Source organism: Cryptomeria japonica, chromosome 9 (genome assembly GCF_030272615.1).
Source record: "Cryptomeria japonica chromosome 9, Sugi_1.0, whole genome shotgun sequence".
NCBI lineage: Eukaryota > Viridiplantae > Streptophyta > Pinopsida > Cupressales > Cupressaceae > Cryptomeria > Cryptomeria japonica.
The window spans coordinates 356,220,318-356,292,406 of NC_081413.1; the positions used below are offsets into that span (position 1 = coordinate 356,220,318).

Here is a 72,089-nt window from a genome sequence, read left to right on the forward strand (position 1 = left end):
ACCCTCCAAATTGATTTTTCCAAAGTACATAATGTGGACAAAATTAGTGTGTCAAAAAGGACTAACAAAGTGGTCTACACTTCATTGCTAAAGGTGGAGAGAGAAAAAAATAAACTGGAGAAACAAATAGAAAAGTTACAGGCTGGCCTAGAAAATGAAAAAATCAAGGAGGAAAGCAGTAGGTAGCAAGTGCAATGAATTATAGAAAAGGATAAAAAATTTGAGCTCTACAGTAGAAATTACAGAGCAGGAGAAGAAGGATGCAAAATTGAAGGACCTGACAGAAAAACTGGCTAAAAGCAATTAAAAAATTGTTGAGGAAAAAGCCAGTTTTCAAAAATTATACAAAAGTTATGAGTCTGCTGCCACCGAAATGAAAAAATTACAGGACCTATTGGATCATGGGAAGGAAAAAGAAAAACATTTGCAAGAGGAAGTAGAGGAAGAAAGAAAAAAATATGTACAAATGAAAGAAGACCTGCACAATGCAAATGATAAAATAAAAACTTTGGAGGATAGATTGAAAGATAATATGAAAAATACAACTAAGTATATACAAGAAAACATTTGGCAGAAAATAATGCAGAGGAGTGAGAAGTTGTGTGAATGGTTTCAATTGACTGAAAGTATGAGACTAATTTTATAAAAATTAAAGGGCACTATGAGAAGAGCACACATTTATATTCAAAAGAGGAAATGGCAAAAAAGATTATGAAAGTAGTCTACAGTTCCAGTGACAGCTACTTGGCATCCAAGGGAATTAAGAGCCACATTGATGCCACAGTTAAGACATCATCTATCATTCAAAAATGCCAGAAGCTAAGGGAAACAACAAAAGTTATGGAAAGTTGTGGAAAAAAGATATTGAAGCTGCAAGAAAAGAAAAATAATTTGATTAAACTTGGTTTGCCTAAGCCTGTTGACACATCAAATAAATTCATTGGAGAAGAAGCTTAGAAAAAAAGCATGGAGATAAAAATGAAGTCTGATTTAGACTTGCTTCCAAAGGACACAACTCCCAAAAGCTTTCTGGAATTCATCCAACCATTTACAACTCTAAATTTGGTATTGGATGAAACAGTGATGTCAAGTAAATCTTCTAAATATGGAATGTTGACGAATTTGGAGTTGACTTTCCATAGTTTACAGAATATTGACCTTCCATCAGATGAAGAGTGGAGAACCCTACAAAACCTGGCACAAAATTCTTAAGAATCATAGTATGTATTGCACAATTTTCTTCTTTTATTCTTAATTTTAAGGTTTTATGTTTTTTCTGTTTGCTATTTTGCTAATCCAGCCTATGAATCTATGATGCACTCGCTATTGCTATTTTGCTAATCCAGCCTATGAATCTATGTTGCACAGTGCAAAACTTCAGCTAGTAAATTTGTATTCTCAAATTCTCCCTTGCTTTAACATTTATGCATTTGTCTATTTCTGATTAGTAGGTTTTAGGCACTGCTATTATCTATGTTTAATTTGTCATGGCATGAATTAATATTTAATTTTGAACTCTATTTTTTGAACAGGAGACATCAAACATGTAGCAGATGTTAAATTGCTAATACGGCCTGTGACGGCCATATAAATCTATGCTGAGTTTGTGATTTTGATGTTCAGTCTTCACATGTTGCAAACTTGCAAGTCGACCTAAAGCTGTTGTTGCTCCCTTGTTTCTATAAAAGGGAATTCAGGGTCATTTGCAAAGGGTTCTGAAACTTTGTATTCACTTTTGCAATTGGCATGGAGAATCACACAGATTGGTGTAGTACTATTGAATGAATTGTATCATATGGCTATATTTTGAAAGAATTAATGAAAATCTAAGCTCTCAACATGTGTATTACTATTGAATGAATTGTATCATATGGTTCTGAAATGTATCACACATATTTGAGACTCAAACATGTATAAATAAACAATAAACATCTTCGTATCAATAAACACATTATAGTTTTTTTTTATTATGCTATTTTAAATCTGGAAATAGAAAGTTGAAAAATACAATTACAAATCAATATTAAATTCTAATTGAAAAAAGTAATATTATTTTGTAATATGAATGATGAGATACAGTAATAAGATTAATAAATACCAATCTCTTGCAGTTGCCATTCATCCTCATCAAATTCAGTGCTTTCTTGATTCTTGTATGTGGTTTCTTCACTCTGAGTCTGCATACCTTCGCTGAACTACATCTCAATGCTACCAGTAGGTCCAGTACATGATTCAATAGTCCCACTTTGGTTTGAAGTGTTTCCCAAACCTCTTCTTTCACATTTGGACCTCCATATTTGCAGTGCCCTATCGTAAGGAAAAGTATGGACATCATACCTAGATGTATAGAGCCTCAAGCAATTTTCTAAATTTTTGTCTAGTTTGTTTCTTAGCTTTGATTTTAGGAACCCCAAATCACTAAAAACTCTCTCATCTTCCATAGAACCCAATATCATGGTAAGACATAAATCAGCAAGCTTCACATATTCTAGCATTGAATCATGCAATGTTGAGTTCTCTGCTATAGATTTCCAAAGCCTTGTTACGGATCCCTCATCACGGGGGTTCTCCATTTTGGCATATTGTTCTTTCATAGTGTATGCAAACAAGATGATTGCTCTCGAAGATGATTTTCTTCTAATATTCCATTTATAGTTACTCCATTCAATTCTTTGGATATGCAAAATTGTTTTATCAAAGTTAGTAGCTTACTTCAAAAATTAGCTGCATTATTGAAGCTCCAATAATGAGGAAACACATTATACATGGCTTCAAGTAGGTTGTCAGGAGGGAATCTGCTTCTAATTTGTGAGGAAAGATCATATGCAATTTTCTTCACAGAAGTAGTTACAGTCTCAACAATCTTGTCGAAATCTTCCCTTGTAACTCTTGCTTTTTGCTTCCTGGGGCGCTTTCCTAGTTCCTCGAGGTTGACCGTGGCATAGAAGTGCATTGGTATCTCAACTCCTAAGACATTGGCACATACCTCCCCATCTACACTGATTTGTAAAAAGTTATCAGGATTGTTCAAATCTGTGAGTGTCCGCCACTTAACAAATTTTTCATCAGATAGTGTTGATTGATTTCGATAGAGATTGTCGAGGGTCATGCATGTCATCTTACGTAGTGTAGCATATTCTGCAATATACAGAGCTCTTTTTTGGGCAGCCTTCATAATATTCCTCATTTCCTCTAGCATGGGCAAAAGAGCCGCTAAAGTTAAGAGTGTCTCTAAATTACTTAACTTGCCAAGAAGTTCAGGTTATTTCAGTTGATCTAATTCGTCCCGAGTTGTGTGAAATAGTCCAATCAAGGATGGATATTCTCAAAACACTCGATGCGCTGGACCATCCAAAGAGATCCATCTAGTATCATTATCCTTGAGAAGCTTGTTCCCATCAGTTAATCTATCAGCAAAGTGTTGAAATTCCATAAATCGCTTGGGACTTCAACAGAAGTGTGAGTAGAGCCCTCTAATTAAAATTTCATTTTTTTTAACGGAAGCAAACTTGCTCACAATTCCAAAAGCTAGATTCATTATGTGAGCCATGCAGTGAATTGCAGTAATGTACGGTGCAAATGAAGTTTCAATCTTTGCACAAAGACCGTTCTTGTGACCTTGCATTACTGAAGCTCCATCTGCTCCAACACAAACCATTTTTTTGGCTACTGACATATCATCCATACCTCCATATTCAATTAAACTTCTCTTTACTAGTTGAAATAAATTTTCCGTTGTCGCACTCTGCTTCATTTTAGCAATAGATAGTAGATGAGGTTGGCGGGTATGATTCTCTACAATATAAACATACATGCATACCCATGAAGTATTGTCTACTGTCATAACTTCGTCTAAAGAAAATGCAATGAATTTTGACTCTCTTATTTTTCCCTGTACAACTTCTTTTTCAACCTCAACAAGACAACTTGTCCATTCCCATCCACTGTTTACTAACCAGTGTCTATTAGGATAGTTAGGAACTTTCAAAAACTATAATAAACCACTAATTGATGGGAAATCTGTCATAGCACGCCCTCTGCTCAAAATATGAAAAACAACACTTAACTAAACAACTTTTCCTAGTTGTTCTATTTACATTGCTTTTCCAAAAATAGCTTCAATAGAACCTTTAACTTCAGTAGGCTTCGTCTATAATTTCTCATGAAAATAATACTCTTCAGCATTCCTCACATGCTTACATTCCTCCTTTGTTTTCCATCTTATCACTGATTTTTCAACCCCATCTATCATTTGTTTTTCATAAACTTTACCCATATTCTTTTCTATGGTGTCAAATTTTAGCTGCAACCTAATTTCCTTGTTATGTTTCCAAGTGCAAATCTTACACCTGCATTCTATTGGAGGCTCATATTCAATTGGATTCTCCACTGGTTCAATGAATGGATACTTTGATGCCCAATTAATTTGAAAATTCCTCACTGACATATCCCACTCCCGATCCTTTTTTGATTGTGGTTCACCCTTTTTTTATATGGCTTTTCTTTTCCCCTTCTGTGCATTATCATCAATGGTATTATCACCCAAGTCAATTATATCATTCCGGCTAACTTGGGTATCTACCAGATAATCTTCTTCAAGATCATCCTTATATGAGATATCAGGTTCACCGCCGTCTTCAACAAGCGGTGCAGGTGGCGAATTTTGTACTTGTACTTGTGATGACATGCCTTCCTAATTTTCACCACAATCTTTTCCAATGCCAAAGTATGAAGACAACGTTCTATTTTTTGTTGGCCTCTCCTAGCCTTCCCCACATTTAGGTTTCCTACCCCTCTTCCTGTTTGACATCTCCAATGAAATAAAGGCTGCCAAAAAAATATCAATTTGTTGAAGAAGCAATAATAGACTATAATGTATAATATACCACTTCAAAAATATGACCGCTCACCTTTAGGCTTTAGGTCACTAGCAGTCGCCAATGCAGTCAACAATAATGATTTTCCTTGGTCTAAAACTTCGCTATTGATCAAAATTCACAGCCTAGAACCCACCAGATTGTATTGAGATAGATCTGATCTTTACATGTATTTATACCAATCCTTATATGGCGAATTCCGTGAGTCAAAATTTGGCAAATCCCGCGTAACTATAACACGTCCAAATACGATTATGTAATTTTTGAGGTGATTATAGGTCATCCAAATATGACTTATATAATTTTTGAGGCAATTATAGGTCGTCCAAATAATAGGGGAATACAATATAGTTGGTGAAAGTTGGGGTGAATGGAGACACGCGTCGGCAAGATATCGGGCGAATTGGGTCCCCCTGGCTAACAAATCTTCACATGCCTATAGGAAAATTAAGGTCATTTATTAGGGCAACCTCAGAGAGTGTAGGTGAAACAATTAAATTTACCATGTGTCCACCATATATTGTATTGGCGAAATCATCGCATAGAAACATTTAATTGCTTAAAACATATGGCGATCGGGCCGTGACTTTGACGAAAATTGATAATGTTCTGGCGACATGGCCACCCCCAGTTGGTACAAAATATTCACCATTTTCGACATGGCCGACGTGAAAAATTTGTCATTGGCGAATATTCGCCACTAAAGTAATCTATGTCCCCAAGTGGATCTTGACATGTAGGCCCAGTCACGCCTCTGCTCTCTGTTCTCGAACCAGTTTGCCTAGATTGACTGGATCTCATCACTGTGAAACTAGGAACTCTGCGCTCCCTAGGCACCGCATCCTCATAATGTCCTCAATAATACTTAGCCTCCTTGGCTGTGTATGCCAACTCCCTCAGGGTATCTTTCGTCGAGCCACCCACTGCCGCTCTCTCCAAGATATCTGCTCGAGCCTCGGCTTGACCCAACTGCTCCAAAACTATATCCCGCTCAGTAGATAGCCATCTAATCTGTCGTTGATGCGCCAATAGCTATGTCTGCAGATGCTGAACTGAAAACTATAAGGACCTAATCTGAGCATCATCCCGGTGAGTAGGAATCTGAATCTGGAGGGGTACCTATGTAGTGGTACCCCCTATCTCTCCCATAGCTAGTATCACCTCTCCTACTCACTCACCACCACCAGCTCCAATAGCCAAACCTCCCCTCCCTCTATCCTCCACATCCCGCCGAACAACCCTCTCAACCCGTATCCCTCTATCTCCACCAACTCCGCCTCTATCTCCTCTCCTCCCCTGATCTCCTCTCCCTCTATCCCCACATTGACCTTGGCCACCTCCTCCACCTCCTCCATCACCTCCACCACCCCCACCTCCCTCATCTAGCTCCTCTCCCTCCTCTCCCTGTCTCCCTAGCCTCTCGAACTACTCATCCTCATCATCATCAAAAGAGGGAATCATCTTCATTGGATCTAATATCCTGGCCATGGCATGAGCTGCAAAGAGTGCTACGAACTCATCAGTCATCCCCGCATCCACTATCCCATAGGCGTAGTCCCATATCTGGCTGGCTAGGTGCATGTACTCCTTAACCGCCGCAATGCTATCAATGGTGGGTCCCCACTCTGACACATCTTGCCTCCATCGAGCATACAAGCATGCTCCCTATGGTATCCCCTGTTGTCATCCATATTGTCACAACACTCAGCTATGCAAAAATCTCTCAATAAAAAAGTGCGTCCACCCTATCAAAAATCGAGACATGTAGACATAAAGCATCTCCATCCCATCCTCTACCCACACCTCGCAATGCATATATAGTCTCCAAATGACCGTGTCAATATCATACAACACTCGCCTCCAATGCTCTAGTTTGCCCAGCTTACGCTGGACAACTATCCCTCGATATCCATAAGCATAAGCACACCCAACTGGCCTATCTCTATCTGCCAGTGGCCTCGCTACGGGAATATTCTCCCATGCCCACACCTGTAGCAACGTAACCCCAGCTGATAGACTCCCATATCTCAAGTAAACCACTTGATGCAGGTCCCTGTATAAGTGGGCCAACATAGCAGACCCCCATGCAAATTGGTGACCTTGTGTCACCATGTCCTCCAAGACCAACCCCCATCCTACTGCCAGTCCCTTCGACCTATAGTCGGGACATAAGAAGCCACCTATAAATCCTACCAGCACTGATGGTAGAGGGGCATAATCCAAATCAATAAACTCCTGCCATGAGATCTCATACCCACAAATATGCTCATCATACAAAATCCGGCCAAGAGCCTATGTCCCGCCCTCCTTAGTCTACTCATATGGTAAAAGTGCACCTACCACGAGAATCCGCAGAATCCAGTAGCAATCCTCGAGTGTCACTGTGATCTCACTTGTCGCCAAATGAAAGGTGTTGGTGTCATTATGCCACCTCTCGGCCAAAGATGTCAATAAACCCTGGTTAATGATATACCGGGGCATCTCTAACAAAGAGGATAGTCCACATATCTCAATAATATCCCTGTCTGCCTATGTCAGTCATGGTATCAATGACCATGGTCTCAGAAATCACTCTTGCGACTGCATAACCCCAATCCGCTCCTTTCGCAAACAAAGCATGTCCAATATCAGTTTCCTCATCAAATCACAATTCATATCAAAATCAAATTCATATCAACTTGAAACATTGAAAATATAATCAAGTTGTCTATCAAATCCATATCAGCTTGAAAAACAACTCAAGTTTCACATCCATATCAACTTGAAAAAAAAACTCAAGTTTCACATCCATATCAGCTTGAAAAACAACTCAAGCTTCACAACCATATCAAATTGAAAAACAACTCAAGTTTCCCATTCATATCAACTTGAAACAATGCATATCAAATCAAGTTCATATCAAATCAAATCCATATCAAAATCTATATCAAACCCATATCAACATCAAACTTGAAACATTGAAAATCAAATCAAGTTATCTATCAAAAATCCAAAATCGGAACTCATATCGGACAATTTCTCAAACCAACACACAGCAGGCACGCAGATTAACTATCGCACCCATCCCAGGAAAAATGGCAAACACCTATTTACCCCCAACTATCTTCATTCATCTTAAAATCCTATTTTCCTCAACATTTTCCACCTACGCACTAAAAACTTTTATCCACACGCTAAGCTGCTAGCTATGCGCTACCTGAAATCCCCTACGTGCTACCAAATGCACCCTACACGCTAAAATGCACCTATGCGCAACCTTGATCTAGCTTTGTGCCACCTAGAACAACCTATGAGCTAAATCTATCTATGCACTATTCTAATCTACCTCAGCACTGCAACCCTAACCCTATGCGCTAGCCTAACCTACCCATGCGACCCCCTGTGCGCTAGCCTGTGAACCCGCTGCACTAAAAGACGTCTATGCGCTATCCTAACCCCCCCTTCATGCTACCCATCCCTACTCGGACACTACCCTAGTTCCTAAAACTCGACGCACTACACTTTGTTTTGTATGCGCTAGGGTACAGACCCTACGTGCTAAACCGTGAAAATCCGCGTGCAAAATTGTAAAACATGACAAAAAATGACAAAACAAAAATCAAAAAGGGGCAAAAATTGATGACTTACCGGTGGTCCATACATGGTGGGTCTTGGATACCTTCGAACGCACTCAAATCGATGAGAAGCATGGGGAACCAACATTTTGTCTTCTCTCTAAATGTCACTTTCTCCAAAGTCAACAAACTCAAATGATACAAATGGAATCCCTTTTTACATTTTTTATGGGGTAAACGGAAATTAGGGTTACATGGTGGAACACATAAATTGCTCGTGGTCTCACTTCTAACCCTAACAAACATCATTATCGGGAGATGAATCAAATTACCGCATTCAACATAGACAAAATTTTAAAATACAATCAAATTTATCAACTCAAATCAAATTTTTAAATTTTTGATTCATCTCCCAAGGGGGCATTATCAACATCATTTATCAAATCTGGGGCATGACATGAACATCTCGATACGACATCACACTGATCATGATCAAATTTTGATGATACATCATTTTTCTTTGAATCAACATGTGCACACACGTCACTTGAAAGAGGGGCAAAATGTAAACGTATAAAAATGACCATATTCCTAAATGAATATTTAATGTTCATTTTATTCTCATTCCTCTATTTAGTTAAATCTAATTTAATTAAATCACCCACACTCCTCTATTTTAATTAAATAAATTATTCAATTTATTTATTTAAATTCACTTAAGCCTTTTATATCATTTATTTGAATAAATCATTTTATTTAATTAAATCCCTTCTCTCTACTTTTAATTAAATTCACATTTAATTAAATAGTTCACCCCAATTAAATAAATCTAATTTACTTAAATCCCCCACTTGCAACCAAATTAAAATAAAGCAATTTATTATAATTAAATCCTATTATTCCTCACCCACTTGCATTTTCCTACATCTCCCACTTGCCTCCTAACCCTCTTCCTAAATTCTTCTAGAATCCCTCTAATCCTAATCAATCAACCCAAACCCTTCAATTATCCACTTTCCCTAAATTTGAGGAGGCCACTTCTCAAATTTGGAGTAAAGTCTTCCAAAGGCATTAAAGCCTTTATGCCTTCAACAAGCTGACTTGTTGAATACCCCCAAATTTGGAAGGACTCTTACAAATTTGTCCCCAAAGTCTTTCAAACCATTAATGGTTAACTAACCCTTTGTGGCATGGTTAGAGACTTTTTGCCTAACTAAACCCTCATCTAACCCAGGGGTCTCATCAAGCATTCATTGCTTTGACCATGGTTATCTCCTTAACCTTTGCACAAGAGTTTACCCTTTTGGTAAAAGCTTTGTCCAATAGGTAATCTAAACTTAACCTTAACCTTTACCTCCTAGGGTAACCATGAGGTCTTCTCAAGAATTTAATGCTTCTCACCTCTCCTCTCAAGCAATCTTATGTTGACAATTGTCACCATTTCATTGGTGAGAATTGCAAACATGGATTGATAACTTTCAATCATGACCCTTGATAAGATCCTTCAATCCTAACCATCCATTGCCCCGTTTCCTCTATAAATAGAGCCTTCATCCCCTCATTTCAGAATCCAAGTCTTTAGCATCATACTTATACTTAATTTTAAGAAGCATTTAGCCTCTCTTTGTAATAGAAATAAATCTAATAATCATTTTAGAATATTTCTATCATCTTAGATTAAATCATATAGCTAGTATATCATGTAAGGATAGTATTTTTACTAACCTTGTCATCTTATCATCTAGTTTAGTTCATTTACTAGAATCATGTATAGATAGGATGCATTCATACTAAATTCGATCAAAATCATCCCTTGTTCTTGCATTTGTCATCCCTAAGTCACTTTGCTCAGTAATCTGAGAGCAAAGGCATTGGCTTGAGGGACCTTGTGAGATAGAGAACCATGGAACACTCCTTGGGAAGTTGAGCTATTCCTCATGGCTGCATAACTTGCACCAAGAGTTCCATGGGTGTGTGGGCTAGTCTTTGAATATTTTTGCATTTTAGATTTCATCGAACTACTTTTCCCGCATGCAGCTGCAATACCCCCAAAGGGTTACTTCTTAGTTGGATGAAGATTCTCCTATTGGTGGAGGGTTAGTCTGTTCTACCAGTATAGAGATAATCTCATCAACATTCTGATCTCTCTTCCTAATCTATTGTTTTGAAAATTCTTGCTTTACCTCATCTACCTTTTCTTTGCCTTTCAAACTGGATCCTTTATTATTTATCGATGAAGTCTTGCTTCTACAAAATTTTGCAATATGTCCAATTTTGTTACAAGCATAACGAGTCACATTATTCCTCTGAATAGCCTTTCCATATCCTATGTCGGTGTGTGTTCTGCATTGATTAGATAAGTGCCCAAATCTTCCACAAACATACCATCTCACATTGATTCTGCAGTTTTCTGAATTATGACCAACTTTATTGCATTTGGAACATTGACCGGTGGGTGCATTAATGTTCTGATTATTTCTAAATCTACATTGATTTGCTCTATGACCATATTTGTTGCAATTGAAACATTTGCCATTAAACTTGTAAGCATTAGGTTGTCTTACCAGTTTGTTCTGATCTAGATTGTTTGTAGTACCAGAACTTTCTCCAACTTCAAATCCAAGTCCATTTGTATCTCCATTAGGTTTCTAATTTTTTAGCATATCATCAAGTTCCTCTAAACTTTTCTTGAATTTCTCTTTGTGTTGATTTGTAGTAGCCAATTCATTTTCCAGAATTCCCTTTTTTTCTCAGAAGCTCAGTTTTATCATGTTGCATGTGAATCAGATTTGTCTTCAACATAACATTTTCATTACTAAGTCTTAGATTTTCATTTCCAGCATCATTGAGTCTCCTAGTCAAGTCTTCTTCATTCTTCTTCATGTCTTCAATGTCTTTACAAAACCTCATAGTCATATCTTGCATTTCATTCTTCATGGTACTATTTTCTTGTCTCAACTTGTTTGCAAGTTCTCTAAGAGTTTCCTTTTCATCATCATCTTTCTGCATCTTCTCATGAAGTTCTTTTCTTTTATTTCGAGCTATAGTAAGATTCTCCTGAATTCCTTGAATGAATTCTTATGCAATCCTCAAATCATCTTCAAGTTTGATATTCTTCAATTTCTCTACATCATAATCTACAAGAGCTCCTTCCAATTATTTTCTTAAGTTCTCCATCTATACCAGTGTCAGAATCTTCCTCAAGCTATTAGGCTTTTGAAAATAGAGGACCAGGCTCTGATAGAAATTTCTAGGATTAATGACAGTCCCAAAGATACTGAGAGGACCAGGCTCTGATAGAAATTTCTAGGATTCATCTAACCGGTTAGTAGAATATTTAAACTTATTAAGAACTTTACATCTCAAAACAGTGTACCGGTAAATAAGAATTAATGTAGCAAATAAGAATAACATAGACAACATAGAGAACACACCATAACACAAGCTATTTAACGAGGAAACCCGGTGTGGGAGAAACCTCGGTGGGATTTGTGACCCACAATATTCACTCACTGGCCAATGATTAAATATTACTTACAATGAGGGGCCTGCACATGTAGGAAGGCCAACTGCCTAGAGCTCACTGCTCAATAAGAGTCACACTCACTACAAAAGTGGATTATGAAATCCAATACAATGTACTGCTTTAAATCAGCATCAACTATGCCAGGTTCAGTACCGGTTTAAGCTCATTCTATAACAAAAACCTTATACAAAATTTGCCTTATGTATTCGCATTTAACATCCTTCCTTTTCCTTATTTTCTTACTCTCTCGTTTATTCATTCCTTCATTCATTACAAAATGACTTACAAGATCTCATACATATACGAGTCTATTAAAATGTACCATGTCGGATTTACAAAAGATAATTACATTATAATACAATAAACAAAAGTTTATTCCCTATCAGCTGGAGTGTCGGTATGTATTGTTGTTGTTGCCGGTGAAGTGCCTGTCGATGTATGTAGATGTCTATTATCGGTGCCGGTAATTACCGGTGGCTTACCAGATGAATGCCAGAAGGTTTCCAAATGGTTGCCATCAATGGCAACATCAACTATTCTCATAAGAGTGTAGAATGCCAACAGGGTCATACTCATTACATCAACATTATCAGTGATTACATCATAAAAAAGTCAAGAATCTTTTTAAATCTTCATCAAAAGTTGAGCAGAAAATCTTTTCAAATCAAAGCTTAATCGAACTTCAATCAGTCTCTAGGGGCATATCAGTTTCATCGCACCAAATCAAGCTGATGTTGTCTTCATCTGAATCAGTCTCTTAATGGTAATCAGTTTCAAAACATCTCATCAAGCTGGTTATTTGTTTAAACCTAATCAAGGGTTTAAAGAGTCTTTTTGACAGTGATCACATGCTCAAACTTCAAATAGGTTTTTAGTTTCATCGCATAAAATCAAGCTGGACATTCTGTTTCACTAATCAATTCTTGTTCAATCAAGTTCAGAATCGGTTTCATCTTTTTGCTCAACCAATTATAGTTCAATCAAGTTCTAGATTGGTACTCGTTTCTTGATTCATCAATTTCAAGATCAATATCTCACTCTTCATCGGTCTTAATTTAATCAATTTCAGGATCGGTACCACTTTAATCACTATGTTCAGTTTCATCACTTCAAATCAAGCTGAATATCTCGCTCTTCATCGGTTTGTGATCAATCAAGTTCAAAACTAATATCTCTTTGACATCAACTATTCTTTGAATCAATGCGTTGCTCGCACATCAATTCAAAGAGGGGCAAATGTAATACCCTAAAAATGGTCACCTAAACCATGGGCTCCTAATCTTGACTACATCACCAAGGTCCTAACCAAAGGCAATTAAATCAACTTGGAGCACCTAATTAATTAATTCCTCAATCATCAATGTCACATGGCAAATAAATCATTCTAAATTAATTAAATATTTATTTAATTAATTAATCATTCCAAGTAAATCATTTTAATCAATTATCATATTTATTTAATTAAATATCGTAGCATATTTAATTAGTAAACCAATTTTCCATTTAAATCCTTAAAAAAAGAATTAATTTACAAAAAGGAATTAAAATTGAGAAAAGAAATCAACTTGAGATATTTCTTTTTCGCAAAATTGAGACAACTTGAGAAATCTCAGAAAAGCAAGAAAAGCAATTAAATTGAATAAATCATTTTCTCTAAAAATAAAAATCAAAGCAAATCTTGAAGAAAAGAAGTTTAGCTGCATTGAAGAGGCTTTTCTTAAATAAAGATCTTGAGCAAATGAGAGGAATGTGCATGGAATCAACTAATTTTATCTCCAATGCAAACTCAAACTTATAATCTCAATGCATTCAATCAAGATTTGATTGGAATTTATCTCAAGATTAACTCAATCTAATCTTCTCTGAAATTGAATCAAAGCTTCCAATTATTTCAATTCACCTGGATTGTGCTTTCTCTTGAGAAATCTCAACCACTCATCATTAATCAATCTTGACTATTGGTCTCTCTTTGGATTCTCTATAAATTCAACCTTTCATCTCTCATTCAAGACACCCTGAAGATTTATTGTTATTATGGAGTTTTTTCTCTAGAGTCATTCAAAATATTGTGCTTTGAGATTAATGCATCTTAGCTTTGTGCATATTTAGTTTAATCATTCATAGCTTAATCTTGCATCTATCTAGCTTAATCTTGCATCCATTTAGCTCAATCTTGTGCTCATATAGATTAAATCCTTCGTCTTGGTGTAGTCTAGTCACTGGTATTGCTTAGACAAATCTGAGAGCAAGTCTATACTTGTATCTTTTAGAAGGCAATAGATCGATTTGTTATGGTTTTTATATTCATTGATTATATCTGTCTAACCATGCATTTAATTATTTATTGAAGTGTTTGTGCTTTACAACTTGCCTTACCACTTTTTCACACACACGGATAGTGGACTGAATAGATTAGTCAGTTGACTGGATAGATGGATTAGATGAATGAATGGATTGGAGAGATAAGTGGATTGATTGATCAGTCAGAAAAGGTGGTTGAGAGTGAAAAGAGGTGATTAGAGAGTTAATTGATTAGTCATCTGGTTTGATCAATCAATTATGATTTCAACATGTGTTGTAGGATTTTGAAATTGAATTTGATTTTCGTTTTCAATTTGGATTTGAATTTGGACTTTCAAATGCTGAAATGCATATGAGATTAACTAAAATTCATTGAAATTTAGATTTAGTGAAATGTTAATTTGATGATTTGGAATTAGATGAAATTAATTGAAAACTACATTTGGGGAATTGGAGGAATAAGTTAATTAATTTAAATAATTTAAATAAAATTATTTAAACATTAGAAATAGAATTAAATTAGGGAATTAATCTTAATTAATTAAATAATTAATATTTAATTAATATTTAATTAATATTTGAGAAAGAGGTTTGATTGATAAATTGATTAAGGATAAAAAATGAATTAACTAATAAGATGAAGAATGATTGAGTTAGTTTAGAAGAATACTTAACTTAATTAAATAATAAAAGAATTACTTAATTAATTAGGACGAATAATTAGTGCATGATGAAAAAGACAATTTTTAGTGTCTACAGTACCAATGCCTATCGATCTAGATCCCTCTCTCCCCTCAATCGAGTGATGTTTGCATATGCCCAAGCTAGTCAAGTCTATAAAATATCTATCTCCTCACATAGCCCCTTCATCTTCCCTACCATGGCTCTCCCTCCTAGCTTCTGTAGGGACTCTTGCATAACATCTCTCTTTGTATGATAGACATATCTCTCCTAGATAGCTATGTCTAGTATGATTTTTAAACTATCTTACTCTACTTGTAGAGTGTCTTCCTAAGCTCTCTCCCTCTCCACCTTCACCTTATAGGCTCGCTGATTGAGACTTCTTCATGTTTAGCTCCATTTGTAAACTAGTGGCTTGTGTCCTAACCTGATCTTGTGCTCTCGATAATTGATGTCTCAATCCTTGTAGGCGATCATAGGCCTCCTATATCACCACTAGAGCTCTCCTAGGTCTATCCATCAGCCCCACTCTCTGTCCCCCCTCCTACTCCTGCTTGTACCTATACCCCTACCTATCTTTGTCCTTTAACTAGAGAACCTGCATGTACCTATGGTTGTATCAGTAGCTAAACCTATCTAGCCCCTCATGCCTTCCCTCTCCTCTACCTCCTCTAGGTCGGTACCCATCATGGCCTCTATGCTCATTCCTGCCTTACTATTGAGGCCTCAACCATCTCTACGTCTCCTCCACCATCCCCTCCACTATCTCCTTTGTCCCCACCATCATCCTCATCTCCTCTGACAACTCGATCTACCCCAACCCCTCCCTCATTTTCCTCCAACACACCAAGAACAATCAACTTGACAGGCCTATGCTAAGTACATTGAGCTCACTCCCACATCTATCACATCTAGTTGAGGTTCCCATGGCACTGGTGTCATGCCTAGAAATCCATATAGGTCCCACATGACATCGATCACATCTCACCAAACACCTATCTCCCATGTTACCCGAGGATGTGTCAACTCCTCCCCTACCTCATCCTGTCAGACACCAAATTGCGTCATAACCCTGTGTAGTAAATACTAGTCAATGACATGTACTATCCAGCCTATCAACCAGTAGTTGGTTTGCAAAAATGAAAAAAAGTAGTCATCCTCTACCCATACCTCCATGATCCTATAGGGTCTTCATGTAAAATCCTTCATCTCATCCAAGTAGTGTCATCAATATCCAAACACTCCCATCCATACATAAAGAAATAAACCCCCATACATACATACATAGGGCTATTATGGCTCTCTATTCTTCACTCCCAATTGATGATAGATGATTATATTAGGATTCCCAAAGATACTGAGAGGGGGGGGGGGGGGGGGGGGGTGAATCAGTATCTTTCCGGTTAAAGGATTTTCTTAACTTATTAAATGAAAATCATTCCAAAACTGTGTACCGGTAAACAAGAATTAATGCAGTAAATAAGAACAATAAACACAACATAAAAGGCACACCATAACACAATATTTTTAACGAGAAAACCTAGTGTGGGAAAAACCTTGGTGGGATTTGTGACCCACAATATTTGCTTACTGACCAATAAGAGAATATTACTGTTACAATAGGGGCCTGCACATGCCGGAAGGCCAACTGCCTAAAGCTCGCTGCTTAAATATAAAAGAGAAGTCTCATTGAATTACAAAAGTGGATTGTAAAAATCCAATGTCATGTATTGCTACAAAAAGGCATCTGCTATGCCAGATCCAGTACCGGTTTAAGCTCTGCAACATCCAAAACCTTATTCCAAACTCTGCCTTAGTATTCACACATAATATCCATCATATATCCTATATACAAATGTTCTCTAAGATCTCATACTTATATATGAGCCTTATTACAATATGCCTTGTCGGCTTTCAAAAAGATATTATAATTAATTACATTTTGCAATAAATAAAATCTTGTCGGCCAGTGTGCTGATAATCAATCTTTATCGCTGGTGCCGGTGCCAGTGTCTATCGGTGCCATAGGATTGTAAGGTTGCCATCAATGACAATACCTTCAATCACCTACAATTTCTCATTGGAGTGTGCATTTGCCAACAATCTCCCCCTTTGGCATTGATGGCAACACTCATGAGAAAAATCCAAAAAGTGCTGTCCAAAAAAAATGTCTTACCAAAACTATCAAAATCATGTGTTTAGCATGCTCCCCCCGAGCAGATGATCTCTTTTGTTAACTTTTTCTCATCCTCAACTACTCCCCCTTTGGCATCAGTGACAAAGGTTGTCATTCAATGTCAATTGAGTGTAGTTCCTACCTACTTCCTTGTAACCTGTCGATTACAATATGATAAATTTCTTCTAAGGCAATATTCAAACTGTTGTTGAACCTCTCACTGTCCTTTATTGATGCTTTTGTTCTCTGAATTGTACCAGTGAGAAAGTGCATTTTCTCTTCCGGTGTCTTAAGTCCTGGAACAAGAGCCTCAGAAATCTCTTTTCTCAAAGAGATGAGGATATCTAGTTTAGGACTTAGTCTGCACTTAAGTTCTTTTGCCTTAACCTTTATCCTTTCTTTGTCTTTCTCAAGCTTTTCTATTTTCTCTTCAAATCCTGCAATTTCCTGTTCAATTATTGATATTGATTCTGATGAACCTATCAAGTTATCAACAATATCATTTATTTCCTTTTGGGCTATGTTGATCTCTTTATCTATGTCTTTTGTCAAAATGTTTGTTTTACATGTGTCTCTATACAATTTCTTGAAGTCCAAGATTGCTTTGCCTAATACCGGTAATAAGGTTTCCATATGTTCCTTATTATTCTTTACTATCTCCTCAAATAATTTTTCTTTCTCTTTATTTATTTTCTCTCTGAAGGTGTCTTCATTTATCTGATCCAGTGTTATTAGGTTGCCGGTTATATACTTAGACAATGTGTCTAATTGGCTCAAGGAATCTTTATTCTCTATGTTACATTTTGGAGCTATCATCTTCAAAATTGGTAAAGTGTCATCTATAGCCTTATAAGCTTGTGCATTACACTCTGTTATTTTCTTTATTAAATCTAATAGTACCTCTATTAAATTTTTAGGCCTAAAATCTATCATGGATGTTCCGGATGACTGTCCAACTATTTTTACAATCTGTAATCCATCGGTGGTAGTGATAGCTTTGCTTTCCTCTTTCTCTGGAGGATTAGTTTGAGTTTGCATTTCTACTACCAAAGGCTTGGGCTTGTTAGATGTGACTGGTGGCACTGTCTGTGAAGGAGCCTATCGCTCTGCATGTTTCTCAATGTTTTTCTCTGTATGAACCTGTTGCTCTACCAGTTTCTCAGTGTCCTCTCCTGATGGTGTCTCTGTTTGTGCCTCTGAAGATTTTACTGTTGTGTCCACTACCATTTTTTCTTTGTTTACCTTTATACTTTCTATTGTCGGTGACTCAGTAGGTTTTCTAGTTTCAGTAGTTGTCGATGGCTCAGTAGATGCATCAATATGCACACTTGTGGTCTCTGCCTTTCCTGTGTCAAGGGGTTCATTTGATTTTTCAGTTTTTTGTTCTGTCCCAATTCCAATGTTTTCCACTGCAATATTTCCTACTGGTGGCTTAGTTTCCACATCTCTTTTGTCAATTGTTTCCTTATCCACCACAATATTGACTTCCTATGTGTCAATGTTCATTGTGTATAGCACCTCAGAATCAAGATTTGTATCCTCATGTGGTGTTTCCATACTCTCTGTTGCCGGTTGTGTGTTAACAGTTTGTACTGGTGGAGTATCAGAAGGAGGTGTGGGTAAGTTATCTGTCACCTTTATGCTTGGAGGTCCACCTACCTTACCTTTCCCCTTATCCTTGTCTTTTTCTTTTTGATAGACTTTAAAAGTCTTTGGTCTCTTAAGCTCTTCTTGTTTCTCCCTTTCAACAAAGAATATATCCCACTTTTTTGCAATTTCTTCTGATATTTCATTTACTCTGCCTGCCATTAGTGCTACATGTTAGTGACCGGTTCAGAATATTGTCCGATTAGCCTCATTGATTAATTCATCTATCTCTTGAATGGAGTTCACAGGGTGAATTGCAAGTAGTTTTTCTATTTTTATCTTTTTATCTAATTCCACAATAGCTACCCTTCTAGATTCTAATCTTCTGTACAAGTCATTTGGTATATCATCAACCACTTCCATCAAAAATTTCTTGTAAATATCAAGATGTAAAATAACACTATTTTCTATACTTTCCTTTTCATCATCTGATAGTGTGTTATACAACTTGTTGATGTTAGCTAATTTCCCATCTTCAGTTATCTCATCCAGAAGTTTGTCCAAAGGTGGAATAACATGTTTTTCTTTCCTTTTCTTTGGAGTCAACTTCCTTGCTGGAGCCCTAACTGCCTGTTGTTTTTGTCTTGTTCTTTTTGGTGTAGGAGCAGGTGCTAGTGAAGGTTTTCTTTTCCTAACTACCCTTTTAAATTATGCTGATATTTCACTATTAGAAGAGGTAGCAATCGGTGAAAGATGTTCTTCCGGTTGTAGTCCTTCCAGTTCACTCTCCTTAATACCAGTTTTGTTTAATACATCTTCTTTTATTTATTTTGCCTGTCTTGTTCCCTTCCTCACTATCTGTTCAGTTTTCTTGATTCTTTTCTCAGATTGGATTTTGCTTTCTATGGTCTCCGCATTGCCAAAAACTTTCTCAATTGGTTCCTTAGGTGCTTCTAAGAGGGCTTTAGCATAATTTTCAACTATGTTGTCATCTACCTCATATCCCATCTCTGTAACCCAAACAGTCCTAGGGATAACTGCCTCCATCCAAATTTCATCTTTCTTGATCACAAAGCATATCTCTTTTTGATACTTATCAACAATTGCTTGAGATAGCCTTATTCTTGTCTTCATCTTTGCTTTCAAAGTTTGAAAATGTTCATTTATGTTTTTCTCCCTATCATCTCCCATGCTGTTCAATATGTCTAGAAGTTGTTTTCCTACCGGTATATCAAAACCAAAGTCTTTCCTACCAATACTGGGAACTTGCTCGGTAATGTACAACATTAAACACACAAGCAGGCTGCCAAATCTGAAAGTTCCTTTCTTATCACCTTTGATTTTCTTCAAATTGTCTATCAGTTCATCTTTTAGCCACTCACATACATCAATCATAGCATTGTTATTCACCATGTCATATACACTTTTGATATATAAGCTGGAAACAAAGTTTAGTCTATTTGCATGTGTGGCCTTATAACCAAGAATCATGCTGACAAATCTAACATTGATGTCCTTCACATCGTTGACTCTTAGGGATCTTTTATCAAATGTTGCACTGGTTAGGGTCATCACAATGTCATTTGGAACCTTTTTAGTTTTATCAGGCCTGCTACCGGTGGAAGGTAAGCTTGTCACTGCCCTAACTGCTTCTTTGGTAATCTTATGGATGGAATCCAACCAAAAGAACTCTCCATGAACTCTACTCAAGATGATCCTTATCACATCCTTAGGAAAATCAGGGATACTAAGAATGTTCACAAAGCCTAGGGTTTCCACTAACTTGTGTTCCAGTTTAACATTTCCATGTTCACCATAAATTACAGTTCTATACATGTTCGTTATTTCTTTAGCTCCTAGTTCCTCAATATGACAATGTATATAGATTCTAGGATCTTCTGCATAAACTACTCCCTTAGGTATTTTTGAAAATGCTCCTAGGGTATCATCTTTCTTCGTAATTTTGGGAATAAGTTTGAACACAGGTGTAGGGCGCTTAATAACTTCAATCATAGTAGGGTTTGCAATGAATTCAGGTATAGAGGAAGAAGCCATAGTTATAAATACCTTAATCTACCTTTAGGATGATTTGTTTCACTTTTCGTTGTGGATGCCTTTGCTTGGGAATTTTGTGCTCTCTGGAGATTTGAATGTTTGATGAATGAAAAAGAGCCAAAACACTTTCTTTATAATGTTATTTCCTTCAACTACGATATTTAATGCCTATCGGTTAAGTCAAAACTTAACTCATCTGCCGGTAAAAAAGTAATCCAACTTCTCACCATCAACTAAGGGTAAATTGGCATGTTTTTCAATTTGTTGCTATACCCCCAAAAGATTATTTCTTAGTTAGATGAAGAATCTCCTATCGGTGGAGTGATACTATGTTCTACCGGTGAAGGAATAGCTTCACTAACATTCATGTCAGACTTTCTAATCCATTGTTTTGAAAATTCTTGCTTTACCTCTTCAACCCTTTCTTTACCTTTCAAACTGGGTCCTTTGTTATTTGTCGGTGATGTCTTCTATAAAATTTTGCAATATGTCCAATCTTGTTACAAGCATAACAAGTCACATTATTTTTCTGAATAGCTTTTCCATATCCTATGCTGGTATGTTATCTGCATTGATCAGATAAGTGTCCAAATCTTCCACAAATATAACATCTTACATTCATTCTGCAGTTTTCTGAGTTATGTCCAACTTTGTTGCATTTAGAACATTGACCAGTGGGTGCATTATTATTCTGATAGTTTCTAGATCTACACTGATTTTCTCTATGACCATACTTGTTACAATTAAATCATTTTCCATTGAATTTGTAAGCATTAGGTTGTCTTACCGGTTTACTATGATCATGGGTGTTTGCAGTACCGGAGCTCTCACCAACTTCAAAGCCAAGGCCATTAGTGTCACCATTAGGTTTCTGATTTTTCAGCATGTCATCAATTTCTTCTGAACTTTCCTTGAACTTCTCCTTGTGTTGATTTGTAGTAGCCAACTCATTTTCCAAGAAATCTTTTTGTCTCATGAGTTCAGTTTTATCATGTTCCAAGTGTATCATATATGTTTTTAACATATCATTCTCATGACTGAGTCTTATATTTTAATTTGCAACATCATTGATTCTTCTAGCCAGATCATCTTCATTCTTCTTTTTATCTTTAATGTCTTTACAAAATCTCATGGTCATATATTGCATCTCATTCTTCATTGTATTGTTTTCTTGTCTCGGTTTGTTCACAAGGTCATTAAGAGTCTTTCTCATCATCATCACTCTGCATCTTCTCAGAAAGTTCTCTTCTTTTGTACAAATGTTCTCTAAGATCTCATACTTATATACAAATGTTCTCTAAGATCTCATACTTATATATGAGCCTTATTACAATATGCCTTGTTGGCTTTCAAAAAGATATTACAATTAATTACATTTTGCAATAAATAAAATCTTGTCAGCCAGGGTGTCGGTAATCAGTCTTTACCATTGTCGTTGCCGGTGCCGGTGTCTATGCCTGTGTCGGTGTCTATTGGTGCCATAGGATTGTAAGGTTTCCATCAATGACAATACCTTCAATCACCTACAATTTCTCATTGGAGTGTGTATTTGCCAACAGATTATGTGCTCAAATGCCCATATATGAAGAAGTGTCACCCCTGTCCCTAAACTCTTGTACCTGTGATAACCACACATGTGAATATCATGGTACACTTGTCCTAACATCACATACCCCCAAGAATAGCTAATTGCAACCCCTAACATCATGTATAAACACCTAGAACAACTAATAAAAAATCCATGGCCATTGAGATCAAGCATCAAATGCTCGCCAATCAATCCATCTACATATAAGGCTACCCTTGGTATATGTTGATGCCCTCCATTATTGGATCAAGCCACTTTCACGTTCGATCTAGCGATAAATCATCTATCTCAAACACAAACCGCATGTAGTGCTTTCCATGGTCTAAGAAGTACTCAAGGATGAACCCTTCAATTGAAATGTGCAGGGTCTGCCACTTATCCTCCAAAGTGTTTGATGCCTCCCCCATCGGTAGGTGGAAGCTATAGGTGTCACTATGCCACCGCTCTAGAAAGGCTATCATCATCATGTTGTCCAATCACATGCATGACCATCTATGTACCCAGCCCATCCCAATCACATGTAATACCTCTTAGTCTACGTTCCTCAACTAGTCCTGTGGCCACATGCCTGGAGACTAATGCTCCCATGACTCCACCAATCCTAACTACTCCTACATCCATTACCACATTGAGTTAGCTTTTTTTTCTCCTAAGCCTATCCTTTTCCTACCCATGACAATAGAGGCACCCCTTTCTTGCCTTTCCCTCTTTCCCTTTTGGTGGAGATGTCGTTTCCCTGGTGCCCATGTCAAACAACATAGACATTGAAACCACGACAGAGACACCATTTTACAAGAGCCTATGCCGAACTACACAAATTTTGTTCCTCATTCCCCTCCCCTTGTTTTCTATCCCATCCTTAGATGCAGACATTGATCCCTTGATTAGTGTTTGCACATGGCGTGCCTCACATGTGCTTGCATTGTAGTGCCTGCATAGGCACCACTACCCTACCAAAAACAATGGGTACAAGGCACAAACATCAAATTGATGATCAATGTTGCACCCTGATTTCTTCTCCCCATATTCTCACAATAAATGCACCTACATAAACCATTAATTATAGGTTTAGGGTACGTATCGGCTCCCCATTATTGGACAATATCTGGAACCTCCTCACTTGATCCTTGTGTTGCACATGATGTAGAATGTTCACCATTGTGCGTGTTCCTTCTCTTTGGGATCCTTTTCATCATGATAATTGAGAGTGCACAAATGACCTCCCATGGACCCCCCATAGCCTATATGTAGTCCTTCTTCCTCCCTTTTGACCTTCACCATTTGGACTAATCTTCTCATTTTCCATCCATTTCTTTGTCATTTCCTTTCTCTCTTCCTCACTCCACTTTCCGTAATATTTTCCTTTCTTTTCAATAATTTGCCCCAAAAATATAATATTTCAGTCCAAATGCCCGAGGGGACATCATCCTTTCATATTTGTCCCTCTTCCTTCATTGAGACATCCTTTTTCTTTAAAACAATGTTGTTTCACAAAACCACATCAAAGAGAGGCAAAATATAGACACCCAAAAATTAATTAATTTTTTTTTAATTAATTATCCTTATAACATGGTTAATTTTATTAATTATCTTAGCCCCTTTATCCGTCCAAAATAATTAATTAAATTATATTCAATTAATTATGCCCCCATTTAATATAATTAATTTAGAAATTTATTATATTCCCCTTCTCCTCCAAAGGTTGATTTATTAAATCCTACTTTAGCCCATAAGCCAAATATTCCTCTAAACAAAAGTAGTCAATTAATTCCTAATTAGTTAACTAATACCCTTGACTCCTACAAACCCTCCCACTAAACTCAATAATTAATACTTAAATAATTAATTATTTAGGCAAACTAATCCTCATTACCATTTCTTCTAATTTTAAATTCCTCACACCTATCCAAGTCCACATGTGACACCCCTCTTAAATGAACTTGCATGCACAAGTCATTTTCAAGCCTCCACCTCACTCTTTGACTAGGGATGCTCACACATGTGTGAGAATGATCTTCCCAATATATCCACCCTACACTTTCCTCTTCCATCTATTTTCCATTTCCCTCTTCCTACACCTCTTCCATTTTGTCATTTTTGTGTCCACTTGTCATTCTCTTGTTCTTCCCAAGATGTTCTCACACATGTGTGAGAACACCTTGCCCTCTTCCCCATGACAATTTTCTTTCTCAATACTTCCACCCTTGTGACACTTGTCACAAGGTTAAGCCTACAATCCAACTCACCTCTTGTCCTTCAATCCTAGCCCTCTATCAACTTTTGATCCCATTTTTCCTTAAAAAATCCTATAAATTAGAGCCTCCTCCCTCATATCCATAATTCAATCTAGAGCTAAACTTATGGTGCTATTTTCATTCCAAAGTTTTCTCTTTGTTGTGCAATTTGGAGAGAAATTCACACCTTAAATCATCAAAGAGAAAACCAAGTAGAGAAGGGTGCCTCTGCTTCTACCTCTATCCATGGAGTGGTAAAGGTATAAGTCTTATTTTTGTATTTATTTTGAATGTTTAACTATTGTTTAGACTTAGCATTTATTTGCTTTTAGGTACATATTTTTATGAATAATATCTCCTTAGTGAATATGTGCAATCCTTCACTAAAAATCCACTTTTTTCTGACATTAGAGAAGGTGTGTATTCTTGGCCTCCTTCCCATTTCAAAGATGTCATCCTTATTAATATCTCCTCTAATTTTGGAGGTAGATATCTTTAGGTAAAGATCTCTTCCTACTTGCATCCCTCAAACGGATCCCTTTACACTTGTTGCAAGATATCTCTTTTACAACTATCTTTTCCTTGCTCATAAGAGTTATGCCTCTTTGGCTTTGAGATACATGATTTTTTTCTTAAAGTATATCTCCTTGATGATGAAGGTGTTTATCCTTGTCTCTCTTTCTACCTTAAGACATCAACATAGGGAAATATTGACATCTTAATGGGGGGAATACATCACGGCCTCCTTGTAGTTTATGTTCAATTCTAGTCAGGGATTCTCTTGCATACAATGCTTTTCTTGGTTATCCTTCAAGTTGCATATTTCCTTGCATAAAATGCTTTTCTTGGTTATCCTTTTCAAATTCAAGTTACAGATTTCATTGCATAAAATGATTTGTTTAGTTATCCTTCAAGTTGTGGATTTCCTTGCATACAATTCTTTGCTTGGTTATCATTTTTAAATTTAAGTGTTGGATTTCCTTGCATAAAATTCTTTGTATGGTTATCCTTTTCAATTTTATGTTGTAGATTTCCTTACAGACAATGCTTTGTTTGTTTATCCTTTGCATTGTTTTGCAGGATGTGTGGAACTAGTATGACACAACTTGCTAGACTGTTTCAATGACTCCTTTCCACATAGATCACACAACATAACACAATTTGTTGTCCTATGAGAGTTCATGCTTCAATATGTTACCTAGAATAATACAAATTGCTAGTTTGTGAAATCCATTTTTCCTCTTTCTTTCTCCCATGGATCACATAGCATAACATAGCTTGCTAGCCTATGGAATCTACATTTCCTTTTCCCTTCCCCATGAACTCATAGCATAATACACCTTGCTAGTTGTTGGATCATGGTTCGTCACTTAATGCATGATCTTTCTCTTTCCATGTGACCACTTGTGCTCTTGTAATAACATTTCGAGAATGATATCAGTGGTTGAGACATTTTGAATATCAAGGTATCTTCAACTAGTTGACTTGGAGCTTTTGTTTTTAGTAATAACCCCTTTTGTCTTTTTATTTCTTTTTGTGTCTTTTTCTTTGAATTTATTTTTCTTGTGTGTCCTTTCATATGATTGTATGAGTTAAGATCCTAAGCTTGGTGACTTGTTCCCTTTCACTTCATGATGTCTTGTCTCTTTGTGATCTTGCTCTCAAATTGCTCATATACCTCTCTCTCTCTCTCTCTCTCTCTCTCTCTCTCTCTCTCTCTCTGATACTTTTTGTTGAGTATGCACATAGGATCATATTCCCGATAAAGTGGGGGCTAAATGTAGCATCATAAATTATAACCCTACACAATTTACACCACCTTTTTTGCCCCTACTTTAGTGTGTTCCATCTTAGCTCTCACCCAGGTCTATTTTCGATCTTCTTACCTCAAAATCGATGTCATATTTTTGCACAATGATTTAAATCATAGCATTGATTTGAGTTTTATCCATGTCCCACTTGCTTGCCCTATTTTTAGTGGGCAGGGGTGCCTAGGATGTCCTATTCCTCCTTAAACATGACCTATTTCAAATATTTTGGTGTAGTTCCCCTTCCTAGTGATTTTAGATTTCAATGTCTTAATTTTACCATTGGAGGTAGACCTAATTGGTAAATTACCCTAGGAACCCTATATAAGAGCATTCTTCTAATTTATTTTATCATCCATTATCACATCACATCATCTCCCATCACAAGCATCCATTCACAAGCATTCATTGAGCATCAAGACAACATTTCATCCCACCATATCCTTCCAATATTTTCAAGCATCATGGTGCAACAAATTACATTAATTTTTATGCAAGCACATGTTTATGATTGAGTCTCTTATGTTTCATCATTTTATTGCATTAACACTTGTGATTACATTCAAATAGCATTGTACCATCAACCATTATCAATTGCAATAGATTTGAGCCTGTATATCATTCAACATTTACTTTAGTATTTTCATTTACATTTTCAATTCAATTCAAGGGTCGATTCCAAACTTGGGGTTTGACTTAGCAACACCATTTCCTCTCTTTCTATGTTTAGGAAATAGATCCAAAAGCTACAAATCAAGATTCTAGTAGAGGAGATGACAGGGGCCAGACTTGAATTTTGCAGGAGAAAAAAGCAGAGTACATGGTCGTGCCACACCACCTTGTCTGACAAATTTTAAGAAAATTTATGGGAGAAGATTCCGAGCAACATTTTGATTCCAAAAGTTTCTTGTTCATTCTTATCCAACAACTAGAGGAAAGGGTCACCCCAGTCCACCTTGTCCTACCGGCCAAGTTTTCAAACACGGGTTCCCCCCCTATGCCCTTACCTCAGATCTAGCTTTGTGTTTGCATACCACATTTGTAGCTCACTATTTATATTATTTTACACCATTTTTGCATCATTTACCCTAGATCTAGCATTCAATTTCAATTCCCTTAAGCACTTTCAACTAAACAAAGAGAGTAAAGTCTACTCAAAATTCCATTCCATTTAGATTGAATCTATTGATTTTACTCCCTCTTTCATATTTAGTGGTCCTTTTGAAAATAAGTAGATTCATACCCAAATTTGTGGATCCCTATTTCACCACTAAACATAAGGTAAGGTTGGTTTTTCAAATAAATAAGCCTCCATAGCTATATTGACTTAGCATTCATATTGATATTATTACTTTTATAGATATGAGCATATGAAGCATGACCATTTCAACATAACTAAAATAGCAAGATCCATATCCAAAGAGAGTCAATATTCCTATTATCAAGCAAGGTGTACATAATTTCAAACATGGTATGCAAGTTAAATCTCATTTTCATATTAATTAAAACTAAATGATAATGATTATATTTTGTTGCATCATAAATTGCATCCTAATACTCTTTTGTCCTTGGTCTAGCCCTCACCTTTGTATTTCGGCCTCTAGTGCTCAATGCCTACCTTAATGTTGTTATTGTCATCTTGAAATCTATATTTTCAACTCTTGCTTCAACCATTGTCCCATTTTGAGTCTTGATTAATAGGACCAGGATGCCTTGGGCACCCTGGCCCTAGCTTAGGACCAAGATACCCTGGGAGCCTTGGTCTTGTCTTAGGATCAGGATACCCTGGGCATCCTAGTCTTGTCTTAGGACTAGGATACCCTGGGCACCTTGGTCCTACCAATCGAGACCCAAAATAGAACCTTACAATAGTCACTTCGTGTGGGCAAGAAATTTGGCTCTTTGTTGGCCTGCTCCAAAAAATTCAAACATTCAATGCACGACAAGGTATAAAAGGAAGCCTACCTCATTTGGTAACTAGAAATGAGAAATAAAACCATAAGTGAGCTCTCATTTACTCTATAAAAAAATCAATTCAAGATTGTACGAGCAAGTATTCAATTATTCATTAAGCATTGAAGGAGAAGGTGAAGTCAAGATCAAGCATTCATGTTCAAGCATCCATGATCAATCTTATATGAAGACATTCTACAACTTTGCATGAGGATTCAAGCAAACTTCATCAAGGTATCAATTTCAAGCATTTTCAAATCAAATCTAGCCTTCCCTCAAAAGGAAATCTTTGTATTTTAGTTCTATTTCAATTCCATTTCAATTATCAATTCAAGGTTAATTCATAAACTAGGGTTTGATGTAAGGCAAACTCCCATCAACCAAACCTATTTCCTTATTTCTATGTGGAGGGAATTGTCTCAAGAGTTGTGAGTGAGGAATAGTTGTGTAGATGATGATGATCAAACTCAGATTTTGAAGACACAAAAAGAAAAGGACTAGGATGGACAACTCCCCTTGATTTGGAGAATTTCTTATGACCTATAGTTGATTTTGTGTGTCATCCTAATTCAAAAATTATCCAATCAATCTGCCCCCAATATTTGGAGGACTAGGGCAACCTGCTCCAATCAGTCGTGACAATTCAGCCTGAATATTTTGTCACAGGTTCTCGTCCATTTTGCCTCCTCAGATATAGGTTTATAACTCTGCTCGACATCTGGAACATTCTGTTACTATTATTTTATGTCAATTTCTCATTGTTTGTCTTAGATCTAGCATTGCAAATAAACCCTAATTTTAATTCAATTTTAACTCGAACAAGGGAAAAATTAACCTGATCTGAATTCAATCCTTTTGGGATTGGATCAATCAAGTTCAATTTCCTTCCTTTATTGTAAGGTGATCCCATGGAAATTAGTGGCCTTTATTACCAATTAAGGTGTTGAAGCCCTGATTTTCAACACATTACATATGCAAACATCATCAATCACTTAGAAACATTCATCATATCATTCAAATGCAACTACTACATGAAGTACATGGTGTGTGTGATAAGTTTCCATCACATCCATTCTTTACCAAATGGCTAGACTCCTCTCCTCAGCTATCTTTGACTCTCACCTACACTTAGTTGCACTCAATCACATGTCAACGGGTTAATCCAAAAATCATAGTCAAAACAAAATAGGAAAATTATTACATCATAATTAATTATTCTTTTCATTTGCATTTAATAATTTAATCTAGTTTAATGCATTATTAAAGTAATTAAATAGATGGCATGTGACACACAACTTCATTGCGAGAATGTTGGTAGGTTGTTTAGTCTAACCCTCTCAACCTATGCCTAGGAAGGAGCACAATTCTATAACTAATTTTGTTCAACTGATATTTTTTCTTGAAAAGCTCAAAACTTTATTGGTAGCTAAGCTTGGACCAAAAACCTTCAAAATATAATCCTTAGTTAAACTAATAATCTCTCCTCCATTATGGCCTACCACCATCCTGTCATGTGCATCATAATGTCTAGCCATTGCTCTGATGAAGTCAACATTCAAAAAATGTTTGATACTATGACCCTAGCCAAATCTAAAATCCAAGCATTTGACATTGGAGCGTGAAACTACCTTTTCTTATACTAGTGCTTGAAAAGAGACCACCCTGGAGCAAGAATATTGATATCTTCACACTCACCAACATTCTTGTACTTGTTTGTGTATGCACTAAAAATTGGTCTAGAGATAAATGATTAAATATAAAGTTATTTAGTTAATTAAAATCTTTTATTCCTCTACTATATAAATGAATTTATTAATTTAATTATATAGTTCATTATTTTCTAACTCTTCCTATCTTAATTCATTTCTTCTATTTTCCTAATTAAATGGACAAGTTTAATTAATTTATTTCATTTAATTATTCTTCCCTTTTTAATTTGAATTTTTAATTCAAATTAATCTCACATGTGTCTCTCATTTAATTTAAATTTTTAAATTTGAATTAAAGCACATGTCTCCTACTCCTAATCACCTTCTAATCTCTTTCTAACTCCTACCCTTAATTTGACCATGGGTTAACCAACCCTATCTTCTCCAACCTCCTTATCCTAACTTCCTATGGGTTGTTTGGCCTCTCTTGAGGACACATGGCACTTTTGCCACATGTCCATTTCCTCCATGCCACTTGCCCTTTTGAGGGACAAGTGTGGCCTTCTTGAGATTCTTCTAAGCCACTTATCCTCTGTAGGATAACACGTGTCCTCTTCTACAACCTCCTTCCTAACTTCTTCGATTTCGATTGTTGATATCTCTAGATCGAATCTCCATTATCAATTCATGCCACCTCAACCTTGGTCTTGAAAAATCTATAAATAACTCTCCTTTCAGCGATGAGAGGACCCCTTAGCATTTTCTCAACATTTTTCTTAGCATTTTTCTGCAATCTCATCCTCATTATCAACAACATTCTCATTAGATTTATCATAATTAGCATATCAATTAGATCATTTTACATAATGGCTTTCCTTGCATTTTTCATGATAATTTAGGATTTGCATATCATTTAGATCTTAAAATTGCATTGTACCACTCTCGTTTCTTGAGTTGTCATCTTCTGATCATGCATTTGAGAGCCAACCCATAAATACACAAGGTCCTCAAGAATAGAGAACAATTAAGCGATTTGAGGGAGTTGTTTAAATTTGTTTACTTGTTTTTTTTACTCTTTCATGTAATGCTTCATTGAATGTTGTGTAATTGATTATTAATGGATTGACACAAATTTTACACTACAGTTTGCAACACCTCCTAGACCATGGATATTTTTTGGCCTTTCGAAAGATATTGGAAATTGAATCTGTAGTACCCCTACTCGTTTGGACTCATATTTTGTTCTTGTTATTTTCAGTGGATACATTACCGTGAATTATTATTCAGATTTATATGATATTATTCCATGCTTAATCTAAATATGAGATGCATGATTTATTTACACTATTTCTGTACTTGTGATTTATGGCATAGTATGGTTTATTGCAATGTACTGACACTTTACTTTATTTATGCAATGTATGTTGTGTATCTGCAAGTGTATTGGATGCAAGGGGACGATTTTCCTTCACTCATTTCAGTGAGATAGGGAATGTCGCGATTCTCCTTCATCGGTGTGTATGTCGTGTTTTATATATGGTATATATGCATGTGTGGTTCGGTGATGCAGGATATTGTAGGTACAAGTACCGGGTAGGTACGGGGTAACGTCTCCACCTGGCTACACAGGTCTAAGCGTGCCTTATAGTTTCCGATGGAAGTGAGGAGATAGTAGTTGACCCTATTTTTAGTCAATTACACTCGGGTGAGTGCCTTCAGTTAGTCGTTCTGTCAATTGGTTTGGTATTTGAATATATTATTGTTTGATCTTTATAAAAGTCACTTGATGCTTGTTCAATTTGCGTGTCTAGTGTTCCTAATTATTGTATGTCATTGGTAATTGTTACGTTTATTACGTCTATAAGAGTAAAGTGTAGTTTTGGATTTTGGAGGAAAAAGAGTCAAGTGATCTAGTGACTTAACGTTGTTTGCAAAGGTTGAGTTAATATCTTGGTATAAGTTGATATGAATTTCATCAACATGTTAGCTCGATAATTGCGATTCGTTCGTTCGAATATTTGTATAGACATTTTATACACATGGGGCGATTGTCAATTATAGGTAGTTATTTGAATAAAGATAAGGTGATTATATTATCATTAGTTGATATCACCAATCAAACTATTATGTTTTTGGAATATGCATGTACATAGTTAGAATTATAAATATATTATATTTAATATACTTTGCGAACGGGTAATATATATATATATATATATAATTCAATTGTTTGAATATATATCTATATGAAAAAGTCATTAGTTATAAGTATTGGAAATCAAAGTATATATATAGATTTTTAAACGTAATTTGCTAAAGTGGATTAATGTTTGAATATTTTAATGGAGGTCATTAATTAATTATTAAAATATAATAAATAAATTATAATTAAACAAATAAAACAAATTTTATTTAAAAAGGTGGTGGCGGGGGTTATATTGTAAAACAAATATATAATATAAAGGGTGGTCGATATTACTATCGACCACCCCCCTTAATAAAGGGAGGGGTCGGTATTACCACTGACCACCCTCCTCCCTCATAGCCCGCACGCTCCCTCTCTTCCTTTGGTCACGCCAACACAGCAGGCAATGACACCTCTTGCTCCCCCTCTCGCTGTTCAAAGCATTAAATAGCCACTCCTCCACGTCCAAACATTTCCACGAGCAGCAGCTCACTGCCTCTAACAGCAGATTGGCCGATTGGGGAGGGGAATAGACTGGCACGCAAGGGGAAGATTGAAACGTATACCTTAGTTGACTCAAGACCTGGCAGATTAAACACCAAAATCGCTGAATACAAACACATAAGTCTTTGATGCAATGTGCCGACCTCTCCATGCAACCGATAACTGCTATAACCATGATCAAGGAGCGTAAAGAGCTATAGATAACTAGAGATGGATTCATTACGTGGAAGAACAAGAAGAGATGGAAGTAAAAGACCTCTAGTCGATAACTATTTCTGAGCCTCAGACTTAGGAGAAGTCATGGGTGATTTTTAGTATAAATAGGGGTGGGAGTAAAGAGGAAGGGCACACAATTCTTTTTGCATCGAAGGAAGAACGGGGAATCTCGAGAGGAAAGAGTTAGAATAGAAGATAAAGGTAGAGTAGAATAGATAGATAGAGAGAATATTTTAGGTGGCATCAAAGAGAGAGTGGGTTTTTGGGATAAAGTATTGGTGTCTATTGGAGATAAGGTTCGCAAGGCACGCTATCATTCGACAGAAGGATGTAGAGATCTTGCATATGGGTTAACACCGCAAAAGGTCAGGAATATATTTAGTTTTGGAACATTATTATTTATAAGCCTTAGTGATAAGTAATGTTTATGGTCTAGTTTATGTTTTCGGTAAAAGTATTAAATTATTGTTTTGATTAGTTCGTGGAAAATAATAGAATATGAAGTGTATTTGTATTATAGCTATAGCTATGGAAATTTTGTATATATTGCACACTTGATTATTTTATAAAAGGAATTATGTTTGCGTTCAGGCCTAGTTGTTAAGATTCATTAGATGTTGCTCTAGGAGAGTCTGGGAAGTAATGGCTTACTGTTGATACGTTACAAAGATGGTACATGTCAAACAGATAGCTCGCAAATCCGTAGCTGGGTATGCTCATTACTTGAAAGTCAAGAAAGATTCTCTGACACCTGTCAAGCCTGTTGTGGATGACAACCCTACTGAAGAGAACCCAGCTCCTGAAGAGAGCAAAGAGATAGAAAAAGGTCCTACTCAGAGTCCAACTATAGAAGTTACTGTTGAAAAAGGAAAAGAACCTAAGCTAGAGTGCTCGCCAGAAAGGCCGATAGTTATAAGTTCTGACCCGTCGGAGGGGTATACCCCCTTAAGTGATAATGAGTCCGTGGGGTACTTTCCCCTGAGTGAAAGCAAATCTGAAGGATATACTCCTTTAGATCCAGCAGAGTCTGACGAGTGCACTTCTCCGTTTTCCCTGGAAGAATGATGTAACACTCTAGTGTCAAAAATAAAAATAAAAATAAAGACATTATTCTATTGAGAAATGTATTATGTCTTCTTGTAAGACTTCTTTGATGAAATAAATATATCCATTTTGATCTTAGTTTATGGTATAAGTGGAAATTATTGAAGTTGCTTACCTATAGTAGTTAACAAGAGTAATTGAACTCTTAAACATGTTATTAAGTGTTAAATTCTGAGTTATACCGACCAAACTGTTCTTCATGTCTTGGCAACATATATTCGTACTGCAAGTTAATTGTGTGTTAGATGTTTTTACGTAAGATTGCCTTGTTTATATGGTGGTCGCAGTTAAGTACATTGAGTCATGTTGTCAGTATGTCCTGTGTACTGTGTTTTGGCCAGGTATTTAGATGTATAACCTTAAGGAAATGAGCCACTATGAGTTGTTCGTAATGGTCAACCTTAGGTTAGTAATTATGTATCTTTCATCTGAGGTATGTTAGAATTGGGTATGGCTGTCTATGTCGCCATAGAGTTCTGTAGATAGAACTATCCTATAGTGTCCTAAGAGAGAGAGTGGCTTTCAAGCGGGGGTCATGCCCGAAGTGGTGACAGGATAACCCGTCGTAAGTTGGTTAAGAAAGTGAAAACCTACTAAATGATTAGGGGAGGGTAGAATAAATGTTAAATAAAATAATGTGCCTCGCACATAGGTGAGTGCTAGTACAAGGCTCATAATGTAGCGAGAAGGCATGGAATGGCAAACTTACCACCTTGTCTTCGTGAGAGGATTGGTAAGGTCTGCATGAGTCTTAGTTGGAATCAGAGGTTCGAGAGAGGTTACTAGGATAACCCATGATGGGGGTCGGGACCTATGGAGGCTGTACCATGGTATCCACCGTAAGACATGCGATGACACTTTCTCCTTAGAGTCACTAGTGTTTTGTGAGTTGAGTTACATGGTTGTGTGTGGAGTCTTGTAGTCCTTTCGTTCTTGTTTTATTTTGCTTGCTTGAGGGCTATCTACTATCTCCAGCACGGTGGGGTGGTTCCTTTTCGGAATCACATGGTCGGGTGGTAGTGTCACTTCCCATCAGATGTACTGGAATGTACCTTCAGGCGAGGAAGGACTTCGCTGATGTTCTTGGTTCGTGGTTCATGTACCAGCTCTTGTTCGTAACCATTGTTCAGTTGAAAACTTGAGGTCTTGAAACGAAACTTTATGTAACTTTCATTTTGTAACATTTTAACTCATGATGTATTTTTTTGAAAACATGTATTTTTGAATATTGTAAAGCAAAGAAACATTGTAATGTATGCTATTTCAGTTACTTAATTCTTTTGTATATATTAAATGATTGTTTTGGAGTACTTTGAAATTCTTTCATTGTGGAAATTTTATCTTAAACGTTTAATTTTCCTAGAAGTTGAACAGTAGGTTTTTCCATGGAGTTAATTTAATTTACGAAGTAATATTCGTTGGTAACCCTTAGGAAATTTAGGAATTAGACTTCCGCTATGTTATTAGATGTGCTAAGGTTTAATTCAAGCACTTGTTCTTTTTAAAAAAAAAATTATTTCACCCTTAGTTGCATAGATTGTGATGTTTTTCCTTTAGGGTTTCTGGCGGGGCATTACAGAATCAGAAGGTTTTTGTTCAATGCCCTCTTTGAAGTAGATGGTTGAGCACTTGAGCAAATTCATTATCTTGAGTTTTCAAAATTTAGGTTTTCAATTTTTTATTAGGGTTTTCATATTCTATTTTTACTCAACCCTTTTCATCTTACAATCTTTCATATAAAAACCCTAAATATGCTCATAAACAAAAGCAAAAGGAAAATTGATAATTTACATCTTAGAACGAACACTTACTTGAATTTATATGGAAACCCTAGTTTCTTCCATAATGTAGCAAAGAGCTCAAAATTCGTCCAAATTTTTCATGCAACATAAAATAGACATTATGACAACCATAATGCACTATTAATTGGGACCAAATTAGCTAGAAAGAAAATTTGTAGCAATCATATCCACCAATACTACTTGCTTGATTGAAGAAAGCATCTACAACTAATAGTTATAAGTTTGAACCTCCACAATTGATTTGAACCATCAAGGCAAGATATACGATTGTTAAAGACTTGAATTTGAAAATTCCACTATGTACTTGAAAAGTCGTGACCAATCATCTTTTGCCATGCAACAGAGCACTTTACAAGTCATCATATGGGCTTATGCATTTGTTTGCTTCCTTGGGCAGATGCCATCGTTCTGTATACTCACTTTACATTTGGTTCCATACTTTTCCTTCAACAAGTGCATGCCTAAATGCCATGCATATTGTGTTAGAAGTACGATTGTCGTTGCACCAAAAGATCGACCTGTTAATGCCCGGTACAACCACTAGACTTATAGAATCCACAGGAGGCGGTTAAGCCATGTCGTGCAAACCCGAGTGTTGCGATGCACAACACAAAGATACCAAGGGCACACAACTTGCAACAATGCCCCCCGCGCAAGCGAAGGGGTTTGAACCTGTGATTAAACTATGTCACAAACCCAAGCATTGTGTTGCACAACACAAGGAGACCAAGGGCACACACCTTGCAACAAATTGCACTCACTAAAAGATTCCATGAACAACAATGGACCCAAGACACGTGGTACCAAACCACGAACCTCACAATCTTGACAAGACTCTTGACAATCTTGACATAAGAAAAGTGACTAAGACAAACAACTCTTAGGACTTTCACAACTAGGTAAAAAATGAATGACCAAACATGAGTAGGAAACCCTAGAAAATAAGGTGTTATTAATTTACATTATCAATTATATAAAAATAATATTACACATTAAAAAAATGAATGGATGTAAAATCACACCTCTAAATTTCAAATCAGATATACTCTAAACCACAAAAATTAAAAAAACAAACAAACAACACACATTCAAAAAAAAAAGAAAAAATGAATGGATATAAAATCACAACCCTAGAATCCAAATGAGGTATACTTTGAGTCATAGAAATTAAAATAAACAAACAAACAACAATAATAGATGGATTTTAAAAAAATATAGTAAATTGAAAAAAATAAAAAAATCATGTAAGTGTGTGGAAAACTCACGCAAATACGATTGTCCCTAATGGAGTTTTAAAAGGCAAAAACTAGTTGTTCACTTTCTTGTGGTCGTAGAGGAGCGGAATACCTTGGTGATTGGTCAAAGGTAAGAGAGGTTTATATTAACATAGCTGTCACTTTAACATGCAACGGTGACGCCACGCCTTGCGTCGCAAATTCTTGATGCGCCCACATTCCACGACTCATCACATTCATTGAATGTAGACGCCTTTCCGAATGCACTCCTCCTTTCTTATACCATATTTCTCTTCTCGTCCTCCCCCATAACGCCAAGGATCTCCTCTTCTTCTTCGTCTTCCTACTCCCTCTGCCTTCCATTTCCATTAACATGGCCTCTCTTTTGCAAGCTCTTGCCCAGCAACCTGCAGCAAGCTTCACCAAACAAAAATGTGTGTTCATTTTCATTTCACTTCCAATTTTGTTTCTCTTCATTGCTCTAATATGTTTGCTTTCTGAAATTTGCAGTTTTTCCGATTGCTTTACATGGGAATCGGATTTCGGCGCCACTGAAGAAGATATCGATTAAGGAAGGCTCTGCTCAATGTGGTCCATTGTTTGAAACTGCATTGCAACCGCTATCTGTATATGCTTCGTTGGCTTGCAAAGCCGCTACCATCTCTGTCCCCGGTACACATTCCTTTCCTATTCCCCTGCTACAATCACACAATCGATAGTTTTCTTCCTTGTTATTATATGGCAAAGCAACTTTTTGACATTAAATTTCTACCGGCGGAAGTGATTTCTGTATTGAATTGCGTAAGTTTTGTTTAATAGCAGAGGATTAAAGGTGTAGAATAATAGTATGAAAGTTTCTTTATTCCACAAAGAAAGACGCTTTTTTATTTTTTATTAGAAGAATTATATGAAGAAAAGTGTATAAGCATAGAGATTTAAGGAAGACCTTTGCGGAAATTGGCGGAAACAACGAAGCAGAGGAGGAATGCCTAAGAATTTATAATTAGAATAATTTGAACAGAAGTACTATCATGGAGAGTGTTTATAAGGCTTAAAAGTAAATATCTGATACATCGTTTGTTATTTGAGATTTTTGGATGCCTGAAATAGATAACTTCCTAAGTGCGTTGAAATATAAACGTTGTTGGATTTGGAAAATTATGCAGTTTCTTCAACGAAAAGCTCCTTTGCCATGGCAGTTTCTTAAGAGTTTATTGGCATAATTTTCAGTTGAGTGACTGTGAGCTTGGTTTGTAAGTTTGCACAGTGATTCTGATCACTCCATTATGGATTGGGGGGGAGAAATAACGAAAATTATACTTGTTTAAAATTGTGATCAACAACATTTTTAAACTTTTACCTCCTTTTTTATGGAGGATTACAGAACTAAATTCACATAGTTTTTCCTACAAAGTCGTTGGCTGTTAAAATCTTGAATGTTTATTATTTTCATGTCTTTTAATCACTTTTATTTTGATCCGTAGAAAAAAATAGGGTTAAACTCAAAAGAAGATAATTCGCGAATTGGAAACAGTCCTATATTTAACCGACAAGACTTCGAGGTGTAGGATTCGCTCTGGAGACTACTAGTTACTAGTATGTTGGAAAATAGTTTCGCAATATTTTGACATTGCAAATTTATATCAGCATTTTTCCTCGATTTCATTTTCTCAAGCAAGCCACAGCCTATGCTCTCTCCTACGTTTGTCAGCAAGAACTGAAGCCAGTTTCATGTCCTGATGTCTTAGGTCTAGCGTTTTTCACCGAAAACATTGATTGTCTTGGGAACTGGTAATTTGTTTGATAAGCTACATTTGTTGTTGACTCAACGATGTTCTAACGTTATTTGTTTTTAACAGATTTGGTGGATGAAAGAGTAGATTTCAATCAAATTGCTACGGACTTACTTGAAGCGTCCCCTTTGGAAATAATAGACAAAGCTCTGTCAATGTTTGGTAATGACATTGCTATTGCATTCAGGTCACTTTCTACAACCTTATCTTGATTTTCCATTAGAAAAGATTGATGCTGTGAATCTGAAAATAAGCGGATATATAACTCATGTTAGGCATTGACTGGGATCATATCTTCTTGATGCAGTGGAGCAGAGGATGTTGCACTGATTGAATATGCCAAACTGACAGGTCGACCATTTAGAGTGTTTAGTCTCGACACTGGAAGGCTTAATCCTGAAACGTACCAATTATTTGCTGAGGTTGAGAAGCATTATAACATTCATATTGAATATATGTTTCCTGCGGCCGAGGAAGTTCAAGCCTTAGTAAGGAGTAAAGGGCTATTTTCCTTCTATGAAGATGGGCATCAGGAATGTTGCCGGATACGTAAGGTGAAGCCGTTGAGAAAGGCACTCAAAGGCCTCAGGGCATGGATAACTGGGCAACGCAAGGATCAATCTCCTGGCACACGAGCCAACGTTCCTGTTGTACAGGTACTTATTTTGATGTTTTCTATACTTAAGAAATGTCTTGCTATCTTAGGGTTTTCCAATTCCATAATACAAATTCTAGAAGCATTATCTGATTCTATAATACTGTTTCTAGCAGGGTTTTTCTATACGTTAATTACAAGTTCTAGAATGTTTTTAATACAGAATATAGATTCTAAGAGAGGTATAGGTTGGTTCTGCGTATTTTGTCTTCCATGTAGCATTGAGCTGTTTTGGATCGTATACCTTTTAAAAAACTTTATCTTTGGTGAACCTTGAGGGGTGAGGTTATGACCCCGCCAATTTTTCAGGTGTAAGTTGAGGCACATCTTTAGATTTTTAACCTGGTGTATCTAATGCACCCAGATTGGCGGAGCCAGAAGCTATTACTAAGAAAAACCTGGTATTCTTAAAAGGTAAAACATGTGAGATTTTGAAAAATTGACTGGCAATGAGAAACGGTCTGTTGCAGTGAGCACATCTTCCATCTAGCATGATTTCTATGCATGTAATTAGAGAAGTTGCAACACCAATGGAGGATTGAATAGTAGCAGCTGCATGCTTCACGGACCAGTACTAGATAACTTGGCATGCAATTTAGCTTACATATTGTTTAGTTACAACCCGGCCAAACTTTAAATAAGGTAGCTTAATTTCTTTGATTCTTTAAAATCAGTTAAAATATATTATATTTATAAATTGGTATTCTGAGTAGCAAGAAAACAAGAATCACCTGACTGAAGAAATCTAGGAGGGGGAAGTGTGCCTGTCCCTCATAAGAACAACACTAAATTTGGTTATATTAGTGGAAGGCACATTTGAGCAATGTAATACTTCCATTAGAGTAACATGAATAATATTTGTGTGATTGCAACATGGGCTTAGAAAACATTGGCACTCAGTGTGTTGCAAATATAGGGAATTGCAAGTGCCACGAAATCTAGGAGGGGGAAGTGTGCCTGTCCCTCATAAGAACAACACTAAATTTGGTTATATTAGTGGAAGGCACATTTGAGCAACGCAATACTTCCATTAGAGTAACATGAATAATATTTGTGTGATTACAAAATGGGCTTAGAAAACATTGGCACTCAGTGTTTTTGCAAATATAGGGAATTGCAAGTGCCACGAAATCTAGGAGGGGGAAGGGTGCCTGTTCCTCATAAGAACAACACTAAATTTGGTTATATTAGTGGAAGGCACATTTGAGCAATGCAATACTTCCATTAGAGTGACATGGATAATATTTGCGTGATTGCAACATGGGCCTAGAAAACATTGGCACTCAGTGTGTTGCAAATAAAATGTTGTACTTTGCTTGACATGATTTTGATCGTTTTGTCAGTGACTTTCTACGCTGTGGGTGACACTTTGTTGGTCTTACGTGCCCTCAATTACTCCTTCAGATCTCAAACTTACCAGCTCTGTTTTAGTTCTGTGTTGCGAGTTCTATTCTTTGGGTTTTTGAGAGTCGAAACACTGACTTGTACTGATGTCCAGGTCGACCCTTCATTTGAAGGATTGGATGGGGGTGTCGGAAGTCTTATCAAGTGGAACCCCTTGGCAAATGTGCAAGGCAATGATGTGTGGATGTTCTTGCAGACTATGAATGTACCAGTCAATACCCTTCACTATAAGGTACCTGCAAATAGAAAGATTTGGTGAACACTTGTTGAATTATTTTAGCACAGTTGAGATGGTTGCCGTAATGCACACTCTCCATTAATGCCTTTCTGACGTCAGTATCGGTGAATTTTTCAGGGATATGTCTCAATAGGATGTGAACCATGCACTAGGCCAATTCTACCAGGACAACATGAAAGGGAAGGACGCTGGTGGTGGGAGGATTCAAAGGCAAAAGAGTGTGGATTGCACAAGGTAATTTGGTTACTGGTATCTTTCTCTTCATTAAGAAACATCGATCTCTTATTTTTATATTTTTTGTGACATATGGTAAATCACTTAATAAGTTAAAACCCAATAAGCCACCTCTGTTCATAGTGCAGCTTGGTCTTTACCACTTTATGTAGCATGCCCATAATAGAAAGCTTGTTTAAACTTGGCATCTTTTCATCTGACTAAGATTATTGGATGTGAACTTTCAATTAGGTGTTCAAAGAGATGTTTTAAATGGCATTTAGGGCAACCTCCAATTTCATTTCCATTGAATTTTCTTATAAATAGACTTTCAATTAGTAAGTGTTCAAAGAGATATTCTTATGGCATTTTCTTGCTATAGATACATGGGAATTAAGCATTTTAAGGAGCTTGTAGTCACTGAAGTTCTTCAACTTTCTCCTCTTAGTGTTTCAAACTATAACTGTTTGAAGATATATTCAGAATTATTATTGCATTTTCCTTTTATAAAGTATTTTAAAAGTCACGTAACATTTAAATTTGATATTTTTGCAATCTCCTAACTCTATCGATTTGTTTGGGTAATATATATTGTCTTGATGAAAGAGAACCGTTTATTTTTCCTCATTTTGGATCTGTTATGTTCATGCATTGACTTAGGTGATTTCAAAGGGAAAAGGAGTATAAAATTTTCAAATGTTCGCTTTTCAGTTTTCTATTTCATTTGGTTTTGCAGGGAAATATTGAAAACATAAATGGAGACAACAAAAACTCTGTACAAGTTGCAAATGGAGCTGGTGATCTTTTCTCAAGTAAGAATGTGCTGAGATTGACAAGAGAAGGTATTGAAAGACTTGCAAGCTCAGAGGAAAGGAAGGAATCGTGGCTTGTGGTTCTATATGCGCCTTGGTGCCAATTTTGTCAGGTTTGCACGGAAACCTCTTGAAGCTAGGCACCCCTGCAAAATTGCTTAATGGAAATAGAAATCTAGCAACAACTGTAATAGCCATTATTGCTATATGGTATGCCTTAATATAGTTAGGCTGCTTAAAATGCATTGTATGCATACGCAGATTAGATTTTTTCACCCCTGATTGATGTATTAAATGTAGAGATAGCTACTAAATATTGAAAATGCAATATTTCAATGTTGCCTTCGAAAAAGAACAGCAGAGGATATTTGGTTTCATTTATTATCGACCTACTCTTGCAACATGATGATACGCTAAGTATAACTTTACCATCGTGTGGCTTATCTGCAGGCGATGGAAGCATCTTACAATGAAGTAGCATTGGCACTTAGAGACTCCGGAGTTAAGGTGAAATTCTTAAACTAGTCTAGTTTTGTTCAAATTTTGGCCAGACTTATGTGGCTCTGGTTTTTTATTTTATTTAGTGTTGCATGATGGTGTCACAAACGAGTATGAGGGCATAATTTTCGAAGTCTTACCATAGAGGCGCCTTAGTAAAACACTTGCAAGATCTAGAAAACAAGACATTCTTACCAGAAGAATTCGAGATTACCTTATGTCAATCTTGTACATTTTTTTTTTACTCATCTATATGTTTTCATATGTAACCAACTATATGACAAGGAGCTTTGTCTATGCTCTGCTCTGGTGTTAATTCTATACTTGTACCCGTTTTACAGGTAGCTAAATTTCGTGCCGATGGAGAACATAAATCCTTTTCCCAACAACATTTGCAACTTGGGACATTTCCAACCATCTTGTTGTTTCCCAAGCACGGCTCCAAGGCTATAAAATATCCCTCTGAAAAAAGGGATGCGCAGTCTTTGCTTGCATTTGTGAAGTCTCTTCAATGATATCCTCTCTTACGAGCAAGTATTTTACTGCAATTTTCTATTGTTTGCTTCTAATTAGTGGAGAGTACAGCCAAATTATTGTATCATATGCGTTCACTTGTCTCAGAGAGCTTCAGTAGTTGATCACAGTGATCGCTGTGCTTATTGTACACTAGACAATCTGAAAATAACTGCCTTTTCAAGATAGTGGATGATAATTATCCATGTCACGGGTTACTGCATACAAAAGATTTTGCTCCAAGAAAGCAGGAAAATTTGGGTGGTCTAGATCAACTAGAAACAGGTCATGTTCTAGAGATATAAATCTACAAGTTGCATTGGTAATTTTTTGGGTACCTTTGCCTGAAGAGTGATTGTACTTTTCCAGGCTGATAAAAATTCTGTAAAATGAAATAAAAATGAAGAAAGGCTTTCTTCATTGAATTTGACGTTAGTATCTTGTTACCATCTCCATTGTAGCAAAATGTTACACATTAATGTATCAGTATTACTAGATCACAATAGCATTTCGGCACAAATTATTTAGAAGAAACAAATATTGGTGGAATATTATAAAATGATTTTTTTGCTTTATTGAAATTAGCTTATATAAGCAATACAATGTAATTAACTTAGTTTAGTGTTTTGTTTTATAACACCTTAACAAAGGGCAAGAGAACATGAAATTCATAGATAAATCAAGAAAACCACCAAAATCATGATGGCTTGAATCCAAACTTTCCATAGAGCTTTGAATATGACTGTTTAAACCTAAGGGTAAGAGAACATGAAGAAATTCATAGATACATCAAGAAAACCACCAAAATCATGCCAGATTCATTGATGCCAAAATCCTTATTGACTACATGCCTTTTTCTGATTGCCGAATTCATAGAACTCTTTATTGGTCTTTCCTCCATAGGCTGCTTCTTTTTTAACAGATGGCTGGCTTGAACCCAAAACATTCCAAAGAGCTTTGAAATACTGATAGCCTTATTTTGACTAAATGTCTTTTTGATTGCTATCTCAAAATTACAAGAATTCATAGGAGATTCATAATTGGCCTTTTCTTCATAAGCTTTTACAGGACAGTGAAAAGGGGCGTACTCATTTATGCATTCTCGACAGCGACTCTGATAGCTTTGAATTTGTGACCTGTATCCACAAACTTTAATTTTCCCAAACTTTTATTTTCCTCCAAAGTTCCTAAATTAACTGTCACAAATTATTTAGAAACTTGAGAGAAACTAGTTAGCTGATTGTAGCTCAGAGATGTGATAGAAGTAGAACAATGAATTCATTTTATATTTGTCTTGGGTTAAGTCCTTATGTATCAAATCTGAATGTGAAAAAAAAACATTGTGTATAGAAATTCACCTTTTTATAATTTTAAAAAAAGATATTTGTATATGGACTTCTAACAAAAACTGGGTTATATTGATAAAACACCTTTTTCGTTGTATGTAAATATCCCTACAACAATCACTCTACCGCTTCAATCAATTCCACCGCTTCCACCGCTTATGCAGTGGGAGGACTATACCGCTTCAATCAATTCCACCGCTTATGCAGCAGGAGGACTAGAAATGAAAATTATTATCAATTCCACTGCTTATGCAGTGGGAGGACAACATTACAAATAAAGATGGCTGGCATGGCCAGCCTCTTCCACTTATGTACTAGGGAGTACAAGTAAACAGCAAAATGATTGATTAGTACTACCTCTTCCACTTATGTACTGGGGAGTACAAGTAAATTGTAGCAAAATGATTGATTATACGACTGAAACAATCTACTGGAGATTACAACATAAAACATTGAAATTGCAACCCAATCACACTTAATCAAAACTGAAATGAAACTATCAACAACACCAAAAATCTAACCATCAACAATGAAATGCACACAACTCACTCAAAACTCCACCAAACAACTCCAAACAGGTTGCAAATGAATGCTAGAGGATAGATTAGACCCAGCTCAACAACCCCATCAAATCACCACTGAGAATGCTGCACGATGCCCTAGGGTGGGTTGGAAATGTACGACCAATAGGGAAATTTGATTAGCAAGAGAAAAATGCACACCAAACCACTTGACACGAGCCTCCAGATGATGAATCGTACAACAGAGAGGCTTCTAACGAGCTATTACCCAAAACAAACAATCACTCGAGCAAGATGTGACTTAAAATCATCTACAGCCACTCAAAAAACCAATAAACTGGAAACACACTTAACACACCTAACACTAAAAATCCTTCAATCTCTTTGATCAACACAATCTATCTCTCTGGATGAAAGATAGTCACAAATGGTTAGCTAGGTGTTGTCTTTCAAGTACGAAACTGATGGTTGCTAGGAAGCTCTCAACTTCGAAGCTCAATTATGGCACCATTTCAGGAGCATAACATTATCATTCATCAAGCATATCCCAAATGAGAGCTCAACACTTTTATTTATAGATTTTGGAGGTTCAAATGCAAATTCACATGGCATGCAAATTTACCTTTTTTCACTTGCATATCATTTCATGACCCCTCTTAGTCGAACTTTTCCAAGGTCAACAAGTTATAACATAAAAACATCATAAGACATGTAATGTTTTTTAATTCAACAACTGATTAAAGCCAAATTGAGCTGGAAATTGAAGTACTGAAACCATCAAAACTGAATTTGGGTTGGAGTTCTGCATCGAATTGCTAAAAATAGCACTGCTTGATATAGCAAGTTATAACATAAAAACATCATAAGACATGTAATGTTTTTTAATTCAACCACTGATTAAAGCCAAATTGAGCTGGAAATTGAAGTACTGAAACCATCAAAACTGAATTTGGGTTGGAGCTCTGCATTGAATTGCTAAAAATAGCACTGCTTGATATAGCACTTACTAAAAATAGTAAGTCTTGAAAACAACTCCAAAAGGATTACTCTTCAGACCCTCTGGTTGAGCTCAAAAAACCCAGAAACCCTAACGACTGCCATCAATTTACTAAAAATAGTAAGTTCAGAAAACCTCCCTGAATATAATGCATGTCACACCTTTGCAAAGCTCTCGAAAAACCCAGAAGGAATCTACAGTCTGAATTGTAGAATTCCAACTAGTCCATCATCAAACAACACACACACAAAGATCTCCATAAAAAGTTGGAAACCCTATTTTTCACTTCACGTTAGCCTACGGGTCTTCGGAATAAGCTAATGGCTAACTAAACTTATCATCAATGAGAAGGTAACAAGCCAATATTCACGTTAGCCTATGGGTCTTCAGAATAAGCTAATGACTAACTAAACTTCTCATCAATGAGAAGGTAACAAGCCAATATGGGTAACTTGTAAGCAAAATGATGGATAACATATATGATAGATGATTACATCCGATTCCTATTCAAAATGATGGATAACGGATGATTAAATGATGTAATTATATACATAAAAAAATTCAAAATTTGTTTTTACTAAATATTGTAAAACTAGCATATCCTTTTTTATAAATTTTTTTTTTTTTTTAATGTAATCTACATATAAATATATTAGTTAAATAAATCGCTAAATTTATTATTAAAAAACTATCAAAAATTTATTAACAATAAAAATACTACTCTTATCATTTAATTTTTGTATCCTTCCATTTCAGATCTTAGAATTATAATTTGAACTTAGAATAATATTTTTTTCTTACAAATAATCTGCATCCTTCCATTTTTTAACTTAGAATTATAATTTAGAACCATAAATTTTTTTCTTAAGGAACCCTCTCAAAGGGGAGAAAGAAATAATGTTGACATTTAGGAAAGCATTAAATTATTTGATTAAATATTTATTAAAATTTCTTATTTAATCAAAACAATAAAACAATAAGGAACCTCTCAGAAGAGAGAAATAAGAAAGTATTAAACTATTTGATTAAATATTTATTAAAATTAAAAAAAAAAACTCCAAATTATTAAAGTTTGGTTTTTATTGCTCATTCACAAAATTTAGTATATTTAAAACTTAAAATTATATTTATATTCCACTTATCTATAGAAATATGCAATAAGTAAAAAAAAAATTAAGGAAGGGGAGAAATAAGAAAGTATTAAACTATTTGATTAAATATTTATTAAAATTAAATAAAAATTCACTCCAATTTAATTAAAGTTTGGTTTTTGTTGCTCATCCACAAAATTTAGTATATTTAAAACTTAAAATTATATTTATATTCCACTTATCTATAGAAATATACAATAAGTAAAAAATTAAGGAAAGAGTTTGAAGAGCATGGCACCACTTGTGAGGTGAAGAATGAGGCACACCTACCATCTATTGACTTCTATACATAGGATTACTTGGCCCAATACCCTTTCTTGTAATAGACTAACAAATATTATTGAGACATATTATCTCCTTTAAATTATCTCCAAACTCTTACATTATAATGGCTCATGAACTCAACAGACCTAAGTTAAACAATTGCTCACATATCAAAACAACCTTCACCATCTTCAAATTCTTTCAAGAATTATAGTTGAAAATATTACTATACATGAATGCTTCATGCCTTAATAGGTTCCTCAATTTCGAAAAGCATGCCATCACCACCAAGAGTTAACCACAAACTCTATAGAAAATGATAGACTCACAACTATTAACAAAATTAACCAGATAAAGACTACATTAGATTTGTCACAAGAGGAAATCATGCTACATATTATTTGATAGCCATCTTCTCACTCACAAAATTGATAGATACAAAATAAACTATAATTTGCAAAAAATTAATACATTGCGTAATATCAAGTCATGATTTTCTCAATATGCTAGAGTAATCATTCATTTAAAATTCAATTCAGACTTTTCAGTTGAATTCAAAGCTATTATCCTCATCTTTATCCTGTGTTTTGCATCTCGCGTTATGTAGGTAAAAAGAGGTAGTGGAAGGCATTATTAAAACAACAAAAATTTCTATTTGTTCATTATTTCATTAAAAAATATATTATTATATTTTAATTGATATTGGGTTATCATCATTGTTAGCTTAATTAATAAAATGGAGGAAATTTTAAATAAATCAAATACAATGTGAAATTTCAAAGCCAATTTTTGCCTTATGCACTAGAAATTAGTTACAAATCAAAACCAATATGAAATTAAATGTTCTAAATATTGTCTATTTTCTTTATTATTAGTTTTTTTTCTTAAATGGAATATGGAATTAGAAACAAAAGAAAAAGTAATAGTAATTATAGACGAGTGTCAATTTTCATATTGACAAACATTTTTCAATCCATTATGTGAGTATAATACGCCTCTCGACGTGATAAGACGCGTAATTAGTTGAAAGGGCACTTGATTTGAATTTAAAAGTTTTGTACGATACAAATGAACATAATAGACAAATGTGTAATTTATAGTTTGGGAATAGTATGAGTAAAAGTCAAATTTGGTGATTGTGAGCACTAAGGACAACCACATAAAGTGGTATAAAATAAATGGTAAATTTTCAAGATATGTAATTCTCACCATTATAATTTGTTGCAATTTTTGTTAGGAATTGCATGCAGAAAATATCAATTATATGCAAATAAATATTAACACAGGAATGAAAAACATAGAAATAATAACAATGAAGAGACAATATTTAACATGGTTCATCCAATCTCGGGCTACATCCACCAAACAGAGAGTCCAATATTATTATCTAGTAAATCAAAACTGATTACAACCAACAATCCCTTGCAACTCAATACCGTTGCAAAATGCTATAAAATTCTCTATAGAAAACCCCTAACCCTTAGCCTTTTATCAAGACTTATGTTGGTTACAAAATTAGGGTTACAACATGTCAGTGAATAGAAAAATAACACCTGACGCCTTTATAAAATAATAAGTCTTTTTGGCGATACCCCTTGACCCCACATTGGGGGCGCTACCCCCAAACCCTCGTCGAAAAATATGGGGGGAAACCGCACCGATAGCAGTAGGGAAAATTTAACCTCCGAGTCAGATTAGGCTCCATATAACAACAATTTTTTTTTGAGCTTGCTCAATTAAAATAGCCCAGTCATCAAGGATTTATTATTAACATAATTGTAAAGGTTTGTACTCTTTAAACTAAATTATAATTATATAAATTTAATGTGAATCATCTTTTGCACTATAGTTGGAAATTTAACCGCTATATAATTTATAAAAGTGTACCATGTTAATGTGATAAATATGTTTTAATTATTTTTAAAAAAATCTATGAACCTTAAAAAGGTCGAGCTTCAATTTGAATCTTGTATAGCACAACAAAACTCCATTGAATTATAAAACCTTATGATATGGAGGTGATCTAATAGATTGTTTGATGTAAGCAATTGTGGATACAATTAATTATATGTTGAATTTAAAAAAGGGATGAAAGTTCTTTTTTTTTACAAAGGAACTTTATTTATTTATTAAAGATTGTAATCATTTGAGGTAGTAGAATTGTCTACTAGTAGACCACATGGGGTCTTCTACTAAATTGGTTATTAAAGACCATGTAGGGTCTTACCAAAATAATATGCCAAAGACCATTACATTTGTATACTTTATAGTGGGTTATGATACAATGACTATGAATCGATACAATCACAAAACCATTTTATGGATGTATTACTATAAATAAACATCTTGTCATTGATCGATCAAAAGTTCCTACTCTCATTGTAAGCATCATTGTCATTCTGTGCGGGGTCAAAATCTAATATGTCTTTATAGGATCTAACCCCTTCTATCTTGAAGTCCTCTCCATGATTTACATGAAACCATAGTCCTTTTTTGAAGTTAAGGTCTTTCTCCAATGTTTCGGTTAGGTACTTTCGGTTATACTTCTTTTGAAATTCTAGGCAATTTTCATATAAGGAATATTATCAACTATATTGAAAGGCTAATGCCTTCCATATTTAACCTCTATTTTGTTGATATCTATACTTCCTTTCTTTAAAGCAACTTCAAAATTTTGTCTTTTGAAATCTTCATTGTGATTGTTGCATGCATAGAGATATTCTAAAACACGAGTCTTCTTAAACATTCAATAAGTACTCTCCTAGTATCTTTAAAAATATCCTCATTCTAGCCTTCTAGATTGTCCAATAAAATATTATATAACATAATAATCTAAAACAAATTATAAGAATGACTTAAATCTTTCACAAAACTAAAAATAATATCTTTTAGTGCCCACAATGAAACACGTTCCAAATCTCTTTTGCAAGCAAACATTCAAAGAAGATACATGTAATGCTTTCAGACTGTTTACAAACAGTACATAACCTCAACGCGGAAGAAGAAATAACATAGGGAAGGTTTTGCAAAGTAAACAACCATTTAAAACAAGTAAATTTTGGTTCTGTAATACTAGACCACAAAAGCTTGAGAGTTTTGGACCATTAATTTGCACAGAGATCAAGATTGAGATGATTATGGGGAGGTCTTGGGAGTAAATTAATTTAGGTTTTAAGTTTGGTATCTTAGTACCCTCAGTCCAAGAGAGTTTCTCAAGAAACACACTATCACTTACTTTGCAAATAGGAAATTGAATGATCCTGTAGGCCTTCATAAGAATATAATAAGTCCTTAATTGAGATAGATGGAGTTTTATTCATTAAGATCAGTTCATATCTTTAGTTTGTTATTACACAAGATACCATTAAAGCATCTAATATCTTTTAAATTCTAAGTTTTAGATGAGCATTCTTACAATAAGGCAAGTAATTTATCTTTTTTTGTTAGGTTCTGCCAAACTAATCTATTAGGGCTCAATGTACCCTTGTTATGATCCATAAAATCATAGTTTCTAATTTGAATTATAATGATCTCCTAAGATTTCCATATGCTCTTGAACACATTGGATCCAAAAGACATTACTAAAAAATTACCAAAAATAAAGTCATTTATAGAGAGTTGTTTCCAACTTTTTGCTTGTTTTGAAACATTAGATTGGATGTTATTCATAACCAGAACCTTCCAATATTTCAATTCATTTAATGCTTTAAATATCCACTTGCTAGCCAAGGAGATTCATGTTTTTTTAAAACTCTCTATCTTAGACCTCCTTCCAACATCTCTAAGTAGCACCATTCCCATTTAACATGCCCATCTGGCCATAGGAATTGTCTAACATTTTTTTTTAATTTTCAATTATCTGGTAACTACTAAATAGTCAAATCAAGGAATAATAAAGGTTGTAAGATGATAGTTATTTTTGGCACACTTGAAATCTTCCAACCAAAGATAGATATTGTTTATTCTTGTAAACACCTAAAATGTCTCAACACTTACATTTTTTTTTTGATAGGTAATAGGCCATAGCCAAAGAATTTTATTAATTTTTAAATTTACATCTCGGTTGAGTGTGGGCACTGGTAGGAAAGAACCGAGGTAAGAAAACCTTCAGTCTAGCCCAAGGAAGATTAAATTCCTAGAAAATTATTCAGTAACTGATAATACAGAACCCATATATGGTGTTGCCACCTTACATAATATTGGCAAGATTGCCATTACAATGAATTTTTTTTAAGCTATTACAATAAAATATAATGGAGGTTCCGAGACACCAAGTCCTGTTCCTGAAGTGAACCTTGGCTAGATGACGAAGAGTTACTCTGTCCCTGCACAACACAAATCACACACCACATCCTCCAAACCAACCTTACACAACTCTAAAATATTCAAAATAAATATAAGCTTATTAAAAAAGTAAATATTAGAGTAACCCAATTATCTGATGATATTGTAATTTAATCATGTTAATCTTAATAGTTTGCTCAAATTATTCAAATTATTTATCTCCATTAACTTAAGTGTTTAAAATTATCCAAATCATCAAGAAAGTCTCAACCGCTTGCTCGTTTATTCATTCAGTGCTGTAATCAGTATTTTGGTTATGATAGATAACATTTATTACCGGTAACATGTAGCAATTCATCCCTAAATGTTGAATCTTTAATAAAGTTAAGGCATGGTACTAATCTACAGTCATTAGATTAAAACAAAGATCATTCGCTCTAAACTACCTTTGAGAAGCATGAACTATGATATTGAAATTCACAAAATTAACCAAGGTTAACCATTTAGCTACCAAAGCAATTATTGTTGTGACAAAACAATCCCATCCCGCTCAGATTAGTAATCATTTTAGTACAACTTCCAAGAGCAAGGTTAAGTGATATTATGATCCATCTCTGCTTATTGGGTGATATGTCGACTAAGTCATAAATTGACAAATCTATCCCCTCGATTCTGTAATTTTCTTGTGAGGAAATTAATACCTTCAAGTACCATTGTTACCCAACATGTGGTGAGTTTGATTGATGTATTGTGCTAACAAATATAGGGGAAATCTGCGTAATCCCCCAACTTTATAGAGGACACCAGATATCTATAGTTGGTAAAGTGTTTTGCTAGACATATGGCTTCATATTAGAAGGTTTATTAACCCAGTGAATTTTAGATTGTATGAATTTGTAATTAAGGTATCCTTTACTAACTAAATTTCTTGTTGATAGTTAGCTTAGGGGTGTTGGCCAAGCTTAATGTTGATAAGCGAATTGCCATCTGCTCCTTTATTAGCTAGTTGGTCCACTCTGGAGTTGCCTTCTCTATATACATGGTTAAAGATTACTTCCTCAAAGGATTGGATGTCATTAAGGATGTTGGTAAGGACAACATTGAGTTTCCAATTAGGCATATTACCTTTTTTAAGGGCGTTAATAATGATAGCAGAGTCACATTCAATGTTGATTTTGCCAACTTTTAGGATTTTGCATAATTTAATCCCTTCCTGAAGGGCTCTAAGTTCAACTTCATTGTTGGAGTAGATACCCAATGGATATGCAAGAGCAACAATTTCCTCTCCCTTTGAGTTATGTATGGAGCATCCAATGCCTGCAATACCTGGGTTTCCTCTAGAAGCTCCATCAAATTTGAGCTTAACCCATCCATCATTTGGGGGTTTCCACTTGCAGTGCTTTCGTTTTTGTAGATTGCTAGTAGGTCCATCTCCAACAAACGGAGGAATTTTCAAGCCAATCCATTTTAATCTCATTTTTCCATCCCAATAAGTAATTTCCATGTTTTTGTGACCCTTCATAGAGTGGCAATTGATTAATTCTATTATTGCCGCCTCAACCTTGTTTGTAAGTTGATGCTAGTCCATCTTGCATTCTCTAAAAATCCTCCTATTTCTCTCTTTCCAGATCTCCCAAATCAACAATGAGGGAGCTACAACCCATAGCCCTTCATAAATACATCCTTTATTTATGATAGGCCATGCCTGAAACATACTAAGGACCGATTCTGGAATGGGGGAGTACCAATTCAACTGATTTTTAAGACACCCCCAGCAACTGTGAGAATATTCACAAGTCAGTAATAGATGGTTGGTTGTCTCCTCCTCCTTCTCACATAGAGGGCATCTACTAGGTTCCTCATACCCCATTCTTCTGAATGTGGGTGTTGTTAGGATTTTGTTTTGTAATGCCAACCAAGCAAATAGCCCTGCTTTGGGAAGACATCTTTTGTCCCAACAGAGTTTTAGTGGGATGTCAGTACCATTGTCTTGACCTTTTTTAATGAGTATGTTGTAGCCTTCTTTTGTGCTATATTTGCCACTCTTAGCCCCTTCCCAAACCAAACCATCCTCTTTTTGACTAAACGTAATTTTCTAGACGCCAATAAATCTTCCAATTCTTTTGACTCATTGGGTGGGAGATCCAGATTTCCTAAGGACTTCCAATTCCATGATTTTATGCCCTCAATTGTTTTTTCTTCTATATAATCAGAAACCTTATTTCCCCAGCACCTTTCCAGAGTTGATCTGGTAGTGTCAAATTTGTTTTCTTTGTAAATAGCAGGATAACCACCCCATGAATCCAACCAGAATAATGCATTCTCTCCATTTCCCAGATTCCATGTGAGTTTTTTTGATAAAATTTTCGTAAAGTCCATCATAAAATTCCATATTCTAGATCCCTTAGGAGGGGAGGATATTCTGAAGATGCTGGTTGGCTCAGTGTTTTGAAGGTATTTGTTGAATAGGATTCTGACCCACTTTAAATGGGGATTGTTATACATACACCAAACTAATTTTGCCCCTAGGGCCTTGCTTTGTAGAATCCTGTCGTTTAGCCCTAATCCCCCTTTAACTTTTGGTTTACAAATATTTTCCCATGCCATCAGGGGCATTCTATATTTTTCATTGGCTCCTTGCCAAAAGAAGGTCCTTAGGTGTTTATTTATTTCTATCTTTTTTGATATAGGTAGGTCAATGCAAGAGAGTTGGTATATAGGCATGGCTGAAAGCACTGATTTTATCATAGTTGTCTTGCGAGCTAAGGATAGCCACCTCCCACTCCAAGTATCTATCCTGTTTTTAATTTTTGATAGAATTTGGTCCCATAAATTAGAGGATCTACATCCTCTATCCAAGGGTATACCTAGGTATTTACAAGGTAATTCGCCTTTATTGAATTCGAGGGTGGCTTATAGTGCAACATTTTATTAACCATTCCTCTTAATTAATTAAATAATTTAATCATTTAATTAATCTCTTTATTCTTGTATTATAAATTCTAAAATCAAAATTTCCCTCTCAACCCATAATTAAATGATTTTTAATTATTTAATCATCTAATTTTCTTCTAACATTAATAAAAAAATTATATTATTTAATTAATCATTTCTTTCATAAATGGTTAGATGATAATTGTTGTTTAATTATTTAAATTTTCTTCTATCATGTACTTTAATTAAATAATTTTAATTATTTAATTTAATCCCTTTCTATTTCTCTCTGATAATCAAATAATCATTTTAATTATATAATAAATTAACCAAGTCTTTTACAATTAAATAATTTATTTAATTGTCCACCTTTTTCAAAAATCAATTTTCTCTAAAAATAAATAAAATATTTATTTTATTTATTTCCCCTAATGCACATATTTAAATTATTTTTATTATTTAAATGACTAATTATGTCCTCCTAACTGCCACTCACTTTGAGTTCCACCCACAATCAACTTTTCTAACAAAATCATCAATTCATTTAAATACTCAATCAATTCTCCTAACAGATCAATCAAGTTAGTTAACTAATCAATCAATTCCAATTATGAAAGCAATTAAATCCCAATCAACCTCTCTCGTTGAATCTCAACCATTGATCTTCCATCTTTCTTAACAAATCCGAATCATTGATCAATATCCCTAAAATCTATAAATGCAACTTGATCATCATTCGAAAACAACCACATACTTCAAAATTTTGTGTGATCATGCTACAATTTTGAGAGTTGAATCCATACAATACAAAAGGGAGGAGAACAATGGAAGCCACTTGTAAGGATGTGACATGGGCTTTCGTTTTCTATTGAATTATTCATTTGTTATGTTTGTTTGCAATCCTTCATTAATTATGATTGGGAATTTATAATTAATTTTGAGTTTGTGGTTGCTCATTTAGTCTTTTACAATTCCATTCAATTTTCAATGCATACATCCTAGTGAACCCAACATAAACCCTGGCACTCTGATTTTAACCCCTTTTCTGAGAAGTTCAACAAAATCCCGGTTTGGGTTCGACTGCCTTATCTTCCTACCCATTTGTGGGTTGATTCTCTCTTTGAGGAAATTGGTGATTCTATTGGGAGTTTCATCATGGTGGATAACAAATCCTTTGAACTTTACCACACTACTTTCACTCAAATTTTGGTGGAGCTAGATGTATCTAAGGGACTTCAGCTGAGATTGCCATCAACTCCTCTTTTGGCAGCTGGGTCCAAACTTTGGATTACGAAGGTATTTCGTTCAGGTGTCGTAAATGCTTCAAAACCGGCCATGCGGCTGGGAATTGTGGGCTCGAGAAGAAAAATCTTGCAGCCTCATGGTGGTTGGGGGCCTCTTACCAACATTATTCTATTAAGAAATCTTTGGACTCTTCCAATGATGTTGGGATTTTGAAGGATGGTTCAGATTCTTTTAAGGAGAAGAATATTTGTTTGGACGCCACTAAGGATGGCTCGGTGATTAAAATTGCTGGAATTCGGGATGTTGTTGTCTCTTCTATTGAAAATGGTTTGTTGTCTCCTACCCCACTTGATGGTTCTTCTTCTTTGGAGGATGACCTTCCCACTTCCTAGATTGCTACTGGATCTTTGTCTTGTCCTTTTGATTCTTAGATTATTGTTGTCCCTGCCTCTCCAGATGCTGCCTTTGTTCCTCCTGGTGGTGGGAGGTCCTCTATTTTGGATCCATCTTCTTTGCAAAGTACTGTTGCTAGGGTTGAGGAGGGATGGATTACCATTAAAAGTAAGAAATGTAAATCGTCCTAGGCCTCTTTTGATATGACCCTTCGATCTCACAAGTGTAGATCAAATACTTGATCAATCCTGGTTGGGTTGGGGCTGCTTGTTGGTCTTTGTTGCAGCCAGTTGGTTCTTGTTGGGGGTCCTTCTTGTGCTGTCCCCCATCTTTTTTCTGGTTTCGCCATGTCTCTCTTGTGTTCTATTTCATTGAGTGGACTTTCAGGCTTATCTTAAGGTTCGGGTTTCAAGTCTCCCCAAAACCTGTTTTGTATAGGGTTTCAGGTCCCTTCAAAACTTGTTTTCCCTTAATCAAAAACTTGAACCATGCCCTAATTTGTCCAATTTTCTAAGTTATCAATTTTGACAAGTAACAAGTTACATAGTGACTCAATTCTAGAATTTGTGATGCAATCATTAATAGTTCTATCACAATTTATTTTATCTCTAATGCATTCAATTGATCTATTATGCATTTTTTTAGTTTTTTATGCATATGATTCTAGAAATTACTCTTTGTCTACATATCAAAACTTGTATGTTATAAGTGCATCACAATCGTGAATCCTCTACCACAATCATCAATAAATGCATCACAATTGATTGGTATAAGTGCACTACAATCATGAAATCTCTACCACAATTGTTAATAAGTGCACCATAATTAATTGGTATAATTGCACTGCAATCATGAAATCTCTATCGTAATCGTCAATAAGTGCACCACAATTGAATGGTATAATTTCACAACAATCATGAAATATCTACCACAATAATCAATAAGTGCACTACAATTGACTGGTAAACAAAAAAGGTAAAATTATGAAAATTTCAATCATTTTCAAGTTCTATTTTCTAATTTATGGGATTATAGAATAGATATTTCTATGTTACTAATCATTTGTAGAGTATCTTGGTGGATAAGGAGCAAGGATCTAAAAGATTAAAACTCCAACACATTTACTACAGGACCTTGTTGAAGACAAAATATTTTATGAACCTTAAGTATTTGTGATTTTTAGTGTAAAGGACATTTCAATTTCTTAAGGTTAATGAACAATTGTTTATTGTCTCTAGTGTGCTTGCATATTTAGTGTTCATTCAAAGGGTGTTGTGATGTATCCTCTCCCCTTTCCTTCATGAATCTTGGGTGTAAGAGAAGTCACAACATTCCTTTCTTTTTATTTTGGGTAGGAGGCCTGCCTAGAGATTGCATCACCTCAAGGTTCAACCTCAAGCATGCAATCTTTAGCGGGTTATATAAAGGGGTGAGATTGAAAGTTGTAGCTCAATCCAAGAATCTATATGGAAAACATGTCCTTGTGTTCCTTGGTGATGTAGGACACTAAGGGATGAGGAATTGAGTCTAATTGCCAAAGCTTGATTGACATATATTGGGTCTCCATGTTTTGGTCATGTTTTAGTATTCTTAGAACCCTTACTAGACATTTTTGTGATTTTAGAGACCAACCTTTGTAATTGCTTGATTGGTGCAAGGGATGTGTATCATACCCTAAAGATCACTCCACATGCACCCTCCCTAGTAAGGTAGAAATCCCCCATTTCATAAGGTCTCCAACCTTTGAGGTATGAGGAGAGGTGAGCTAGTATCGTGGTGCAAGTGCCCATGCCACTATACCTCTATCTATTGACTTTGGAATGGTGTTGAGATAGGGCCTAATCAAGTAGTATCTTACCCTTGAGTAACAACTCATAATTGCTTTAGATTGTCTTCTTATCAGTGTTATACAAGTGTTAAAAAAAAGAAATTGGGCTAATTTAGGCCCCTTTCCATACGCTAAAATTTAGTCCTACAACCATTGTACATATTTTGTGCTTGACGTGCCTTCTTTCCAAAAAGTCAAACAATCAAAACCAAGTATCAAATTCACATCCAAAACACCATCAAACTTAGAAAAAAACTACAAAGGTTGGTTTGACAAAATGGATAGAGAAGTTAGAGCAACTATACCTTTAATTGAAAGAGAATTAGAATTATACCAACCTTCATTCTCTTGTGAGACTATGCAATTGTATGAAATTAATTATGAGTATGTTAAACAAATTGAAAATGAAATTAACAACCTAAACTACACAAACTACAAAGCAAACACTCATGATGGGATGTTTAAAAAAGAAACAAAGAAGTTAAAAAATGAGCAAAGAAATGAAAACTCCCAAGTTCCTTTGATTTTCTTGTCCTTGGTTCAATGTGTGCTCACTTTGAGAAGGGTGCTTGAAATCGCCCCATGATTGTGCAAATATGGAACCTAAACTAATTACAAATGCAAGATGGATGTTAGATGTGGATGCAAAATGACATTATAATGTTGCGATCATATGAAAGTGGATGAATTATGAAGAAAAATGGAGGGATTAAATAGAAATGGAAGGAGGTATGAGGATGCCTCAAAATGTGCCACTTTGTCTCCTATGAAGTCAAGAGGCAAGGAAAATGATGACAATTGTCCTCTTTGAGGCCAAGTGTTAATGCACATGATGACAAGTGGAAGAGACGCCACATGTCCATTTTGGAGTGAAACCCCCAAATTAGATTCTTTTTCCAATTAATTTAAAAAATGAGGAATGTGCACACATGGGATAGGGTTGGTTAGGAAGATAAGGTTGGTTAGGAACCACAAGTTACTTAGAGGGTTAGAATGGATTAGAGGGGAGTTAAAGTTAGGAGCTATGTTCTCCAAATAGGATAAATTTGAATTAAATAATTTAAATTTAAAAAGGTTAGGAAGAAAAGCTTGACGTGAATTAAATAAAATAAATAAATGTATTTATTTTGTTTAATAGAATGAAGAAGGAATTAATTAATTAAATGCTCAACAAGGTACATTAATTAATTAATTAGATGCAACTTAATTAAATTAATTTGACCAAAGGGTTGACATTAATCAATTAAATGATACAATTATTTAATCAATAACTGTGAAAAAGGTGATTAAATTCGATTAATAAAATTGATCAAATTTAAGTGTCTATAACAATCATACTAACTTTCATCAAAGAATTCCTCCAAGTCAATCAACATCACCACCAAACCAATCTCCATTCTCTTATGATACCATTCCGTCACAACCAACCTATTATTCATATCAATCCAACTTACACATGTCCCAAAATCATCCAAATAACTCATATCCATGTGTATCAACCCAATCACCATGCCAAAACTTGTGATTTGTAAATCTCTTCTGCAAACAAACCACATGACCTAGTCATGTAACCACAACTATCTCCATGACAAACCCTCAAAACCACTCACACATTCCTCCAAACAACAAACCCACATCAAACATTCTCTAGACACTCACACAAAATAAACTAATCTTGGACATAAAACTTTTGATTTCTCAAAATTGAAAAATGTCATTTAGGATCTTATCTATCAAGGTGAAATTATTATTGAATAATATTCCAAATAATTCACGTAATGAAGAATTAGGCATATGTTGGGACACATTTTGGAGCAAGCATGATCAAAATCATCTACCTATGTTTGGCAATGGATTATTCCAAAACAATCACACCAATGACATATCTACCTCATGTAATTCTATAATATTCTATCTAAAATAATTGGCCCACAATTATCCTCCATATCTCCCATGTTCCTTTATCCCCTAAAATGTCACAACAACAATCCACATAAAACAATACACCTAATGATGAAATCTTCTGAGTTTACCTCAATGGGATATCCACATTAGAAATCCAAGCTAATCTATTTCTTTATACAAATCCCTTATACAAATTAGAAATCCTTGATCCAATGCCACCATACCCTCCATTCCCAATAAAACCTACTCTAGAATTTCATATTCACAATCATTTTTTTTATGCCAAAATATGGATTCCATTCAACAATCCTCCATTCATATGAAAACTCACATCCCATCCTTATAATTAGGTCCATGTCAAGATGATAATCCAAAGATAGAAGAAATCCATTTTTTGACCAAGATCCCATCTCTCAAGAGTCTTATGTTGGCCCCCTTCCATTTTAACCTTCCAAGTCACATTCATAATCCACCTCCTAAGCCAGATCATGATATTCCTTCCATCCCATCCAATGACCCCACTCAAAATCAAGTTCCAGTGATCCTTTTCCAACTCAAGATTAAGGTATCCCTTCATGTCTATGCCATAACCCTAGTCCTTACCATGGTCCCCTTACCTCTACCTAAGTTGTTCATGAACCCCTTACATATCAAATGGGTTCCTCCACTTTCTCTAATAAGGTCTACTTCATGATCCTATCATTCCTTCCATATCACATCCTCCTCAAAATGGACTTGCATCTTATTTTAAAACCAACAAGTATCCTATTGATGAAAAAGATTTGTGAAAGCATGAATTATCAAGGAAAAGGATTAGGACTACATGAATAAGGTACATTATAACTCCTTCATATCAAAGAAAATATTGGTTATCATGCTCTCAACTACATATCTCACCCTCCAGATGATGGTATCCCTACTAAATCCCACATCCTTTCTTCTAAATCTAAACATGTACATATCCCTTAATCCTCTAAATCCATTTTGGGTCCTTGTATCCCAAAACAAAATCCTTCATCCCTTCCATCCATCTTAGGTCCTTATATCCCTCCAACTACTATGCATATCACCCCTAGCTCACAATCCACTTACCTTATCATAAATAAAGATCAACAAAGGCACACATATTTGAGAACCTTCCAACTATCTACCTACATCAGCCCATCCAAAATACCTTCATATCATTTATATCCACCCATGAATCCTATTCTTGGAGTCAATTTGGATGCCAAGAATAAAATCTATAGGTCCAAATATTCACATACATCCAGTGATCAACATGTCCCATCTAAAAGATATGTAAAAACAAAGTAGAATCTGATGCAAAACCATGTAGATTCCTAAGTCTCTTGTAGAAATAATGCATTATAAATAATCACAAAGGAAATAAAAATAAAAACTATTTGGATTCCCAAGTTGCTCATAGAAACACTATGTTCTAAAGAAAAATCAAAATTGGAATCTAAACTTGCTATTCCAAAGGCTTACTTCATTCCTCTATCTAAACATCTCATAGCTTTCAAGTCTGTTTTAGATCTCTGTGTCCCAAAATCCACTATCTTAAATCCTCTATAACCTCCCCCATCAATTTTGGGTCCTTATGTCCCAAAATCCACATCCACTTCTCCATCAAAATCTCAAAATTCAAATTCAAATTTTCCTCCATTGCTCCATCACCCCTCAAGGTGTGTGCCAATGATGATCTTGCCAACATTTCCATCCACCCATAAACAAATATTCCAACATCCTATCCATTATTCAAAAGCTATTTTTCATCCTTTCTCATCCAATGCTTTGTATAAATATTTTCCCCATTCCATCTTATTATCCATTCCATCTCCCTTTACGATAACACTACCAACATCTTTGAGTGTACCTTCAACAGCCATGGTCTATGTTGCATCACATCTAATTTTAAGGGTACCATCCAAAGAATGAGATTCTTCATTCCTTCCACCATCTCCTATCATGCGTCCATTATCTTAAAATATACCAGAAATATAAAATAATAAAAAAAGAAAAAAAAATGTCACCTTGGTGAGAAAACCTAACAAATAAGCGACTTGTGTGACACAAATAAGAAGTAAAGAATTAATTCATCCACTGGTGAAAATCACTTCTTGTGGTGCCTTGGGCAAGTGCCATGATTGAAACCTAGAAAACTGAAGTCATGTGTAATCTATTTTCCTCTTACAATCTACACTTGGGGGCAAGTTTCATCCATGCTATCTTATCCACCATCGATTGCCTTATCTACATCCATCTTCCTTTTTCAAATTTGATCTTGACAAGGCTAAGGTTCCCCCATTAGAATCATCCATCCTATCTGCTTCACCTATTTTACACCCTTTAGTCTATTGTAGACGTCCAAAATTAATTAAATTAATATTCAATTAATTTATCCCTCCTCACATAATGAATTCCATTAATTATGTTAGCCTTTATTCTTCTCAAAATTAGTTAAATTATATTTAATTAATTTTATCCCTTAGCCTTATAATTAACTTATCAAAATTAATTATATCCCATTCTTCTAAAAAATCATTTCAATCCCCAACCTTAGCTAATATCCCTTCTAAATCCCAATTAGTTACAAATCACCCTTCTTAATCCTATCTTCTAGCCTAATTAATCTACTCTAATCATGCTCATCATTTCCTCCAATTTTATATTCCTCCATTCATTCTCTCTCCTCATGTCACATCCTTCTAACTTTCCCACTTGCACTCCTAATCCCTCATTAATCCACCTAATCAATCCCCTTAATCATTTGTACATCCCTAACCACTTTTATTAGGGATGAGTCAACTCTTTGCCATAAATGGCTTTCCCATCTCACCCTCCAAACCTTAAATGCATCAACTTTGGTCATTTCAAGGAATATCAAATCTCTTGAGTCTCCTCATGCCTCCTCTTCCCAAGGAAATTTTAATTCCTTTGTCGCTTTATTCTTCCCACACAATCTCTTATTTAGGAATTTTTAATTCCTTTGACATCCCCCAAGGAATTTTTAATTCCTTTTTATTCTTCCAATGTACTTGGGGAACTCTTCCCCATGTACTTGAGGAGTGTAGAGACAAGAAATGCCTATATGGCAAATCTCTTGAATCCCACACCTTATAATCTCAATCCTCTCCCACACTCTTTCAATCAACCCTTCATTCCAAATCAATCTCAACCCTCTATTTTGGCCTCCTCCAATCTATAAATTGGAGTCTCCCCTCCTCACAAATCATCCACCTTTTTAGTATTGTCATGTTGTTTCATTGAGAGCCAAAATCATCCATCGCACCCTTAGCATGCCCAATTCATGCCACACATAGCCAAATCCATCCATCACAATCATCCTCTTAGTCAATCCATTGTTGTGTAGTGGAGAGAAATCCACAAATCATCCTTGAAGAGAAATTCAAATCAAGTGGAGTAAGGGTGCATTATCCACTTCATCCCACTCAATCGGAGGAAGAGTGAAGAACTAAGGTATAATGATTGATTTATGAATTTGAATGCTTTTATTCATGGTTTTATGTAATTTATTCACTTGATCATTAGCTTTAAATTTTCTCTTCATTTTGGCAATGCTCGGTGGGACCCAAATTCCCTATTGTTGAATATGAATGTTTGGGCAACTGAGAGGGGGAGGGGTGGGTGAATCAATTGATAGAAAATTTATCAATTTTAATTTTGATGCACAAATCCGGAATATTGAGTAGAATTAATAGAATTAGGAAACACATGCAAAATTCAGATTAGACACAAGAGACACCATAATTTACGTGGAAAACCCAAGAAGGGAAAAACCACAAAGAATGCTAATTCTCAATATATGAACACTGGTTAAGGTTATTTTTTACAATGGGTGGCTCACTACCAATGTGCTCACTACCAATTATAGATGGTCTCACTGCCTTGAAAGGCTCATTTCCAAAGAAGAAATAAAGACAAAGAGAATCCACCACAAGAAAAACATAGTACGTACTGTTGGAACTCCTTCTGATAAATATCTCATGCAGTCATTGGATTCCTTCAATCTCACATGTCTTCAACACAAAAATCCATATGAAATAATCAAATCAAACTCCTATATATATACTATTTTCGAAAATCATAATTCTCACTGTCGACTGAGACAGAGATCTAAAATAGGTCTCCACTAAACATTTCGGTGGTGGTAAGGAATGAAAAGTGAACCATATCACATCGCTCCTCCTCAAATAAATCAACATTTTATACATACATTACCAAGGACAAACCTAAAACATATCTACATGCTATACATCCTCAATATTTGGTGTAAGGCCTCAAGCTCCAAATCATGTTGGACCCAAAGATAATACAGAAAAACATCTTCCGAGATACCAAATGCAACCAATGAAACCGAGACACCTTCAACTACACAACATGCCTAAATTGAACACTCCTTCTCATCATACCACATCTGAACTTAATCTAGACCAAAGGATTTGACATAAATGCTAACACATAATGCAATGCTAACAATCTCCCCCTTTTTCATTGATGGCAACATCCATCGACAATAATCAATGAAAGATCATTGTTGAGTGCACAACCATCTCTCTCTCCCCCTTTGACAACAATGAAAAAGGTGGTCAAAACTCCCCCTGAGAAACTCACCCCTACTCCCCCTGATAGGAAGCACATCAACATCCATCCAGAATAGAATGTACATGTTGCTCGTTGGACCAATACACACCTGAAATGCACATTAGTTGAAACTAGTAGGGGGTAATACCCCTAACTTCTGTCAGAGATACTCAAAAGTATCTTTTCATAACACATTTGTGAAAATATATGAAATCTGCTCCTTTGTGGGCACATGCTCAAGTCTGACATCATTATCTAGAACTTTCTCCACGAAGAAGTGATACCTGATAGATATATGCTTTGTTTTGGAATGATGTACTAGATTCTTGGAAATATTTATTGCACTAGTATTATCACACATGATTGGAATGGGGTTATCAAACTTCACACCAATGTCCTCCAAAGTCTGCTTCATCCATAAAATCCGAGTGCAACAAGAAGATACTGCAATGTACTCTACTTCTGTCGTAGATAAGAATACAAAATTTTGCTTTTTGCTTGACCAAGTGACTAACCGGGAGCCAAGAAAGAATTCTCCTCCACTTGTTCTTTTTTTGTCATCAACACTTCCAACCCAATCTACATCTGTGTAAGTTGTGAGGTTAAAATCTGAATTTGTAGAATACCATGGTAAGCAAAATATTTAAAATTGTTTTCAACTTTATAACCCAAATTAATATACAGGTAAACAAGTAATAATGCAATTAAGAGTAACAAAAGTATAACCATCAATGCACACCATAACACAGATATTTTTGGCGAGGAAACCCGGTAGGGGAAATACATCAATGGGATTTGTAACCCACAATATCTACTCACTAGCCAATATGAATAAATATTAATTATACAATAGGGGCCTGCACATGCAGGAAGGCCAACAGCCTAGAGCTCATTGCTCAATCACAAAAAGGAGTCCCACTGACTACAAAATTGGATAGTTAAATTCAATGACAATGTACTGTTCAAAATAGCATTTGTAATGCTGGATTCAGTACCGGTTTAAGCTCTTTCAGATACCTCTTCCATAAACCTTGCTTTTCTTTGCTCTACTCTTATTCGCTCATAAAATAATTACATCATAATGCATATACAGTCATTTTCTCTCATATACCGCTTGCATTCATTACCTAATTACATTTCCTTACTTACAAAATGACCTACAAGATCTCATACATATATGAGTCTTTACAATACATCATGTCGGCTATACAACTAATATTACAATACAAAACAATATAATTTCCATGTCGGCTAGGAGTGTCAGTAAGATCTTTTGTCGGTGTAGGTTGGATGCCAGTGAGAATAGACTTGTAGTGCCTACCAGTGCCGGTAGATGATGTTTGTTGCCAGTGTAACCTATGAACCATGTTACCAGTTGGTTGCCATCAATGACAACATCAACTATTCTCATCTGAGTGTATAATTCCAACAATCTCCCCCTTTGGCATTGATGGCAACACTCATGAGAAAAATACAAAAGCTGATATCCAAAAATGAAGTCCAAAACTGATCCAAGAATAAGAGTGCTCCCCCTGAGCAAATGACCCCTTCTATACATTTTTCTCCCACACTATTCCCCCTTTGACATCAATGACAAAGGATGTCAAAAATAATCAAAGAGTTCAAAATTCTACCTTAAAGCTTGTAACTGGTTATGTATAATTTGAAAGATATCCACTAAAATCAGATTAAGACTCTGCATAAATTTAGTGTTGCCAGAAATAATGATTTCAGTCTGTCTGATCATCCCGGTCAGATAATGCGTCTGTTGCTCCAGTGATCTTTCTCCTTGAATGGTTGCTTTAGACAACTCAATCCACTGTGTTAGAAGGTTGTCCAATCTAGGACCAAGTTTATTTTTCAGCTCCCAGGCCTTCATTCTTATCCTTGATTTTTCCTTTTCTAATTTCCCAATCTTTTCTTCAAAAATTGCCATTTCTTGATCCAAAACTCAAGTAAGTTCCAAAGGACCTATTATGTTATCTTCTATATCATCAATCTATTTTTGTGTTTTCCTTATCTCCTCATCAATTTCCTATGTTAGGTGGTGAGGCTTGCATGCTTCCTTATACAATTCTTTATATTCCAAAATAGTGGAATTAAGTACCGGTAATAAAGAATCAATATGCTCAGTACAGTCCTTAATAGTCTTGTCAAAGAATTCACCTTTCTCCTTATTCACCCTTTCCTTAACAGTCTCTTCATTCATTTTATCTACAGTTAGAATATTTGAAGCAATGAATTTGGACATTGTCTCCAATTTACCTAAAGATCCAAAAATATGATCTATCTTACAATCCGGTGCAATCAATATTAAAATAGGCAAAGTATCATCAATGGCCTTAAATTCTAAGGCATTGCATTCAATGATTTTCTTTATGGAATCTAAAAGTACATCTATCACATTAGTAGGTCTATAATCCATGGTGGAAGTGCTAGGTGGAATGTGAGGTTCTGCAGTTGGTTTCTTCTCATCTTCGGATTCCTTAACCACTTCTGCTATCTTGTTTCCATCTTTAACCTCTTCTTTATTCATTGTTTCTTCCTTATGCTCACTTTGTTTTTCAACTTTGTTTTCATCCTTACTGTCTACCTTGTTGACTGTCGGTTCAACTACACTCTGTTCTTGTCCCTTTTCTACTACTGCTTCTGCTTGTGCTTCTGCCGGTATTTCAGTGTTAAGCTGAGTATCATCAAGGATGGTTTCAGATTTCTTAACTTCAGCTGGTATCTCAATATTCTGCTGAGAGTCAATAGTGTTGACCGGTGACTCGGAGATCTCAATATTTTTAGTTTCAACTTTCTTTACCTCTATAGTTTCCTTATCCAACACAATATTAAAGTTCTAAGTGTCCACATTCATGGTAAAAATAATGTCAGACTTCGGATTAGTGTCATCTTTTGTCATTTCCTCTACCTTCTCTTCAGATTGACTATCAGTTTGTGTCGGTGCCTTTGCAGTTATTGGTGGGGTGTCCAGTGCCGATGGAGGAAGGTTATCCTTGACTATGATATCAAGTACACTGTCAATTTTCTCTTTACCTTTATCTTTCTGATATACTTTGGTAAATGACTTGTCCATTTTCTGTCTATCCTTCTCTTCTTTCTTCTCTATTTCAACAAAAAATATATCCCACTTATCCTCCGTCTCATCTGCAATTTCCTTAACTCTGCCGGCCATAAGACTAACCTGCCGGTGACCACTCACAAAAATTGTTCTATTTGCCTCTGATATTAAATCATCAATTTCCTACTTGGAGTTAATAGGATGCAAAACAAGTAGAGCTTCTACCTTGAATTTCTTGTCTAACTCCATTACAGACATTCTCTTAGCCTCCAATATTAAGTATAAATAATTTGGTAGATCATCTACAACTTCAATAAGAACTTTCTTATAGATATCAAGATATAAAATAATACTTTCTTCTACAGTATCCTTATCCGAATCCTTGAAAGAATGATAGAATTTATTTACATTACCAAGGTTACCATCTTGGGTGATTTCATTGATCACCTCTTCCAGTGTAAGAGTATCTAGTGCCTTAGGTTCTAGTTTCTTCTTTGGAGTCACTTTCTTCTTCTAACCAATGGGCTCTCTTACAACCTGTTGTTTCTTTCTCTATGTCCTTGATTTCTTGGGAGATGGAGCAGGTGCCGGTGAGGGTTTTGTTTTCTTCTTGTCCACTCTCTTGAATTCAGCTGCCCCGTCATTGTCAAAATCAGATGTAGTAGCCACAGGGGAAATGTGAGCTACCGGTTGACTTTCCATCATACTAGCAGCAATACCTCCAAGATTCATCAATCCTTCTTTAACATCTTTTACCATCTTAGAAGCATCTTTCATTAGTTTCTCTCTTTTCTTCCTTTGCTTCATCATAGCTACACCACTTTCAATAGTTTCAGCATTACCAAATATTTCCTCCGTTGGTTCCAGTGGAGAATCTAGGAGTATTTTAGCATATGAATCTAAGATGTGAGAATCCACCTCATATCCCATTTCAGTAATCCAAACAGTTCTGGGTCTAACTTTCTCCATCCAAATTTCATCTCTTTTCACTACAAAGCATATCTGTTTATAATTATTTTCCACAATGATTTGGGGAATCCTTTCCCTTTGTCTCATTTTAGCTTGGAAATTCTTAAAGTAGTCTTTCACCAACTTATCACCATCAGATCCCACACCAATAATTTCCTCCTTTATCTGTTTTCCAACTGAAGTATCATAGGCAAAATCCTTATGTCCTATACTAGGGATCTCTTTTGAAAAGTAAAGCATTAAACACACTAACAAACTTCCAAATTTGAAGGTTCCTTTCTTATCACCTTTGATTTTGTGCAAATTCTCTAACAGTTCATCCTTTAACCATTCACAAATATCAATCTTTGCATTGTTCAATATCATCTCATGTGCACTATGAATGCATGAACTAGATACATAATTCGACCTATTAGTATGGCCAACTTTATAGCCAATGACCATGCTAGAAAATTTAACATTTTTATCCTTTATATCATTGACCCTAAGTGACTGGTTGTCAAATGTAGCTCCGGTTAAGCTCATAATCTCTTTGTTAGGGATTTTCTTCTTCTTGTCATGTCTAGAACCGGTGGAGGGTAAACCAGTAACAACCCTAATAGCTTCCTTGGTAATCTTAAAAACTGAGTCCAACCACATAGATTCACCATGAACCCAGCTAAGGACATAGTAGACGACTTCATATGATAATTCCGACATATGGAGGATATCTATGAAACCTAAATCCTCAATTACTTTGTGTTCTGGTTTCACTACCCCATTCTTGTCAGTGATTACATTTATGTACATGTTCATCAAATCTTCGGACCCTAAACTTTCTATGTAACAATGTATGTATGCCCTAGGGTCTTCAGTAAACGTGACTCCCTTCGGGATTCTAGAAAATGCACCAATAGAGTCATCCAGTTTTGCTATCTTAGGAATGGTCTTGAAAATGGGTCTAGGTCATTTTATGTTCTCCACAATGGTAGGGTTTTCTACAAATTCAGGAACAAAAGATGAAGATGCCATTGCGAAAGATAAATACATTTTAACTGAGAAATCCTTGAATGCTTTGAAAAGACCTTTGCTACTTTGCCTGTAGAATGCCTTTGCTTAATTTCACTCTCTTCAAATGCTTGGATGCTTGGTTAATTGAAATGATAAGTTAGCAAACCTTTATAACCAAAAATTAACTTACAACTGCAATAAATGCTTTTCCAGCGAAGTGAAAACTCCACATATCTGCCGGTAAAGAAGAAATATAACTTCTTACCACCAACCGAGGGTAAATGCATGATCTTCAATTTGTTGCCTTACCCCTAAGGATTATTCCTTAGTTAGATGAAGAATCTCTTGCCGGTGCAGGATTACCCTATTCTGCTGATGCAGAGACAGATTCATCACTTCTCTGATCTCTCTTCCTAATCCATTGTTTAGAAAATTCTTGCTTGATTTCAGTCACCTTTTCTTTGCCTTTGTTATTGGATCCTTTATTGTTCGCCGATATAGTCTTACTTCTACAAAATTTTGCAATATGCCCAATCTTGTTACATGCATAACAAGTTACATTGTTTCTCTGAATATCTTTTCCATAACTTTGACCGGTTTGAGTTATGCATTGATTAGATAAATGTCCAAATCTACCACAAACATAGCATTTCACATTCATTCCACAATTATCTGAGTTATGACCATTTTTATTGCATTTGGAACATTAATCGGTGGGTAATTTTGTATTCTGATTATTCCTAAATCTGCACTTATTTGCTCTATGACCAAATTTGTTGCAATTAAAACATTTCTCATTAAATTTATAAGCATTAGGTTTCCTTACCGGTTTGTTGTTGTCATGATTGTTTGCAGTCTCAGAACTTTCTCCATCAGGTTTCTGACTTTTCAGCATATCATCAAGATTATCTGAACTTTTCTTGAATTTGTCTTTGTATTCATTTGCAGTGACTAGCTCACTTTCCAAAGTTCTAACTTGTCTCATAATTTCCTCTTTGTCATGTTGCATGTGAATCAAATCTATTTTGAGCATATCATTTTCATAACTAAGCCTTAGAGATTCATCAGAACTTTCATTAAGTCTTCTGGCCAAATCTTCCTCATTCCTCTTTCTATCTTCAATATCCTTGCATAATCTCATGGTTAAATCTTGCATCTCATTCTTTATGTTATTGTTCTCTTCTCTCAATTTCTCTGTAATATCTCTAAGAGTTTAATTTTCTTCATCATATTGATTTTGCAATTGCACGTGTAATTATTTTCTTTTACTCTTTGCTATAACCAGGTTATCTTGAAGTGCTTTGATGAATTCTTGAGCAGTTCTGAGTTCATCTTCCAGTTTGATATTCTTCAATTTATCTACATCAAAATGTTCAAGAGCTCCTTCCAACTATTGTCTCAAACTTTCCATCGGTACCGGTTTCAGAATCTTCCTCAAGCTATTAGGCTTCTGCAAATAGAGGACTAGGCTCTGATACCAATTGTTAGATACTTGATCATTCCCGAAGACACTAAGAGGGGGGGGGGGGGGGGGTGAATCAGTGTCTAACTGGTAAACAAAAGATTTAAACTTGTTTGCAACTTTATAACCCAAATTAATATACTGATAAACAAGTAATAATACAATTAAGAGAAACAAAAGTATAACCATCAATGCACACCATAACACAAATATTTTTGGCAAGGAAACCCGGTCGGGGAAAAACCTCGGTGGGATTTGTGACCCACAATATTTACTCGCTGGCCAATATGAATAAATATTACTTATACAATAGGGGCCTGCACATGCAAGAAGGCTAACAACGTAGAGCTCACTGATCAATCACAAAAAGGAGTCCCACTGACTACAAAATTGGATAGTTAAATCCAATGACAATGCACTATTCAAAATAGCATCTGCAATGCTGGATTCAATACCGGTTTAAGCTCTATCAGATACCTCAGCCATAAACCTTGCTTCGCTCTTCTTTGCTCTTATTCACTCGTAAAATAATTACATCATAATGCATATACAATTATTCTCTCTCATATACTGCTTGCATTCATTACCTAATTACATTTCCTTACTTACAAAATGACCTACAAGATCTCATACATATATGAGTCTTTACAATACATCATGTTGGCTATACAATTAATATTACAATACAAAAAAATATAATTTCCATGTCGGCTAGGAATGCCGGTAAGATCTTCTGTCGGTGTAGGTTAGATGCCAGTGAGAATAGATTTGTAGTGCCTGCTGGTGCCGGTAAATGATGTCTATTGCCAGTGTAACCTGTGAACCATGTTACCCGTTGGTTTCCATCAATGACAACATCAACTATTCTCATCTGAGTGTATAATGCCAACATACCATAGACCAATCTCCTTTGTACCTTTAAGATATCCGAAAATCCTTTTTACTGCCACAACATGTGATTCTTTTG

At 35.5% G+C, this 72,089-nt stretch overlaps 1 protein-coding gene across 1 annotated transcript; it reads left to right on the top strand.

Annotated features, from left to right (window-relative positions):
- The first annotated feature begins 37,311 nt into the window (after window positions 1–37,311).
- Window positions 37,312–43,596, top strand: LOC131029694 (5'-adenylylsulfate reductase 3, chloroplastic). Its single transcript, XM_057960287.2, has 9 exons — window positions 37,312–37,469; window positions 37,546–37,707; window positions 38,895–39,015; window positions 39,136–39,484; window positions 40,982–41,119; window positions 41,243–41,359; window positions 42,075–42,263; window positions 42,601–42,657; window positions 42,990–43,596. Exons 1-9 carry the CDS (start codon window positions 37,409–37,411, stop codon window positions 43,161–43,163), a joined length of 1,368 nt encoding a protein of 455 aa, XP_057816270.2. The 5' UTR covers window positions 37,312–37,408; the 3' UTR covers window positions 43,164–43,596.
- Window positions 43,597–72,089: the final 28,493 nt, after the last annotated feature.

Excerpts from the sequence above, each read along its gene's own strand:
- LOC131029694 (XM_057960287.2), top strand. The coding sequence starts at position 37,409 with ATGGCCTCTCTTTTGCAAGCTCTTGCCCAGCAACCTGCAGCAAGCTTC. Across the intron at positions 37,708-38,894 it reads CGCTACCATCTCTGTCCCCG|ATTTGGTGGATGAAAGAGTA; the intron begins GTACACATTCCT and ends TGTTTTTAACAG. Across the intron at positions 42,658-42,989 it reads TTAGAGACTCCGGAGTTAAG|GTAGCTAAATTTCGTGCCGA; the intron begins GTGAAATTCTTA and ends CCCGTTTTACAG.